Source organism: Aulonocara stuartgranti (assembly GCF_965226115.1).
Source record: "Aulonocara stuartgranti genome assembly, chromosome: 3".
Classification (NCBI taxonomy): Eukaryota; Metazoa; Chordata; class Actinopteri; order Cichliformes; family Cichlidae; genus Aulonocara; species Aulonocara stuartgranti.
In genome coordinates this window covers 30209241-30262708 of record NC_138941.1, presented here as the reverse complement: position 1 = coordinate 30262708, position 53468 = coordinate 30209241, and the positions used below count along the sequence as shown (strand labels likewise).

The window sequence follows — 53468 nt, the reverse complement described above, 5'->3', positions numbered from 1 at the left end:
CACTCGTGGGGAGAGAACATGTAGTTGCTGGAACTTACAGTTTTTTCTGAATGCTTAAACCCTAACTGTGATTCCTGTAGCACAATCTCTAAAACTATTCAGACTTATAGCAAAACCACTCACTGAGTTTGCAAAACTAAAAGCACAAAAACTGCTTTGCACTCAGTTTGCAATTTTGTAACACACACTTTGCAAAACTGTAGGCACAATTCACTGCACAACACTCAATTACCAAATTTCCAACACACTCCTAGCAAAAGTATACACATGTATGGCTATCATTAACACTAATTTGCCAACTGTCTGGCACACTTTCACATGTGAAAACTTCTTTAGATAATTAGTTCACTTTGCAATCAGCCTAAGCACTATAATACAGGTGTTACAGGAAAAATGTTTCTATGTTTCTTTACCTTCTTTTAAATGTGCAAGCATGCCCTTTTGTCTATGGTTAGATTAGTTTAGAATTATCTTTTTAGACTTTCTCAGCAAAGACATACTGTTTTGGGACATATTGTTTTAGATTGTTTTATCTCTCACAGCCTTCTCCCAGCTCTCTGCTGACGAGACTAGCGCCACATATGGAGTTGTTTATTTTATTTGTTTTGTATTTTCTTATCCTGTTCTCACTGTCTTTCCTATAAAAATTACCAAGCCACTGTGCATGGTGTGAGTTGTCCTTAGCAGCTCACCCGTGTACACGTTTGATAAAGAAAGTAACTTTGTCTCATTGTGTCTTTATTTCTCCTGGGTTTTTTACAGAGTTTTCCCCCAACAACAGGTAAGCTGTGTGTGCGGAGTACAATGGAGGGAGCAGAAAGAGTGAGAAGTAGAGGAGGCCGAGGAAGAGGACGTGGAGGTGAAGAAGTAGGATGAAGAGGACGACAAGGACAAGGAGGAGCAAGAGGAAGACGAGGAGGGGGGAGAGGAAGATGAGGAGGGGGGAGAGGAAGGGTAGGAAGAGTAAGAAATAGAATTGCTGATGACATCAGAGCTACAATAGTGGACCATGTAATCAACCGTCCAATGACCCTGAGGGTAGCTGGCCAACGGGTCCAGCCTAACTCGAGCCGCTACACTGTAGCAAGTACCATAAGGACATCTTGAAATGAGAATCGGTTAGTACAGTCACTTCGCACAAAGATTTGTAGCACTGCCATATGCCAATGAGAAACACACCAATACCATTGATGTAAAAATACTGAAATTGTTACTTTACAGAATTGCTAGATGACCAGATGCTGGGGCAGAGGAAGCATGTTCACTGCAGACCAAGTAACCCATATAGTCATTATGGCGGTTGCAAATAATCCTATACTTGGAAATAAACACTTGTGTTTGTTTTGATGTGTTTGAATAAACACCAGTACTTGAAGTTTGGATCCCTCTATGCTTATGGATCTATGACAGAAGTATGAGCTCAAACTGACATAGCCTACCTTGTGCACAGAGAAAGCAAAAGCCAGATGTGTTTTGTATTCATACCATCAGTGTGCAGTTGGCGCATTGTGTGCTTAGTAGATGATGGCTTGTGTGTACTGTTTGATACGGAAACACCATTTTTACGAAGGTGTGAAGAGTTAATCTAGCTGTGTTTGCTTTTGCAAGAGAACTACAATGTTTTGATTATTGGGTGACAGGTTTTCTTATTTGTGTGAAGAGTTTTGCAAAATTAGCCAATAGTTACAAAAAATGTGCTTAAGCAATCAGAAAAAACTGTAAAAAGACAGCAAAATGCAACAGCAATATTTTATTGAAACATATTTCCAATCTAAAAATGCAGTTTAACCAGCCACAGCTTATTCTCATTGTAGATGAACATCTACACAGGTGTTACTCCTTCAATTTTTCAACTCCTTCAATTCTGGCATGCCAGAAGATTCTTTCCTAGGTGTATTGCCCTAGATGACATAAGATGTGATGTGGATGAGAACCTGTGGCCAAATGGAGAAGACCGAGTAGATTAGCATTACTATTGTATGTGTATCAGTGGATGGTGTGTATACAAATTCTTGTACTTTGGGATTACTTAGTGCAAAAAAATAAAAATACATAAACAAATATTAACGAATTCTGCATGATGTCTGATTCATTCCAGTAACATATATTGAAATTATAAACAGAGATGTGTCCTTGTTTTACACAAGAAAACACTGTGTAATGCTACACGTTGTTAGTGTTTTTTAGGTCATTGTTTTGTGGGTGACAAAGTGTGTTTGTCGGCTGTCAACCTTTGCTAGTGTTCTGGAAGAATGAGTTTATTTGAGACCTGAATGAAGTGTTTTGGTAGTTGTAGTGCATTTTGAATGTGAAATGAACTGCTTTGCCAAGCTAACGGTCAGTTAGGAGGATTGTGTGAAGTGTTTTGCAAAAGTGACCTAAGTATTGGGAAATGTGTCCTAGCGTCTGTAAAAAACTGTAACGTGACTGCACAGAAATGCGCCTTACCAGACTGGACTGAAGAGGTTCCAAGTCTTTCTGCCACTTTGCTCCGGGACTGGCATACTGATGATCAATCTGGCATTCAGGAGTCCCACATGAGTGGTCCAGGAGAAACTTCCTCTCAGTTGGTGGATCTGATAATATGCAAATATGTGGCATGACATACAAACTTTAATCCATTTTTAACATTAAATCAAAATGTAATTGCGACTACTTATTGCATGTCATACTCTTACTTTTTGATCTGTGGTAGTTCCTAAGCCTGGACACGTTTACCTTCTGGCAAGTTGCTCCCTTCACAATAGTGGCCACCCCCTTTGGCATGATGCTGGCCACAGTGTACGGTCCTTGGTGTTGGCTCAATAATGCATCTCCAGTGCGTCCTCTCTTTGGATCACCTGACAAAAGAACATCATCACCTGCTTGAACAACACACTGTCTTACCTGCTTCCTTTTCCGTGTTCCAAAGGTCTTCTTCTGGGTGTCCTGTGCCCTCTCAATGTTGCGAAGAACCTACAAAAAAATTACACAAAAATCAGAGTGAAAAAAAATAAATTATTATTCACCAAGTGGAAGAGCAGGAAATAGGGACTGTGGCGGGTGGAGTGCTGATCCCACAAAATCTCTCCATTATTTCACTTTCCCTTGCACTTTTTTTTTTTAAATTTAAGTTTAAAAACACATTCTTAAAACGATGCAACACTGTAAAGTATCTTAAAAGGAATACAATATGTCAAAACAGGAATACCTGCTTTGCAGTGTTGATGCCATACACCACAGCAGCAAGGTGTACGTCCCAGTCAGCATGGTTCTGGTTAACGTACTTTCTGAGAGCACGCTTAATGTTCTGGTTGGTCCTCTCATCCTTTGAGTTTTATTGTAGAATAGATAAATCAGCATGACTGATTTCACATGAGTGACTCAAGGTTAGTTATCCAAATGCTTACCTGCCCGTTGCTCTGGGGGTGATACGCACTGGAGAAAGCATGTTTAATATTCAGCGTGCTGAAAATGCTGTTGTTAAGCTGCAGTGACATGAGCAAACTTGGCCTAAATACATCATATCATATCATATCATATCAAGGCATGAATAACACTTTCACAAGTTTTACCTGGTTCACAAACTGCTTTCCTTGGTCAGTGATGATTTTCCTGACCATGCCAAACGTGTATAACTTAGAGGTCATGATTGCAGAGACCTTAGCTGCAGTCTTGGACTTAAGAGGTTCTGCAATCACCCAATTAGTAAACAGATCGGTCATTGTCAGGACATGTCGGTTCCCTAGACGTGTTTCCGGGAGTGGTCCATGTAATCCATGCCCAGCACCTTCCAAGGTTCTTTTACCTGCAGGTCACAGAACTTATCAAATTAAAATTTAAAGCTACCCTGCAGCACAAAAGCTTATTAGCATGAAAATGAAATTGGTGAACAGGCCTTAAGATGTACCTTGATGGGATGTAATGCTGGTGCCACAGTCTTGATTGGGTCATTCATCGGGCAGCGATGACATCATCTGACCTGAAAGATGTATCCCAAAAAATATTTCAAGGATACTGTAAAACCAGTTGATGTAAATTGATAACAATTAAAAACACACACACACACACACACACACACACACACACACACACACACACACACACACACACACACACACACAGAAACTAATGCTGAAATGTAAGTGTGCAAGTAAAGACAAGGTTCTTTATTTTGTTAACTGAAATAAGGCCATACCCATTCACCGATGTCCTGGTTCAATGTTGGCCAGTAATAGCCAGCAACAACCCTGTTTCAGGTACCTCTAACACCATTGTGGTTCCCGGTACCAGGGTTATTGTGGCAATCCATCAGAACTGACTTCTTCTCCTCCTCTGACATGACTACCAAGCGGATGCACTGCATACTGGGGCCAGTGTAGAAGAGTCTGTTGTCTGTTACAAGATGAAAATGTAAAAAGCTGAAAGAGTTGCTGACTAAAGTAAAATAAAATGTCTGAAAGATATTAATAAAGTTTGGGATAATGCACCAGTATGGTACATTTACCTTCAATTGAAATTAACTTTTAAAACTATATATAGGGTATATATGACAGACTTGTATCTTTTTGTTTTATTTATATATATAGCTAGATAGAGAGAGAAAGAGAGAGAGAGAGAGAGAGAGAGAGAGAGAGAGAGAGAGAGAGAGAGAGAGAGAGAGAGAGAGAGAGAGAGAGAGAGAGAGAGAGAGAGAGAGAGAGAGAGAGAGTTTTAAAAAATAAAAAATAAAAGTAAAAAAATAAATAAATAAAAATAAATAAATAAAGGATCAACATTAATTTTCATAGTTACCCTTCAGTTTGTAATTACGTGCCATTCTTCATATTTTACGGCGCAGTTCTTCAGTCGGGGGAAGCTCTCCATTGAGGATAAAGGTATGAATTTGCTTGTATACATCTATTGTTTAAATGTCCCGGGCAGTCGAAAAGGAGGCAGAGCTGTCGACAAATGCTAGAAGCTAACTGAGTGCTAACCGTATCATTCAAATATATTAAGGTCGTGTCCAAATTCATGGGCTGCATCCTCCTGAGGCCGCATTTGTAGATCGATTACATCACAGTAACGTGACGAAGGCTGTCCAAATTCGTAGACTCCTCCGAATGCAGCCGACAAATGCGTCCTCCTTTTCCCCGAATTTGAAGGATGGGTCGGGTGTGTCCTTCGTGGCCTACCATATCCCAGAATTCCCAGCCAAACTCCAGTTTCCAACAATGGCAGCCGCTACTGTTTTTAAATTACTCTTACTAATCTTTCTGGGTCACAAAATAAACTTTTAACATATTTTCAGGCGAGAAAGTAGCTGTGTAAACATCAAATATCTGCTCGGTTTATCAAGATATCGCATATTTGCAAAAGTGCTTCGACGTTTTCGGAGATGTCTGCTACCCACCAGCTCGATAGCAAGCCGAGAGCTCGAGGGTCACTGAAGCCGCCGAGAACGGCACAACTTCCAGCACATCATTTTCGGGTTTGGTGATGATTTATGGCATTGGCAACTCCCATTGTGTGAGTGCTTGTTTCTTTTACTCTCCTCCACTCTTTGCTATCTAATGTGAGTGTGGCTGTAAATACAGATTATTTCCACAGCTAGTAGCAAATCAAGGTCTTCACTCCAGTGAAATGATTCCTGCACTTGTTCCTCTCTTGTCCTCTGTCTTAGAAAACCCTCGGTGCTCCAGCTGTTACCTCCTTGCTGTCTCCTCTTGATTCATACCTTGGAAAGGAAAATTCTACCTCAGATTCCCTCACCTGTTCAGCTTGAACCTGAAATGAATTCTCCCGACAAATCACCACTTCACTGATTAATCCTCTACCTTTGCACACAGGGACACATTTGATCAACTGACTCATTTAGTTTTGTTAATAAAAACTGTAAATCTGTTCTTAGCCTGTGTGCTTTTGGGACTCCAGTTCTAGTATAACTATGAGAAAATGGCCTGACTATATATGTGTACTCTGTAAGTCAGCAGCAAAACTGAGTTGGTCTGTCCATGCCTTACAATGTTGTAACACAGCATGGAAGCCTACAGGCATTCATGGACCAAGACTACTAGAGTAAAAACTGCACCTCTAACTGAGCACTTGTATTGAAGTAGTCAGATAAACAAAGATCACAGAATACTGACTGAGATCACAAGAGGGCGCCAAACCATAAGAAACTAACAAACACTGGACACATTTGACCTACACACAATGATGTTTGAAGTTTGTCATATATCCAAAAGTCAAGGGTTTTATAATTATTAACTTTCTTAATACAGGATGCAGGACAGCGAAAATTTTACATTAATGCTGCCAGTGCCTCTGGGTGTGAGGAACAATGTAAACTTTACTAAACTAAAGCATTATTTATTTTTAGTAGTTGTAGTTATCAGTACTACAGGGAGTGCAGAATTATTAGGCAAATGAGTATTTTGTCCACATCATCCTCTTCATGCATGTTGTCTTACTCCAAGCTGTATAGGCTTGAAAGCCTACTACCAATTAAGCATATTAGGTGATGTGCATCTCTGTAATGAGAAGGGGTGTGGTCTAATGACATCAACACCCTATATCAGGTGGTGCATAATTATTAGGCAACGTCCTTTCCTTTGGCAAAATGGGTCAAAAGAAGGACTTGACAGGCTCAGAAAAGTAAAAAATAGTGAGATATCTTGCAGAGGGATGCAGCAGTCTCAAAATTGCAAAGCTTCTGAAGCGTGATCATCGAACAATCAAGCGTTTCATTCAAAACAGTCAACAGGGTCGCAAGAAGCGTGTGGAAAAACCAAGGCGCCAAATAACTGCCCATGAACTGAGAAAAGTCAAGCGTGCAGCTACCAAGATGCCACTTGCCACCAGTTTGACCATATTTCAGAGCTGCAACATCACTGGAGTGCCCAAAAGCACAAGGTGTGCAATACTCAGAGACATGGCCAAGGTAAGAAAGGCTGAAAGACGACCACCACTGAACAAGACACACAAGCTGAAACGTCAAGACTGGGCCAAGAAATATCTCAAGACTGGTTTTTCTAAGGTTTTATGGACTGATGAAATGAGAGTGAGTCTTGATGGGCCAGATGGATGGGCCCATGGCTGGATTGGTAAAGGGCAGAGAGCTCCAGTCCGACTCAGACGCCAGCAAGGTGGAGGTGGAGTACTGGTTTGGGCTGGTATCATCAAAGATGAGCTTGTGGGGCCTTTTCGGGTTGAGGATGGAGTCAAGCTCAACTCCCAGTCCTACTGCCAGTTTCTGGAAGACACCTTCTTCAAGCAGTGGTACAGGAAGAAGTCTGCATCCTTCAAGAAAAACATGATTTTCATGCAGGACAATGCTCCATCACACGCGTCCAAGTACTCCACAGCGTGGCTGGCAAGAAAGGGTATAAAAGAAGAAAAACTAATGACATGGCCACCTTGTTCACCTGATCTGAACCCCATTGAGAACCTGTGGTCCATCATCAAATGTGAGATTTACAAGGAGGGAAAACAGTACACCTCTCTGAACAGTGTCTGGGAGGCTGTGGTTGCTGCTGCACGCAATGTTGATGGTGAACAGATCCAAACACTGACAGAATCCATGGATGGCAGGCTTTTCAGTGTCCTTGCAAAGAAAGGTGGCTATATTGGCCGCTGATTTGTTTTTGTTTTGTTTTTGAATCTCAGAAATGTATATTTGTGAATGTGAAGATGTTATATTGGTTTCACTGGTAAAAATAAAAAAAATTGAAATGGGTTTATATTTGTTTTTTGTTAAGTTGCTTAATAATTATGCACAGTAATCGTCAGGTGACACACAGATATCCCCCTAAAATAGCTAAAACTAAAAACAAACTAAAAACTACTTCCAAAAACATTCAGCTTTGATATTAATGAGTTTTTTGGGTTCATTGAGAACATGGTTGTTGTTCAATAATAAAATTATTCCTCAAAAATACAACTTGCCTAATAATTCTGCACTCCCTGTATACTAGTTTAATAATTATTAACCACAGCTTGGACAACATTAAAGTATCGTGAAGTTGAGTAGACTCAACAATAAAATTCAATACTGTATCTCCTACTTCTAAATGAACATAAGAGATAACTTAACTTAAAATAAGATGGTTTATTAACATAAATTGTGAAAAGGAATGGACCTACATGTGTAACCCTCATCAGCTCTGAGACCCTTTTTACAGACAGTATTCCTACCATATTTACAGGCTGCATATGCAGAAATTGTAAAAATGTGTACATATCAAAACATGATAAAAATCTTCTGATTGTGTAAGGGTTTAAAATGAGGTAAATGAAACTCCTCATACCAACTGTCAAGCACAATGGTGGAGGGGTGATGATGATTGATAGAGTTGACCAATGTTCTGCATAACTCAGTTACTTTTTTGAAGAAGTAACTATATAATTAATTGCCCAACATTGGTCATTATGTACTGTATTTTACAGACAGAGAGTTACAGGACCACAGACTCATAATACAAGTCAGAGCTTTATTTAAAAAAAAAAAATAGAAAGTTGTGTTTTCAAAATTGGAGTTCAAGTTATTTTTACTTCCAATAGTGTTAACATACAACACAGGTCATGAACAATATATATATATATATTTTTTTTTATTGTAAGTGGGCTAAAGCAGTTAATTAAAAGTAGTCTAACATAAATATAAATGCTGGAATTTGATTATTTTAATAAACCATGTAACTTGGATGGATTCGATGCTGCTGTGACCACAGTTCACACGTCTGCTGTTGCTCACAGTGGTCCAAGGGATCGCTCAGGGAGTTTGTGTGTTCGCTCAGACACGTGAAAAATTAGAGGGAACATTGGGCCTATGACATTCAGTACCCAGTTATTAAAATGTTAAGTGTAAATCATCCCCAGCCCACAATAGCAGCTGAATTTACTACGATTTCAGATCTTTTTACACGTCAATAAGAAACCACCGATGTGTAAAACAGGCTGACAACAGAATGACGTAAACCACACTGCTGCAACTGTGCAGCTCTCAGGTTTGATCTATTGTTTCTCTCTGTTTTTATGACATTTTTCACTGTGGATTACAACAACATCAACATTAGAAAATACATTTATAGTAGGTGATCATTAATCACTATTATTGGCACTATTAAAGGGCTCCAAAAATCAAACTTTGCTTAGGGCACCACGGAGGGCCAACCCTTTTTACACTTCAACAATTGTACACAAAATACAATCATCCATCCTTCTATCTATTTATTTTCTTCCGCTTATATGATTCAGCATCACAGGGAAGCTGGATCCCAGTTGTTTTTCACAGAGGGCCAAGCAGTGGAGGGAGCTGCCGACCTCCCAGCAATACATGTAAAAGCTTTATTTTACACTGACTCTGGTCATCTTTATCTATCATAAAAATGTTCTTCACGATCTGAAACATGTAAGTGTGTCAAATATGCAAATAGCTAAGAAATCAGGATGGGCTAAATCGTTTCTTACTGCACTTCTGTTAGGCGACTGAATAAAAACACAAAGTCAGCAGTCTGGCTATGAATGTCTTTAATGTTTCCCAGATCAGAATCGCAGCATACAGTGTATAATAACTTCTAAAGTAAACAGAAATATCATCACCTCATTTATTTATATAATTTTACTTTACTTTTTTTAATAATCATCTTTTTTTTATTCCATTATTTAACATTTTTCTTCATCTCAAGTCTCGAGTTTCTGAGTTCAACAAAGAAAGTAGAAACAAGACAACAGGTGCAGATTTGCAATGGACACCAAGCTGAGGGTTTCTCTGTGGGTGTCACTGTCTCTGTGCACGTTTGACACTGTGGACGTGACACAGGATCATCCAATCATGAAGTTTTGCTTTGCTGACAGTTTTTGAGTGTTGGAATAAAATAAATCCAGCAGTTATACCACAGAAAGGACAAAGTGTGGCTCTAACAGCTGTTGAACACACACAGACTGTGATGTTCTCCACACGTCACCCATCGCTCTGCACTTTTCCAGCATCCAACTGTTTTTCTGCTACATAACATCACTGCAGGAGAAAAACAACGGACAGACAGACAGACAGCACAGTGTGACACGAGCAGGTCAGACCACCTGTGTGATCTCATGAGTCTGTGAGGATATGAGGCATCTTATGGTATCAAAGCCCTGGAGTCTGTCAAACATGGCTACATGTAAACACTGCTACATGTTAGGTGAGCTAACATTTAACTGACTGCACTTTTTTCAGTCTCATTTTAGGTCATTTATGTCCTTACTGCGAATCACTGAAAGGCAAAGCTGGCTTTTATCGCTCTGATGTTACGCACATCATGCAGCACAGATTCATCTCTGATCACAAGACTCATATTTCAAAATAAAAGCGAGCTAAGGCTTGAAAAGAGGACGACGATTTTATGACAATCACAGAGAAAAGAGCAACGAAAGGATTTAAAACTTGATGAAAATGTTTTTTCTCACTGAAAACTAGCAAATCCTAATAAACAGCATGACTGGCCCTCTGCTGTGAGGGGGCTTCAGTGGAGATGACTTCTGCTACAGCGACCTTCCTGCTACAGGATGGTCACATGATAACGATCAACGTTATGACAAAAATAAAATAAATGTTGAAAAAACAAAGACAAAACTGATCGGTGGTAAGGATGAACTCATTTGAAACCTCAAGCTAACGGCCATTTTTTTCTTCTCATTACAAACTGCACCTGTTGTCTTTTGTCATCACAAAATAAGCATATCATTCATTCACTCCAAAAAACCCCAAAAAAACAAAACATAAAATAAACAAGAAACTTAATATTTACAAATATTTTGTCTGTTTTTTTTCTTACACTTAAAAATGTACAGTTCTGATCTTCCAGATGTTTCGTCTCCATCCGTCTCCCAGTTTGGTATTTTCTTCTCTGTCCAGTGACCTCAGAGTGAGCGCTGAATGTGCCACAATGGCGCCCTCTAGTGTTAGCTTATAAAACAGACAAGGAGAAAGAACAGAGCCGAATGAAAGGACTCGTTTGTGTTCTCTCCTCTGCTGTAGCTGTGTGGTGCTGAGGTTAACTACACAACCCCTCGCCGCCTCCTTATACACAGGAGTGAGTACAAAAGGGTTCGTACGGACGCATCAGCCGGCCGTCCTTCTGCTCGACACTGTTAGCTGAAAGATGATCGGATCATCCTCTGTCCTGTATTTAAGGCTGAGAGTCTTTGTCCAGTCTCTTTTCCACAGCTACTGTCCACAGCACTGATCCACCTGCAGCACAGCCCCAGTCAGTTGTTTTATGATTTACATTGTGCACGTTTCCCTTCCAGTGAGCTTACAAAACCTCTGACAGGAGAAGTCAGGCATGTGTTTCCCCCACCTCCCCTTTTAGGCAGTAATAAAATAGAAAACATCAATCAAACAGGCTAAAGCTAGAGCACAAGCAAAGACAGCACCGGTGACTAAGTTCTCCCATACTGGACGTACGCTACCACGTGGGCTCAAACAGCAGCACATCAGCTCAGTTTACATACTGTTGACATCTTCATCAGAGGATCAGCAGGGAGCGCTGCTGAGCTGCAGTCGTCTCCACCAGAGTGACGGAGCAGGAATCACAAACAGCACAAACCCACCGTGTTGTTTCTACCCTGTTCAGGAGATCTGAGCCCCCATCCCTTTTTGTCATGTTGCAGCTCTGCACTGCAGGCCCTGAACGCCTCCCGGTTACCCTCAGTGTGCTTAGAGTTTAATTTACAACCGACGAGCTCACAGATCATCTGCAGGCAGGTGAACGAACCCTTAATGTGAGGATAATAGCAGAGCTGACCTGAGGTCAGAAATGGTCAGGAACGGTGTCGACACAGTGAAGTCAGGTGTTTGGGAATTTGTCTGATTATCAGTTTTGGGGGGGGGGGGGGGTCGGTGTTAAATAACAAAGGTGGTGTAGGATGGAGAGAGGAGGAGGGAGGGAGCAGTGATGATATGGAGGAAGGTGATTGGTTAAGCAGCAGGAAGGAGCTCATGCTGGAGTCTGAGTTTTTACTGTTGGCCTTTTTCTGCTTTTTGTTTATTGTTGTCTGACGCGGGCCCGCCTACGCTTGAGTGATGCAGATGTGATATCACACTCACACAGCGACAGCAGCACACACACACACACACACACACACACACACACACACACACACACACACACACACACACACACAGGGGTCAGACAGGAGCAGCATCAGTCTCTGCTCTGTTTTGTTAATAACGTAGAAAAATAATTTTGTACAGTCAAGCTACATCGACGGACGCTTTACCTCACGTACCCTAAAATGAAAAAGTAGTGACAGTAAGATGGAGGCTGCACATGACACCATGACTGAGTTCACAGCTGTTGCTTTGATTCTAACGTTTAAGACTTTTGGCATCGACTCCGTTTTAATAAATGAGTGCTGGGAGGCGTCGTTTGACTTCAGGAGCTCCTGCGATGCTCTTACTCTGCGGGAGAAAACCAAAAACCAAAAGTAGCAAACATGGAGCGATATGACTCGTTTAGATTTTGGGAAACGTGCATCGACAGGTACAGTGTCCTTTTCCCCGCGTCTTTAAAGCTGCCAACTCTGCCTCAGCTTTCATACGAACAGATGAAGTTGAAGATCTTGAAGAAGTTTTGTGGCTTTCAACATTTGAAACTGCAAGAAACTCCATTCCGGGTTTCTCTGAGGCGTGGACTTTCATCATCAGAGTTCATCCTTTAACCTATAACAATTAAAATATTCTCAAGTATGATCAACGGTTAATTACAGCACCGGCCGGAGTACCGGGAGCAGTTTGGAAGAACAAAAAGACGCGGAGACTGTTCTAAATTGTCATCCCAAACTAACTCAAAGTTTATTCTTTGTGCAGCAGTTTTTATAGGCAGACAACAAGTTTCAGTTCAGACCCTGCCCACTGGGTGGGGTGGTGTCCTTCGACAGTTGGAATCCTTTGTTCAGCAAGGGCAATAAAGATGCACTCACAAGGCCTATAAATCTTATACAGAGGTCTCCTACATCCGTGAGTTCTGACTCAACCCAGATGGTCTTCACATAAACATCTTCTGCAAGGGAGTGATAAGTAAAAGAGTGATTTGTTGGTGTTTTCCCTCCAACCTTAGTATCTACTTTCACACCATAAAATCTTCAGTTGACACAGCAAGAGGAGATGAGGTTAAAACAAAGGGCATTGCAGAAACAGGGTCCTTTGTATAATATCATCAAAAACAATACTCAGTAAATGCTACCATGGTATCAAAATATCACAACACATCCTCCACTTCTGTCTCAGTATTTGATGCAACATTGTTTTCCAATAAATTGATTTGCTTTGGACAAACAGCAGGATTTTGTTCTCTTTGATTTATCCAGTTCTGAATTTCATTTAAAAACACATTTGTGTATTTCAAGATACTTGAAAAGCATTCCTCTTGTTTTATTACTTCCTCTGGCACCAAATGTCATGGTCCTGGGCCATGTGGGCCCAGTATTCTTAGTTTTCATGTATTTTTGTATTTTGTTCTTTATTTAGGCCATGCTTCCTGGGTTGATCTGTTACGTTGTTCCTTATGTGTTTTCCCTTCGTGACTCTTACCCCCTGTGTGCCCCTCTGTGTATTTATGAGCCCTCGTCTCTCTTTGTGCTTTATTCTATGTTTTCCCCAGCCCGTTATGTCTGCGTTCTCCCCGTGCTCTCTCTCCTCCTGTCTGAACCTCTGTGCCTGTACCCGTCAGCGTTATGTTCACCCCGCCCTGTCTCGTTATGGTTATCTGTGTCACCTGTGTTCCCCGTGTGTTCCCACTTTCCTCGTTAACCCTCTGTGTATTTCTGTCTGCGTCTTCCTCTGTTCGGCGTCGCGTTCTCCCTCATGTTGTGTGGATCTCCCTGTGTCTCTCTGCGTATGTTAGTTTACTTTTCCCAGTTTAGTTTTGTATTTCCTATGTTCTGCCATTCCAGCATTAAAGCTGTGATTTTGAGTTCATCCCCGTGTCTGTGAGTTTTGCTATTGGGTCCTTCTCCTGCCTGCCACACAACGTATCATGACACCAAAGACAACACCTCAACATGTGAACTTGAAGCCTTTTCGCACAGTGCCTTTAAATCCACCAAATACTGCTTAATTTGAGAAAGATTTTCATTGTGTTGCATGAGCGCTTTCATTTTTTGTATTAGTCCTTTCATTTTATTAACATATATTTTGCATTCATTTTGTGATTTTTCGATTTTATTCAACAATGCCTTTCCAGTCATTTTTCTTTCTCTCTTTCCCCCCCAAATCATTAGAGGAACAATCATCATCACCTGTTTGACTCATGATTTTCCCGTTTGTTTGTTCGATTTTTTATTTATTTATTTATTTTAATCTTCAGTGATCATCCATTAAAACATATATCCACTGGAAGCCACAATAGACTTTGACCATAAAATCCTTTCAACGTAACGGCACTTTAATTGTCCATTTGAACATCATCCAAGCAGCATAATTAATAAGACGCAGCGCAGTCATCAATCCAAGAGCGCAGCCAAAAACATTGCACATTTAACCAACATTCATTCCATTCAGTGTCTCCTCTTAAAACATCTCAGCGCTAATGCAATGTCGCTTCCTTTTCCACAACCAGACATGCACAGGTATTCTTACCTGCGCTCCTCAGAATTGCGTCAGGTGTGTCGGTGCTGCTGGGCTCACTCATTCAGATGCGCTGCACTTACTTGGCGTCTTTCAGGTTCCTTGATCTGATTTCTTTGATCCTGCTTGTGGCTGGCTTCTCCAGAATGCCGTTTTTTGTTGACTAAAGATGTAGCGACTTCCACAGTCGCTAGAGGCCGGGGATGGAGCCTGCCTATTTGCCTGACGCGCTGTCAACTTTACGCAATAATGCGAGAGGTGGAACTGTTTGCTTGTTTATTAAAGTGCTTTGAGAGTTTACAGAGTAATGTCATCGGCTCCTGATTCAGACTCTTAATGGGGACATTTCATTTTCCAGCAGGAAGCTTTTTGTTATAGCCTTTAGATCAGGGGTCGGCAACCTGCGGCTCCGGAGCCTCATGCGGCTCTTTAGTCCTTATAGTGCGGCTCTGCGTGGTTTGGGAAAATAAATTAGTATTTAGCTGAAGTGTATTTTATTTATGCCAGTTCTTTTTTTTTACTTGTAGTTCTAAATTGGAAGCTTATTGTGATTTTGCAATATACAAATAAAATTATATTTTGTTATTTTTTCATCGCTCAAAATAAGCATCACACTCGCGGAAGCCGGTGTACCCGGCGAAACACCGTGCATTTATCGAGCCTTTCAACCCCAGATAGGCCAATTATGGCTCTTTGGGTCTTAAAGGTTGCTGACCCCTGCTTTAGATGAACAGAGTTTTTTAATTAAATACATACTCTTTAATAAATGTTCTCTTTTATAAAAAGTAGGATAATTTAAAAAACTTTTATTATACCTCTATTAGAAAAAAAACTGTCTTGTTTTCTGTTGTCTGTTATGTAATATTAGGGATGTTTGTGACAATTAATTTCTTCATCGGCTGGACTAACCAATAGTCCACAACTAGGAAACACTGAAATTTTAAGTTAAGTTTGAAAACAGTTTAAAAAAAAACACCCCATTCCAAAACGTCTTGTGACAATCTCATTGGAGTGATGATGTCATAGAACGTCATAAGTCCTTTGATGTTTTTCCATAAATAGGGGTGAGAAACAGCAAGTTTTAGTTCGTTTCAGCAGCATCTGTGTTTGCAGCATACAAAACGTTCACCACAGAAACATTTGGAAAGCTCTTCAAAGTCATCGTATAGAAACTCCAACATGTTTCCAAGAAAAAAACAACCAATTCAAAAAGATTACGCCGCCTCTCCTTCCTGGCGTGGCCAGCCAATTTCCCCAAATGGCATCTCATCCTTCCAAAGGGCATTAGAGGAGAGTAGGAAGGAAAACTACCTTCTCCAGAAAAAAATGCAACAAATTGAAGAAGAAAAACATCAACTGGAGGACAAGTGTAGACGAATGGAAGCCCAAAATAAAGAGCTGGAAGAAAGACAACAGCGCCAGCCGGACATAAACATTATTAATGAGGGCTGGGGAATCAAGTTTGCTCAGGCCCGAGAGCAGATTGTGCACCTCAATAAAGAAAACAGGCAAAAGCGCGCAGAACTAAAAGAAATGACCAACCAGCTCCAAGACAAGAAAACGATGACTGATAAGATACAACGGGATCTCCAACACATGGACCGAAAAAATCTGCTCCTCCAAAGACAGCTCCATGAAGCTGTGGAAGAAAAGAATAAATTCCTCCAACAGAAGGAAGAGCAGGACAAAAAGCAACAAGACATGCAGCACAAACTGAAGAGCATGCAGGAAAAATACCGCATGCTGAAAGAAAGCCTGGATGAAACACTGCGCCAAAATAAAGACCTTCTTCAACAGAAAGAGCAACAACAAAAAAGACTGAAAGAAGGAAAACGCATCGTCCAGGACTTTGAGTCTAAAAATCTAAAACTGCAAGAGTTTTGTAATCAGCTGAAGGACAAAGCAACTAAAGTGGAAGAAGAAAGGGACAAACTGGAGAAACGGTGCTCACAGATGCAGAAAAGGATCGATCAGATAGCGAGAAACAACTCCGAGCTCGTTAAGGGGCGTTTGGTGGAATTCAATAACTTGAAGAGTGAACACACTCAAATGCAGTCACAAAAACAACAAGAAGACAAAATACATGAAGACAAAAATCAAGAAATCAAGAAAAGAAAGAAGCAGTTAAAAGACAAGCACAAAGAGGTCCAACAGAGAAATGCAGACATGCACAAGGACAAGCTGATACAGGAGGAAACATCCAAACAACTCAAAGACAAGCTTGAAGAACAACAAGCAGCATTGGAAGAGGTGGAACAAAGATGTGAGAAACTTGAAGAAAAACCACTTGCAGAAACCATCGACGAGCTGAGAAATCTCATCCTGCAGAAAAAAGCGCTCGTGGAAAAGTGCATGAAAAAAAAGAAAAAAATGGTTCCACTTGTTCCAGAGGAGAGACGCTACTGCTTCCTCACCTGATGTAGCCTCGTCTTGCTCCACCTCTGTTAACCCCCCCCCCCCCAGCCAGTCCCGGCAGTTGACTGTCCCCTCCTGAGCCTGGTTCTGCCGGAGGTTTCTGCCCGTTTAAAGGCAGTTTTTCCTCCCCACTGTCGCCAAGTGCTTGCTCAGAGGGGATTGTTGGGGTTTTCTCTCCTCTGCCTTTTTTCTTCTTTTACTTGTTTAACTTCTTTCATTATTACTTCATTTTACCTTGTTTCTTCATTTACTTGTTTAACTTCTTTCATTATTACTTCATTTTACCTTGTTTCTTCATTTACTTGTTTAACTTCTTTCATTATTACTTCATTTTACCTTGTTTCTTCATTTACTTGTTTAACTTCTTTCATTATTACTTCATTTTACCTTGTTTCTTCATTTACTTGTTCAACTTCTTTCATTATTACTTCATTTTACCTTGTTTCTTCATTTACTTGTTCAACTTCTTTCATTATTACTTCATTTTACCTTGTTTCTTCATTTACTTGTTCAACTTCTTTCATTATTACTTCATTTTACCTTGTTTCTTCATTTACTTGTTTAACTTCTTTCATTATTACTTCATTTTACCTTGTTTCTTCATTTACTTGTTTAACTTCTTTCATTATTACTTCATTTTACCTTGTTTCTTCATTTACTTGTTTAACTTTTTCATTATTACTTCATTTTACCTTGTTTCTTCATTTACTTGTTCAACTTCTTTCATTATTACTTCATTTTACCTTGTTTCTTCTTTTACTTGTTTAACTTTTTCATTATTACTTCATTTTACCTTGTTTCTTCATTTACTTGTTTAACTTTTTCATTATTACTTCATTTTACCTTGTTTCTTCATTTACTTGTTTAACTTCTTTCATTATTACTTCATTTTACCTTGTTTCTTCCTTTACTTGCTTGTTATTCTTATCTAAATAATAAACCAATTAAATTTATCCTTTGAGTATTTTTCATCTCATCTTTACAGAATCTTTCCAAAACATTTTCAAACATTCAGATCTGTCTTTTATTTTCTTCTTGAAACCTCATAAATGGTGAACTAAAAACCCGGATTACGGTTTGAAACATAGTTTCAGCAGAAACTGGCATAACATGCTGTGTGTGTGTGTGTGTGTGTGTGTGTGTGTGTGTGTGTGTGTGTGTGTGTGTGTGTGTGTGTGTGTGTGTGTGTGGAGAGAGAGAGCTCACAAAATTAGGTGGTGTTCTTCATTGTAATAGGAAAGGTAACATGGGTCCCCACCGTTTCTCAAAGACTTGTTTCTGTAGTAATTTGTTCCATCAGACAGACATGGATCCATAGATTATATCTGGTTTTAACCATCTGATAGTTATGCATTTTAGGGCTGCAGTGAGTCATATATTTAGCAGGTAACTTTTGGCTTTGCAGTCAATATGTTCTGCAATCCTTCCCAACACTGCTGCTGTAGGACTTAGTGGAATATTTACCTTGGAAAATGTCTTTGAGAGCATCAAATATCTGCCTCCAGAATACACAGAGTTTAGGGCAGAGCCACAATATATGAGTGTGGTTGGCAGAGTGTGTCCCACAGTTCCTCCAGCATGAACTCAGATGTGTTGGACCCATCTTAGCAGTTATTTCTGGTGTTCTGTAGAATCTGGCACATTAATGCCCCCTTTATTTTGGGCACTGCAGGGTTTTGAGTCTAATTCTAGGCCGCTGTTTAGCCTACATGAAGTTAGAAATTCTTCAATACAGCTTGGACTCTCCACCATTTGACCCTTAGAACTGAAGAAGCTTCTCGGATGAGAGGTGAAACGTCTTCAAGTAACTCAAAGAAGTCCAGACGCTTTTCTTTCCAAGCTCCTTAGACTACAATGACCTGGATGACTGAGAACCTTCACAGACTTCTCCACACTTTAAATGCGCTCTAATGATGGGAACGTGTGGTAACATTCAGTCTTAACTGAAATAACATATTGCATCTATAAATGGGATTAAAATGTTTACCAAAGACTAACGTTTTTCATTCAGAACAAACAGCAGATTTCAGGTTAGGGCTGCACAACTAGTTTGTCCAATATTAAAATGACAGTTGTTTGTCACAATTATTCACAGATTGTTGTGGCAAAATGTGTTTTGATTGCACTGTCATGTCAGAATACTGCTTTCACCTTTACTTTGTGCTACACTCATGTTAATTAATCTTCATAAATTAATGTTTGCAAACACAAAGTATAAAGTTTTCCACTCTGCTATTTGTACCTGCACAATAGATGTGAATAAAACTCAAACCTATACGAGCTCCTTCTCCGTTTCCCTGCAACATTTTGTATAGATCTAACTTTTTGCCACATAAAGAACCTTCTGATGTGTTTACAGTAAATGTATTTGATAGTAGCTTATTTTGTAACTTTTAGTGGGCCTATGCAATGTTCCCTCTAAGCTGCGCACGTGCGCAATTGCGCACTGCTGGCACAGTCTCTGCGCACAGAAATTCTGCTTTGTGCACAAAAAAAGATCTAACCTGAATTGAAATTAAAATTAATACTTTAACAATTCTGTTTTGCAGTGTTGGTCAGTAAGTGACTGGTTGCTCCCATATGGGAACGATGCCACCTTATCCCATAGTCCAGCCAATAATGCGTATATGCGCAGCTAATCAACGTGGTTGACAGGCTATGACAGCGTCCTTATGTGACGCTTTTTTGTTTTTACATTTTCATGGTAAATGGGCTAAAGCAGTTAATTAAAAGTAGTCTAACATAAATGTAAATGCTGTAATTTGATTCTTTTAATAAACCATGAAACTTGGATGGATTCGATGCCGGCGTGACCACAGTGCACACGTCTGATGTCGCTCAGTGGTCCAAGGGATCGCTCAGGGAGTTTGTGTGTTCGCTCAGACACATGAAAAATTAGAGGGAACACTGGAGTTGACCATGAATTCCTCTATGTGAAGCCATCTATCTGATAGCTGAAGCTTGGCTCAAATTGGGTCATGCAACAGGGCACTTATCCTAAGCACACCAGCAAGTCTACAAAAGTATGGAAAAAGAAAATCAATCAAGGTTTTTCCATTGCCCAGGGAAAGTCCAGATTTTGACCTGATTTAGATGCTGTGGTGGGACTTCAAGAAAAGTGTATATAAATGAATGTCCCAAAAACCCAGCAAATTGGGGCATTGTTGTAAAAATTATGCCAAATTATGGCAAATATTCTGTTGAGCTTAAATACAGAGTTTCCTGTGTCATGAAAGTTGCTCACTTTTTACCTGGTTCGAATTCAAAGTACACATCAAGTCAAGTTGGCTCAAAATGCTCTTGCTCCGCTTCTGTCAAGAGTGCATCAGTAGTCAGTTCTGTGTACTTGGTTTAGCCAAGTATTCTAAAATGCATTTTGTCTGAAACGAAATAGGACATTACTTATTTGCAAAAGCCCTCCAATGTTTTTGGATGTCTCCATTCCCGCTGGTTTAACAGAGAGCTCTCCCTATCAGTTGTCAGCTGACCAAGAGGCTGAGGCTCACCGGAGAGAACACCTGACTCGCACATCACTTTCAAAATCCCTGCTGACTTTTGCCACTTAGTGAAGCACAAATCTTCAAAAATGACACTTCTGTGAAAACAGAAAGGATTAGTGGATATGGATTAAAGGATACGTATATACACTCACACACATACCTCAGGGGCTACACAATAATGAGGCACATTTCCAGCAACAGCATTACGTTTTAAAATAGTAAATATACAGAGTGTAACTTTCTAAAGGTTTATATCCATTGAAATGTCATCTGTAATTAAGAGTATCCATAAACAGTAACAATTTCCAGAACACTTTCTAAAAAAATTACATCTATTATTTTTATCTGTAGTAATGCCATTTTATTGCAAATACCTATTAAAACAAAACCGATATTAGAGTTGATGCAATCAAAAGTGACCTATTTTTTTTTATTCTTCTGTGTTGTTTTTCAGAAAAATAACTTTATTTACTATAACTACGTTGGACCGGAAACAAATATGACAGTAAATTAAACAGAAAGAACATGTGCTGTAAGGTCGCTGTAGCAGAAGTCATCTCCACTGAAGCCCCCTCACAGCAGAGGGCCAGTCATGCTGTTTATTAGAATTTGCTAGTTTTCAGTGAGAAAAAACATTTTCATCAAGTTTTAAATCCTTTCGTTGCTCTTTTCGCTGCGATTGTCATAAATTCGTCGTCCTCTTTTCAAGCCTTAGCTCGCTTTTATTTTGAAATATGAGTCTTGTGATCAGAGATGAATCTGTGCTGCATGATGTGTGTAACATCAGAGCGATAAAAGCCAGCTTTGCCTTTCAGTGATTCGCAGTAAGGACATAAATGACCTAAACTGAGACAGAAAAAAGTGCAGTCAGTTAAATGTTAGCTCACCTAACATGTAGCAGTGTTTACATGTAGCCATGTTTGACAGACTCCAGGGCTTTGATACCATAAGATGCCTCATATCCTCACAGACTCATGAGATCACACAGGTGGTCTGACCTGCTCATGTCACACTGTGCTGTCTGTCTGTCCGTTGTTTTTCTCCTGCAGTGATGTTATGTAGCAGAAAAACAGTTGGATGCTGGAAAAGTGCAGAGCGATGGGTGACGTGTGGAGAACATCACAGTCTGTGTGTGTTCAACAGCTGTTAGAGCCACACTTTGTCCTTTCTGTGGTATAACTGCTGGATTTATTTTATTCCAACACTTAGAAACTGTCAGCAAAGCAAAACTTCATGATTGGATGATCCTGTGTCACGTTCACAGTGTCAAACGTGCACAGAGACAGTGACACCCACAGAGAAACCCTCAGCTTGGTGTCCATTGCAAATCTGCACCTGTTGTCTTGTTTCTACTTTCTTTGTTGAACTCAGAAACTCGAGACTTGAGATGAAGAAAAATGTTAAATAATGGAATAAAAAAAAGATGATTATTAAAAAAAGTAAAGTAAAATTATATAAATAAATGAGGTGATGATATTTCTGTTTACTTTAGAAGTTATTATACACTGTATGCTGTGATTCTGATCTGGGAAACATTAAAGACATTCATAGCCAGACTGCTGACTTTGTGTTTTTATTCAGTCGCCTAACAGAAGTGCAGTAAGAAACGATTTAGCCCATCCTGATTTCTTAGCTGTTTGCATATTTGACACACTTACGTGTTTCAGATCGTGAAGCAAATTTTTATGATAGATAAAGATGACCAGAGTCAGTGTAAAATAAAGCTTTTACATGTATTGCTGGGAGGTCGGCAGCTCCCTCCACTGCTTGGCCCTCTGTGAAAAACAACTGGGATCCAGCTTCCCTGTGATGCTGAATTATATAAGCGGAAGAAAATAAATAGATAGAAGGATGGATGATTGTATTTTGTGTACAATCGTTGAAGTGTAAAAAGGGTTGGCCCTCCGTGGTGCCCTAAGCAAAGTTTGATTTTTGGGGCCCTTTAATAGTGCCAATAATACTGATTAATGATCACCTACTATAAATGTATTTCATTTTCTAATGTTGATGTTGTTGTGAAAAATGTCATAAAAACAGATAACAAATTTGCAACTTTCATGAAAAATGTTTTCATTAATATTTTAAAAAACCAGCAAAACACCTCCCCCTGCTGGCCACACAGAGAAACAATAGATAAAACCTGAGAGCTGCACAGTTGCAGCAGTGTGGTTTACGTCATTGTGTTGTCAGCCTGTTTTACACATCGGTGGTTTCTTATTGACGTGTAAAAAGATCTGAAATCGTAGTAAATTCAGCTGCTATTGTGGGCTGGGGATGATTTACACTTAACATTTTAATAACTGGGTACTGAATGTCATAGGCCCAATGTTCCCTCTAATTTTTCACGTGTCTGAGCGAACACACAAACTCCCTGAGCGATCCCTTGGACCACTGAGCGACATCAGACGTGTGCACTGTGGTCACGCCGGCATCGAATCCATCCAAGTTTCATGGTTTATTAAAAGAATCAAATTACAGCGTTTACATTTATGTTAGACTACTTTTAATTAACTGCTTTAGCCCATTTACCATGAAAATGTAAAAACAAAAAAGCGTCACATAAGGACGCTGTCATAGCCTGTCAACCACGTTGATTAGCTGCGCATATACGCATTATTGGCTGGACTATGGGATAAGGTGGCATCGTTCCCATATGGGAGCAACCAGTCACTTACTGACCAACACTGCAAAACAGAATTGTTAAAGTATTAATTTTAATTTCAATTCAGGTTAGATTTTTTTTGTGCACAAAGCAGAATTTCTGTGCGCAGAGACTGTGCCAGCAGTGCGCAATTGCGCACGTGCGCAGCTTAGAGGGAACATTGCATAGGCCCACTAAAAGTTACAAAATAAGCTACTATCAAATACATTTACTGTAAACACATCAGAAGGTTCTTTATGTGGCAAAAAGTTAGATCTATACAAAATGTTGCAGGGAAACGGAGAAGGAGCTCGTATAGGTTTGAGTTTTATTCACATCTATTGTGCAGGTACAAATAGCAGAGTGGAAAACTTTATACTTTGTGTTTGCAAACATTAATTTATGAAGATTAATTAACATGAGTGTAGCACAAAGTAAAGGTGAAAGCAGTATTCTGACATGACAGTGCAATCAAAACACATTTTGCCACAACAATCTGTGAATAATTGTAACAAACAACTGTCACTTTAATATTGGACAGACTAGTTGTGCAGCCCTAACCTGAAATCTGCTGTTTGTTCTGAATGAAAAACGTTAGTCTTTGGTAAACATTTTAATCCCATTTATAGATGCAATATGTTATTTCAGTTAAGACTAAATGTTACCACACGTTCCCATCATTAGAGCGCATTTAAAGTGTGGAGAAGTCTGTGAAGGTTCTCAGTCATCCAGGTCATCGTAGTCTAAGGAGCTTGGAAAGAAAAGCGTCTGGACTTCTTTGAGTTACTTGAAGACGTTTCACCTCTCATCCGAGAAGCTTCTTCAGTTCTAAGGGTCAATGGTGGAGAGTCCAAGCTGTATTGAAGAATTTCTAACTTCATGTAGGCTAAACAGCGGCCTAGAATTAGACTCAAAACCCTGCAGTGCCCAAAATAAAGGGGGCATTAATGTGCCAGATTCTACAGAACACCAGAAATAACTGCTAAGATGGGTCCAACACATCTGAGTTCATGCTGGAGGAACTGTGGGACACACTCTGCCAACCACACTCATATATTGTGGCTCTGCCCTAAACTCTGTGTATTCTGGAGGCAGATATTTGATGCTCTCAAAGACATTTTCCAAGGTAAATATTCCACTAAGTCCTACAGCAGCAGTGTTGGGAAGGATTGCAGAACATATTGACTGCAAAGCCAAAAGTTACCTGCTAAATATATGACTCACTGCAGCCCTAAAATGCATAACTATCAGATGGTTAAAACCAGATATAATCTATGGATCCAGTGAGTGTCTGTCTGATGGAACAAATTACATACTCAGACTACAGAAACAAGTCTTTGAGAAACGGTGGGGACCCATGTTACCTTTCCTATTACAATGAAGAACACCACCTAATTTTGTGAGCTCTCTCTCTCTCTACACACACACACACACACACACACACACACACACACACACACACACACACACACACACACACACACAGCATGTTATGGCAGTTTCAGCTGAAACTATGTTTCAAACCATATTCCGGGTTTTTAATTCACCATTTATGAGGTTTCAAGAAGAAAATAAAAGACAGATCTGAATGTTTGAAAATGTTTTGGAAAGATTCTGTAAAGATGAGATGAAAAATACTCAAAGGATAAATTTAATTGGTTTATTATTTAGATAAGAATAACAAGCAAGTAAAGGAAGAAACAAGGTAAAATGAAGTAATAATGAAAGAAGTTAAACAAGTAAAAGAAGAAACAAGGTAAAATGAAGTAATAATGAAAGAAGTTAAACAAGTAAATGAAGAAACCAGGTAAAATGAAGTAATAATGAAAGAAGTTAAACAAGTAAATGAAGAAACCAGGTAAAATGAAGTAATAATGAAAGAAGTTAAACAAGTAAATGAAGAAACAAGGTAAAATGAAGTAATAATGAAAGAAGTTAAACAAGTAAATGAAGAAACAAGGTAAAATGAAGTAATAATGAAAGAAGTTAAACAAGTAAATGAAGAAACAAGGTAAAATGAAGTAATAATGAAAGAAGTTGAACAAGTAAATGAAGAAACCAGGTAAAATGAAGTAATAATGAAAGAAGTTAAACAAGTAAATGAAGAAACAAGGTAAAATGAAGTAATAATGAAAGAAGTTAAACAAGTAAATGAAGAAACAAGGTAAAATGAAGTAATAATGAAAGAAGTTAAACAAGTAAATGAAGAAACAAGGTAAAATGAAGTAATAATGAAAGAAGTTAAACAAGTAAATGAAGAAACCAGGTAAAATGAAGTAATAATGAAAGAAGTTAAACAAGTAAATGAAGAAACAAGGTAAAATGAAGTAATAATGAAAGAAGTTAAACAAGTAAATGAAGAAACAAGGTAAAATGAAGTAATAATGAAAGAAGTTAAACAAGTAAATGAAGAAACAAGGTAAAATGAAGTAATAATGAAAGAAGTTAAACAAGTAAATGAAGAAACCAGGTAAAATGAAGTAATAATGAAAGAAGTTAAACAAGTAAATGAAGAAACAAGGTAAAATGAAGTAATAATGAAAGGAGTTAAACAAGTAAATGAAGAAACAAGGTAAAATGAAGTAATAATGAAAGAAGTTAAACAAGTAAATGAAGAAACCAGGTAAAATGAAGTAATAATGAAAGAAGTTGAACAAGTAAATGAAGAAACAAGGTAAAATGAAGTAATAATGAAAGGAGTTAAACAAGTAAATGAAGAAACAAGGTAAAATGAAGTAATAATGAAAGAAGTTAAACAAGTAAATGAAGAAATAAGGTAAAATGAAGAAATAAGGAAAGAAGTTAGGAGAGAAAACCCCAACAATCCCCTCTGAGCAAGCACTTGGCGACAGTGGGGAGGAAAAACTGCCTTTAAACGGGCAGAAACCTCCGGCAGAACCAGGCTCAGGAGGGGACAGTCAACTGCCGGGACTGGCTGGGGGGGGGGTTAACAGAGGTGGAGCAAGACGAGGCTACATCAGGTGAGGAAGCAGTAGCGTCTCTCCTCTGGAACAAGTGGAACCATTTTTTCTTTTTTTTCATGCACTTTTCCACGAGCGCTTTTTTCTGCAGGATGAGATTTCTCAGCTCGTCGATGGTTTCTGCGTTTTTTTTCTTCAAGTTTCTCACATCTTTGTTCCATCTCTTCCAATGCTGCTTGTTGTTCTTCAAGCTTGTCTTTGAGTTGTTTGGATGTTTCCTCCTGTATCAGCTTGTCCTTGTGCATGTCTGCATTTCTCTGTTGGACCTCTTTGTGCTTGTCTTTTAACTGCTTCTTTCTTTTCTTGATTTCTTGATTTTTGTCTTCATGTATTTTGTCTTCTTGTTGTTTTTGTGACTGCATTTGAGTGTGTTCACTCTTCAAGTTATTGAATTCCACCAAACGCCCCTTAACGAGCTCGGAGTTGTTTCTCGCTATCTGATCGATCCTTTTCTGCATCTGTGAGCAGCGTTTCTCCAGTTTGTCCCTTTCTTCTTCCACTTTAGTTGCTTTGTCCTTCAGCTGATTACAAAACTCTTGCAGTTTTAGATTTTTAGACTGAAAGTCCTGGACGATGCGTTTTCCTTCTTTCAGTCTTTCCTGCTGTTGCTCTTTCTGTTGAAGAAGGTCTTTATTTTGGCGCAGTGTTTCATCCAGGCTTTCTTTCAGCATGCGGTATTTTTCCTGCATGCTCTTCAGTTTGTGCTGCATGTCTTGTTGCTTTTTGTCCTGCTCTTCCTTCTGTTGGAGGAATTTATTCTTTTCTTCCACAGCTTCATGGAGCTGTCTTTGGAGGAGCCAATTTTTTCGGTCCATGTGTTGGAGATCCCGTTGTATCTTATCAGTCATCGTTTTCTTGTCTTGGAGCTGGTTGGTCATTTCTTTTAGTTCTGCGCGCTTTTGCCTGTTTTCTTTATTGAGGTGCACAATCTGCTCTCGGGCCTGAGCAAACTTGATTCCCCAGCCCTCATTAATAATGTTTATGTCCGGCTGGCGCTGTTGTCTTTCTTCCAGCTCTTTATTTTGGGCTTCCATTCGTCTACACTTGTCCTCCAGTTGATGTTTTTCTTCTTCAATTTGTTGCATTTTTTTCTGGAGAAGGTAGTTTTCCTTCCTACTCTCCTCTAATGCCCTTTGGAAGGATGAGATGCCATTTGGGGAAATTGGCTGGCCACGCCAGGAAGGAGAGGCGGCGTAATCTTTTTGAATTGGTTGTTTTTTTCTTGGAAACATGTTGGAGTTTCTATACGATGACTTTGAAGAGCTTTCCAAATGTTTCTGTGGTGAACGTTTTGTATGCTGCAAACACAGATGCTGCTGAAACGAACTAAATCTTGCTGTTTCTCACCCCTATTTAAGGAAAAACATCAAAGGACTTATGACGTTCTATGACATCATCACTCCAATGAGATTGTCACAAGACGTTTTGGAATGGGGTGTTTTTTTTTAAACTGTTTTCAAACTTAACTTAAAATTTCAGTGTTTCCTAGTTGTGGACTATTGGTTAGTCCAGCCGATGATGAAATTAATTGTCACAAACATCCCTAATATTACATAACAGACAACAGAAAACAAGACAGTTTTTTTTCTAATAGAGGTATAATAAAAGTTTTTTTAATTATCCTACTTTTTATAAAAGAGAACATTTATTAAAGAGTATGTATTTAATTAAAAAACTCTGTTCATCTAAAGCAGGGGTCAACAACCTTTAAGACCCAAAGAGCCATAATTGGCCTATCTGGGGTTGAAAGGCTCGATAAATGCACGGCGTTTCGCCGGGTACACCGGCTTCCGCGAGTGTGATGCTTATTTTGAGCGATGAAAAAATAACAAAATATAATTTTATTTGTATATTGCAAAATCACAATAAGCTTCCAATTTAGAACTACAAGTAAAAAAAAAAGAACTGGCATAAATAAAATACACTTCAGCTAAATACTAATTTATTTTCCCAAACCACGCAGAGCCGCACTATAAGGACTAAAGAGCTGCATGAGGCTCCGGAGCCGCAGGTTGCCGACCCCTGATCTAAAGGCTATAACAAAAAGCTTCCTGCTGGAAAATGAAATGTCCCCATTAAGAGTCTGAATCAGGAGCCGATGACATTACTCTGTAAACTCTCAAAGCACTTTAATAAACAAGCAAACAGTTCCACCTCTCGCATTATTGCGGGTACACCGGCTTCCGCGAGTGTGATGCTTATTTTGAGCAATGAAAAAATAACAAAATATAATTTTATTTGTATATTGCAAAATCACAATAAGCTTCCAATTTAGAACTACAAGTAAAAAAAAAATCGAGAAGAAAAACGAAAGAAAAATAAAGTATCGCTATTTACCGTCAACTAACAGAGTTCTGTCATGTTCTCGTGACAAAGTGCCAAACTGGCCTCAGTCGTGTTTTTCTTTCTTTCATCTTCTCTTCTTTTGTTGTTTTGTTTGAAGCATTTGTTTAATTGTTGTTTTTTATTGTGTGGAAAGAATTTTTCTGAAAATATAGATATAGAGAAATGATATTATATATAGTTCTATATAAAATGTGTACAAAGGAGAAAGTATATAAAAGGGTTTTCTCAGTGGGGGATCTATGCATGAATTATTTTTAAAGACGCGGGGAAAAGGACACTGTACCTGTCGATGCACGTTTCCCAAGACTAAACGAGTCATATCGCTCCATGTTTGCTACTTTTGGTTTTTGGTTTTCTCCCGCAGAGTAAGAGCATCGCAGGAGCTCCTGAAGTCAAACGACGCCTCCCAGCACTCATTTATTAAAACGGAGTCGATGCCAAAAGTCTTAAACGTTAGAATCAAAGCAACAGCTGTGAACTCAGTCATGGTGTCATGTGCAGCCTTCATCTTACTGTCACTACTTTTTCATTTTAGGGTACGTGAGGTAAAGCGTCCGTCGATGTAGCTTGATTGTACAAAATTATTTTTCTACGTTATTAACAAAACAGAGCAGAGACTGATGCTGCTCCTGTCTGACCCCCTTGTGTATGGCACGTGTGTGTGTGTGTGTGTGTGTGTGTGTGTGTGTGTGTGTGTGTGTGTGTGTGTGTGTGTGTGTGTGTGTGTAGGAGCGGCAGTCGCTGTGTGAGTGTGATATCACATCTGCATCACTCAAGCGTAGGCGGGCCCGCGTCAGACAACAATAAACAAAAAGCAGAAAAAGGCCAACAGTAAAAACTCAGACTCCAGCATGAGCTCCTTCCTGCTGCTTAACCAATCACCTTCCTCCATATCATCACTGCTCCCTCCCTCCTCCTCTCTCCATCCTACACCACCTTTGTTATTTAACACCGACCCCCCCAATCTGATAATCAGACAAATTCCCAAACACCTGACTTCACTGTGTCGACACCGTTCCTGACCATTTCTGACCTCAGGTCAGCTCTGCTATTATCCTCACATTAAGGGTTCGTTCACCTGCCTGCAGATGATCTGTGAGCTCGTCGGTTGTAAATTAAACTCTAAGCACACTGAGGGTAACCGGGAGGCGTTCAGGGCCTGCAGTGCAGAGCTGCAACATGACAAAAAGGGATGGGGGCTCAGATCTCCTGAACAGGGTAGAAACAACACGGTGGGTTTGTGCTGTTTGTGATTCCTGCTCCGTCACTCTGGTGGAGACGACTGCAGCTCAGCAGCGCTCCCTGCTGATCCTCTGATGAAGATGTCAACAGTATGTAAACTGAGCTGATGTGCTGCTGTTTGAGCCCACGTGGTAGCGTACGTCCAGTATGGGAGAACTTAGTCACCGGTGCTGTCTTTGCTTGTGCTCTAGCTTTAGCCTGTTTGATTGTTTGTTTTCTATTTTAAGACTCTCAGCCTTAAATACAGGACAGAGGATGATCCGATCATCTTTCAGCTAACAGTGTCGAGCAGAAGGACGGCCGGCTGATGCGTCCGTACGAACCCTTTTGTACTCACTCCTGTGTATAAGGAGGCGGCGAGGGGTTGTGTAGTTAACCTCAGCACCACACAGCTACAGCAGAGGAGAGAACACAAACGAGTCCTTTCATTCGGCTCTGTTCTTTCTTCTTGTCGGTTTTATAAGCTAACACTAGAGGGCGCCATTGTGGCACATTCAGCGCTCACTCTGAGGTCATTGGACAGAGAAGAAAATACCAAACTGGGAGACGGATGGAGACGAAACATCTGGAAGATCAGAACTGTACATTTTTAAGTGTAAGAAAAAAAAAACAGACAAAATATTTGTAAATATTAAGTTTCTTGTTTATTTATACATCCGGCCCTGTATGCTTCAGGAAAAACTGAACAGGATGGAGGTGGACCCCTGCCTGGTGGCTTGGATCTCCGACTACCTCACCGACAGACCACAGTACGCCAGGCTGAAGGACATCACGTCTGACACAGTGGTCAGCAGCACAGGAGCACCACAGGGAACTGTGCTGTCCCCTCTTCTCTTCACCCTGTACACCTCTGACTTCTCTACAACTCTGAATTATGCCATATTCAGAAGTTTGCAGATGACACGGCCATCATGGGGTGTATCTGGGATGATCAGGAAGAGGAGTACAGAAGTCTGGTGAGGAACTTTGTCGCATGGAGTCACACAAACCACCTGCAACTCAACACCTCAAAGACTAAGGAACTGGTTGTGGACTTCGGGAGGTCCAGAGAAGGTCCACTGCCGGTTCAGATAGAGGGGGAGGAGGTGGAGGTGGTCAATAAGTACAAGTACCTCGGGCTGTGGGTGGACAATAAACTGGACTGCTCATGCAACACAGAGCACCTGTATAAAAAAGCCCAAAGCCGACTGTACTTCCTCAGGAGGCTGAGGTCTTTTAACATCTGCAGGAAGCTCCTGAGGATGTTTTACCAGTCAGTGGTTGCTGGAGTACTTTTCTATGCTGTGGTGTGCTGGGGGAGCAGCACAGCAAAGAGGGACTCATCCAGGCTGGAGAAACTGATCAGGAAGGCGGGCTCTGTGGTCGGCATGAAGCTGGACACTCTGGTGACAGTGGCAGAGAAAAGGACATTAAAGAAACTGCTGGACATTATGAACAATGCTGGGCATCCTCTGCACACGGCCATTAACAACCAGAAGAGTCTGTTCAGTGACAGGTTGCTTCTCTCAAAGACAAATGGTAAATGGTAAATGGCCTGTAGCGCTTTACTAGTCCCTAAGGACCCCAAAGCGCTTTACACATCCAGTCATCCACCCATTCACACACTGGTGATGGCAAGCTACATTGTAGCCACAGCCACCCTGGGGCGCACTGACAGAGGCGAGGCTGCCGGACACTGGCGCCACCGGGCCCTCTGACAAGAACCAACAGACTTAAAAACTCCTTTGTCCCACACGCCATCAAACTGTTTAACTCCTCTCTGGAGGGGAGAGGGAGGGGAAACAGGAGGACAAAGGAGGACAAAGGAGGGGGGAACAACTAAGCTGTAGTGCCTCTTCACCTCACTGTACAATACCTTTGTGCAATACTTTTGTAAATAGTCAATGGTGCAATAGACCTCAATACTTGAAATGTGCAATTCACTTGTATTTTTATTTTTATTCCTATTTATTCTATTTATCCCCTTCGTATATTTTATTTATATTTGTCTCTGTATTTATGTGTGTGTGTGTGTGTGTGTGTGTGTGTGTGTGTGTGTGTGTACATATATATATATATATATATATATATATATATAACATTCTGTAACTGTAACTTCTGTCGGTGCTGTGCTTTTTTGGAAACCGAATTTCCCAGAGGAACCCACCCGAGGGATTAATAAAGTTCTATCTTATCTTATCTTACTTTATGTTTTGTTTGTTTGTTTTTTGGAGTGAATGAATGATATGCTTATTTCGTGATGACAAAAGACAACAGGTGCAGTTTGTAATGAGAAGAAAAAAATGGCCGTTAGCTTGAGGTTTCAAATGAGTTCATCCTTACCACCGATCAGTTTTGTCTTTGTTTTTTCAACATTTATTTTATTTTTGTCATAACGTTGATCGTTATCATGTGACCATCCTGTAGCAGGAAGGTCGCTGTAGCAGAAGTCATCTCCACTGAAGCCCCCTCACAGCAGAGGGCCAGTCATGCTGTTTATTAGCATTTGCTAGTTTTCAGTGAGAAAAAACATTTTCATCAAGTTTTAAATCCTTTCGTTGCTCTTTTCGCTGCGATTGTCATAAATTCGTCGTCCTCTTTTCAAGCCTTAGCTCGCTTTTATTTTGAAATATGAGTCTTGTGATCAGAGATGAATCTGTGCTGCATGATGTGCGTAACATCAGAGCGATAAAAGCCAGCTTTGCCTTTCAGTGATTCACAGTAAGGACATAAATGACCTAAACTGAGACTGAAAAAAGTGCAGTCAGTTAAATGTTAGCTCACCTAACATGTAGCAGTGTTTACATGTAGCCATGTTTGACAGACTCCAGGGCTTTGATACCATAAGATGCCTCATATCCTCACAGACTCATGAGATCACACAGGTGGTCTGACCTGCTCGTGTCACACTGTGCTGTCTGTCTGTCCGTTGTTTTTCTCCTGCAGTGATGTTATGTAGCAGAAAAACAGTTGGATGCTGGAAAAGTGCAGAGCGATGGGTGACGTGTGGAGAACATCACAGTCTGTGTGTGTTCAACAGCTGTTAGAGCCACACTTTGTCCTTTCTGTGGTATAACTGCTGGATTTATTTTATTCCAACACTCAAAAACTGTTAGCAAAGCAAAACATGATGATTGGATGATCCTGTGTCACGTCCACAGTGTCAAACGTGCACAGAGACAGTGACACCCACAGAGAAACCCTCAGCTTGGTGTCCATTGCAAATCTGCACCTGTTGTCTTCTTTCTACTTTCTTTGTTGAACTCAGAAACTCGAGACTTGAGATGAAGAAAAATGTTAAATAATGGAATAAAAAAAAGATGATTATTAAAAAAAGTAAAGTAAAATTATATAAATAAATGAGGTGATGATATTTCTGTTTACTTTAGAAGTTATTATACACTGTATGCTGTGATTCTGATCTGGGAAACATTAAAGACATTCATAGCCAGACTGCTGACTTTGTGTTTTTATTCAGTCGCCTAACAGAAGTGCAGTAAGAAACGATTTAGCCCATCCTGATTTCTTAGCTATTTGCATATTTGACACACTTACGTGTTTCAGATCATGAAGAACATTTTTATGATAGATAAAGACTGTAGGTTATAAGCGTAATAAGGCATCCAACACCACAGACAAAAGTGTGCCATATGCAGTTTATTTCCCCAAATCATTAAAACACTACTGTTACCATAATTTGCCCAAACCATGGATCATCCCATGTGTTTAATTAAAACTACTGTAACCAGTAACTTATCTTAAGTAATGTCACTCACTTGTTTTCACACTTTGAGCTCAACACCTTAAAATGAATAATGATATGATAATGAGCCCCACACTAAGATGTTCTGTAATCACTGCACAACCATCTTCATTTCACTCATGTCTGCCTGAGTGATGCCAGAACCCTTAGAGAGGGAAAAAAAACATTAGCCAGCGGTTTGTCCTGGCAGGTCGGGCCTGGATCAACAGATTCCAGAGGTGTTGCTGTAAATCATGTGGTCAACCCTCCTTGTCTGTGAAAGGAGTGATACTGATTTTAACACAGTATGTGTTTCACATTGAATACACATTTTCCTCCTGTAGCATTTAACATTTGCCAACAATACAGTGTGTTACTGTAACCAACAAGCAGCCAGGAAAACACAGTTTTCTCCACACAAAATCAGTAACACAGAAAAGTGCTATCTAAAGGGTTAGGTCTGCAAGGCCCGCCCACACTCATGTGGACCTCCAGTCTCCCCCTCCTCTGGTCTCTGTCATCCTCCTGCTCCTGCAAAAACAAGCAAACGCAAAGACACACATCCACCCTTTTTTCACTGTTTAGGGTTTATTAGGCATTAGCATTGATTAATCCTAAAATAGTTACCGTCATCTCAATTTCAAGTCAGTCACACTTAGTCCACATCATCAGTCCAGCCACAGTCCAATCACATGCATTTATCCAGTCACATGCAATCGTACCAATCATTGCTGATAGTGGAAAACCGCGCATGAATTTAAATATCCACTGACAGCAATATTACATCATTCCAAAAATAAAAACAATTCTTGTTGCTTTTGAAATGGATTGAATCGCTACAATCCTTTTAAAAACAGGACTTACCATTTAATATGGTCAGCGTCCTAGGTAGGTGAATTTCCTCAGAAGCCCGTTGTAATCTAGAGAAGCTCACCTTATATTTGCTCTCAATTAAAGTATTTTATAGCGCTTTTATTTCCAATCTTGCAGGCCTGCTTTTAAATCATCAACACACAAAATCTGCATCACTTTCAATAGAATCAATAATTTTATTTTTCTTCTATAATCCCAAACTTCAGGTACTGGAATGAAATAACTCAAATCTATGTAAACTATTTACATACCATTTTAAAGGTGAAAGCTGTCAGCGTGATTTGTTGTGACAATATTTTTTTGTGTTGCAACTCACTTTTCTCCTGTGTTTAAGATGAGCAGGGTTAAGAGTTCTGTCTACTTGTGGGGTCTCTGGTTTCTACCTTCGCTGTCAAACCTGCATATAATCAAACTCATCACTGACTGGACCTGAGGACCATCAGAAACCTCTAATATCTCTAAAATTTAGAGTCATTCTCCTCACATACAAGGTCTTGAATAAACAGGTCTCATCTTATATTAAAGACCTCATAACACATTACCACCATAAAAAAACCCACCTGTGCATTGAATCATTAGTTGCTATTATTGAACTCTGGCTCTTTCCCATAGGGTCTTTTATCCTCTGCTCTTTTCTTTTTCTCCTCACCCCTAACATCTTGCAGGAGATTGCTGCCTGTCCCTGAGCAAGACTCTGCTGGAGGGTTCTTCCTGTTAAAAGGGAAAACACTGCCACTGAGTTTTTTTCTTTAATATTTTAGGGTCAATATAAATTACACATTATGGAGAAATACAAAACTAGATAAAAGATCTCTTCATCTGGTTTAAAGAATAACGAAGTAATGTAATCTATTTATCTGTATCTAACAAAGCTCTTATTTTCTCCAGATCTTTCACTGGCCTGCTAAAGATGCAACTAGAGCTATTTCTTAGCTTTAACCAATGACTTTATAGTAAATAGTGTGGCTCAACATGTTACAGTACTGAAAATTCTACAACAGCTTGTGCATCTTGCTCCGTGCAGACAGATGCAATGAAGTAAAAAATCATCTCACCCTGAGCAGGGACTTCTCATTATCAGCGCTGCGGTGCGTTCACGGTACATTGGTAAACTCAACACTCAACACACAGTAACATTTAAAATAAAATAAAAATAAAATACCATTGCCAATAAAATAACCCTGGGTTACACTCAGGAAAGCAAGCCTGAGCTCTGCGTGATCCGCTAATGATGCTACTACTGAGAGTAAAGTCTGGCTACACAAATACGTGAAATGTATAAAAGCCATTAATACAGGAAACCAGTAAAGGTACACAGCAAAATCTCCAGTGTTAAATTAACACTAGAGAGTGTCTATATGGGTCCACACCTCTGAGTGTTAAATACAACACCGTTGAGTGTTAAATTAACACTTTTGACAGTGTTATATGTTTAAAAGTAACCCAGTCAGTTTTGAAGATTAACAATGGCTAACACTAAGCAGTGCTGGTTTTCTAACACTGGAATATTTCTAACATTTTGAGTTATTTTCCAGTGGACCCATATAGACACTCTCTAGTGTTAATTTAACACTGGAGATTTTGCTGTGTATAAATATAGATGGAACATGATGCTTATGAATGTACATCATGGACAAATAACGCCAGTATTATGGCTTTCATAATAAAGATGTCTGTGCTATTGACACGCAGATGTGGTTAGCCCAATTCAATGCAAAAATATGAATGCTGCAAATTACCATAAAAAATAAATGAATAAATAAATGATGAAAACATTCACAACAACAAGAATAATAATAATAATAATAATATCATTTATATGATAAACATCAGCATAAACTTTCTGGTGAGGGCATACTTGCATTTCACAAGAATGTGAGCAGGTTATTAGTCTGTCATCTTATTGCTGAAGAATAGAAACAATAACAGTAGTAGGTAAATGTCTTTATTGTGTGGCAGTTTGCAGTTTACATAAACATTGTTTCCACTTCTATATTTAAGTAATGGCAGAAAAATAAGTAACTTCTGGAAATGTATTCTTAAAAGTTGTCATCAGCACATATGAGTCTGCGCACAATGGTAGCTGATAGTGAAATGTTTTTTCTTTTTTTTATATCAGACAGTAAAGAAGAATGACAGCTCTAAAAAAAGTTAAACTGAAGTTAAGAGAAGCTGTACTATATGAAATAGAAACTAACCACAGATACAAAAGATGCATTATTAGAGAAAAATTAAATGACTGACATGAAATTTACAATTCAGCTTGCTTTTCCTCGAGCACTTCAATAATTCTTTTCAGTTGTCCCAGTTTCTTTTCACTTTCCTCTATTTTCTCACCCAACTCCTCATTCTCCCTGTCAATGTTAGCCTTACTTTCCTTGACGAAATTCTTAATGTTCTCCATAAATGTATCAACTTGAGGAAAACCATCAGGTAAAACTTTTGCAGATTTCTTCACCAGTGCGATCAACTGGTCCATAAGGCTCAAGTATTCACTCGACAGTTCAGAACCGAAGTTCACTCCTTCCTCACGCTCAGCCTGATGGGATAAAATGTAACAGTTTCATATTACATGAATGCAGTTTACTATGTTGTAACGTTATATTTTGGTCATATATGTCCGCAGTTCTTGACGCAGGATTTATGGCCTTGGCAACTCTCATTGTGTGAGTGCTTGTTTCTTTTGCTCTCCTCCACTCGTTGCCATCTGGTGTGAGTGTGGCTGTGAATGACAGGTGTAGCAGCCCTTGGCATCAAGAACAACAGAAGAGTCTCTAACGGGTGCAGCCATTTATTTCCTCACCAAACACGGCTCATTCTCTGGACATCGTTGAGCACCGTGAAAACTATAAAATAAGAAAAAATTGATACCTGTACAGTCCCCTTGAACCTTAACAATAAGCAATATCAACAAATGCGCTTAAACTAAATCAGGTAAATTTAAAGAAAAAAATTAAGTAATTCTGAGATTTACAGTCACTGCTTAAATAAAGCAAAAAAAAAAAAAGGCTGCTTAATCGGCATCAAGGTGTTTCACAGTTAAGTAAACGTATAACATCAGATCACATTGCATCACATACCTCAGTCCACTTGCCAAGGGTGCAAACTCCCGTGAACATATAAACATTCGTCCTGTTTCTCATGGGGCGCTGCTAGCTTGAGCGACACACGTCTAAGTTATAAAGGGTTCAGAAAGTGTGCTTCTTAAACTAAAAAGGAAAAAATATTCCCATGTACCTAGGGAACCTGTTCTGCCGTCATCCATTGGGGGCACACTGCACAGTTTGCCTGCCACCCGGGGGTAAGCAGAGCTATTTCTCTACTTAGATGCTATTTTTGGTGGGACAATCTGGAGAAAGATGTGAGGAACTATCTCACGGCCTGTTCCATCTGCGCCCGGAGAAAGAGCAGCACATCTCGAGCTGCCACGTTGCTGAAACCGTCTACCCACATTCAAGTAAGACGGTCATCCTCTTGGTTATAGACAGATCCCCGAAGGCTGCCCGCTTCATTGCTCTCAATAAACTTCCCACTGCTTCTGAAACTGCTAAAATCTTAGTAAACCATGTTTTCAGACTCCGCAGAATCCGTACAGAAATAGTTTCTGACAGGGGGCCTCAATTTGTCCTCCAAGCCTGGAAGGTTTTTTCCTGCTCTTCCTTAGGAGCCAAAGTCTGCCTGAGCTGTGGATTCAACTTCCAAACCAATGGGCACACAGAGAGGCTTAGACAAGAGCTTGAGGCCGCCCTGCAGCCCCAACCTATAACCCTTCCACTTGGCCTACTCGGTTGCCCTGGATTGGTTGCTGACAACTTTTTAACCTCTTTGGCTACAGGTCAGTCTCCGTTAAAAGCTTCTGTGGATTATGAACCATCTTTGTTCTCTTCTACAGAGTTAGATCTCACAGTGCGTTCTGTACAACTCCAATGTCAGCAGGTTTGTACATCCTCGCACCGCTTATGATAGAATATAAATTGCACTAAATGTGGACGTACATGGTGACGAAGGCCAACTGACATTAAATTTGCCAGTGCACCCACATGCAGGCATTGCTGCACAACTAGAGCATATTTAAGAATTATATCTTTTTAAAGTAATCACATTTTATATTAAATATAACAGAACACTGACCTTTGGTATTGAATCTAAAGAAGACATTTCTCCTGAAAATTAAGGTAGGACAGAAATCACTGGTGATATGATTTAAACAAATAAAAATGAAATCACATTTGTTAGAGCGAGCTACTATAAGTTCACAAAAACAAAAGCGAGGAAAACAGGGCTATTTACACACACACACACACACACACACACACACACACACACACACACACACACACACACACACACACACACACACACACAGATAGGAAGAGGGGAAATGGATATAAATGCAGACAATCACAAGGGGAAGACAAAAGTCAACCGAAGACACAAAAGATGACCATCAAAGTAAAGACAGGGGAAAATCCAATGTATAACTATTAACCATGAACACAAGAAACTCACACTGAACAGGAAAACATGACTTTGGCTAGTGTTAAAATTAAAACCTTGACAAACCCACTGTGCATATAAAAGAAAATAACAAAAGACAGATTTAAGGAATGTGAAGCATTTTATTAAGAATTCAAGGTAAATAACGGCATTGCATGCGCTAAACTTTGTGGAAATGAAGTTCGCGTTTTCCTGTAAAACAAAAGTGAATATTACCACTTCTAGAGAACATAGGCACACAGACACACCCACAGACAAGCCAAGTCACGCACAGGTAAGCTGTGTCATGGGGAAGGGGGGAGGGGACACTAGAAGCATATAAAGCATTTTGTGGTGTGAGCCCTTTGTATTATCATTCATCAGTTCCCCTGTAGCAGGTGGAAAAACCCCAGCAACACTGTACTATAAGAGGATATTGCAGGTAGATTTTTATACAACATTTCCATTCAAATTAAAACATTTCACTTTAAAGATTTAAGAAGGAAATTTATAAATGTACTTTATGCTTTGTTTGTTTTTTTCCCAGAACAGTGATGGCAGCTGTGAACTTATCCAGAAGCAAAGGAGTGAGTGGTGTCACAACCATCAGGGGTTTATTCATCATTTTCACCCTGTTGGTTCTGGTCAACCTTTCAAGTTCACTGATAAAGAAGGACCAACTGGTAAAATGATTGTGATATATTTATATCTATATTTTTTGATCTGCCAGTTGTAGTTTCATTTTGTTACACTGTTTGCCTTCACATGTTTCACATGGCTGCTTGTGGACATTCTCTATCTGGATTTGCAGGAAGAACTGAAAGAAAACATTCAGAAGTTACAACAAGCAGCAGTGACAAGGAAGGTGAGTCTGTCTCTGTCCATGTTGTGCTCATGAATGAGTAATGTGGAATGTCTATAACTGCTAATATAAATATTTATAAATCTATTAAACAACCAAAGCCCCCCCCCCCCCCCCCCCCCCCCCCTCCAAAAGAATATAAAAGTAGTTTTTACACATTTGTCTCGTTTCATTTTCTCCTCCAGGATAATCTCAAGTTAGACAGATTCTATATTCCACTATTCTATGATGATTTTATGCACTTAATGGACATTTTGTCTGAAACTCTAAATACAACAATGGGAGATTTTCCACCAGTGTTGGATTTAATGAATGACCTGAAAACATTCCTGAAAGCCACCAAGAAGTACATAGACAAATACCTTGAGACGACAGCTGGAGAAATCAAGGACTATGAAGAGAAACTAAATGTTGTGATGGAGCGGCTAACACGCCTAGAGAAACATAAAGATGAATTGTAACACATTAGTCTACATCCGTCTCTTATATTGTGTGTATTCTGTTTGTAAATCTTCTCCTTTGTACCGTGCAGTTTCAGTTTCAGTTTTTGCCTTGAGAGTGGCCTTGATATTTTAAATTGCTGAATAAAGCTAACTGTAAACTTGTGTTTGACCTGAAAAAATAACTTGTCAAGTTTTTTTTTTATCATTATCTTCATTATAAAAAAATTGTAATGCAAGTACAAACCAATGATGATGGGGATTTTGTGTGTGAAGTAGTTGATAGTTATTATTGATTTATATAAAATACTTTAATGTGAATAAAAATTGTTAATAAAACTGTTATCCTTTGCTTTTAGTTTTGCCTTTTTTCCCAGAAGGAAGTACGGCATCTGTGGCTGATTGGTGTCCATTGTTTACTGACTCACCAAATTTAAATTCTATAACCCACAAAGGAGAGAATATCAATCAGCTGTTTAGCTGCTTTTGACTAACTTGTTAATATACTCTATGTTTTATATATCCTTTCCTTCATTGCCATTCTGAAATAAAAGGGCCAGTCTATGTTTTCTAGTTATACCTCAATGAGGTGATGAGGATAATGAACTATCTGGTCAAGTTCCCTTTAATGCTACCGGACTAAAAGCACAGGAATATTGTAGACTAAATCTATGATTTTTATGAAAACATCAACCACCAAAGATGTACATTTCTTTGTCAAGTACAATTAGTAAAATGAACTATTTTAAAGGATATCTGAAGAATCATTGTCTGTGAATAAAGACATTAAAGTTGTAATAAATACCTATTTTTACAAACTGTGAAATTCACAAGAAAAGACGACAGCTGTGGCTGACTGCTGAAATTGGCAGTGTGCAAACCTACAACACATGCAATCATTATCAAATGATAACATGTGAGAAACACAGAAACAAATAGATGCAAAAACTTCTACTTCTTATACTTTTGTTTTCAGTGTTTGCATCACATTATGAACACTAGTATCTCCATAGATAGTTACCAGGTTATAAATATATTACTTCATGCTAATGTTGCAATATATGTAGTGTCTATTTTAGTGTTAAGATATACTATTGATCATATGATAAAGATTATTTGAATATTAAATGAATAACTGAAAACTGGAATTATTGGAAAAGTGGAATATGAACTGGTCTCATTTTTAACAAAAGTGATGCTGGCTCTAACACTGGATTACATTTGCTTTCTGTTCATTTGTATAGTCTTTTACAATGTGTAAAAAAACATTTCTTTGTCTTTATAAGCAGTCCATGTGTTAAGCAAACCCAGTCTCAGGGCAGTTTGTAAAGTAATCCCAGGAAAACCATCTAGCTTTTTCTGTTCATGTACACAAACGTTACAGTGAGTAACATGCCTAAACTCCTCCCTTTTCTGCCACATGCTTCTGTCGTGGCTGCTGTTAATATATGGAATATTCTTCAATTGTTTAACAGTCTGATGGGACTTAATTTCCATAAAGTGGATCATATTACATCTGTGAAATGAAAGAGAAAGCACAGCTCACTTAAAGTATTTGTAGTGTTTGAATCCCTTGTGTTTTCAGTCTACACCTGTACCGTGCAGCCGCTCTTTCTCCTTTCAGCAGGCAGGTAAGATCAGCAAAACTGCATCATAAGATGGTTTATAGTTAATACGTTTTATACAATATATTAATAACATAAAACAGGAAACATAGATTTAATTCTTCATTCATCATTTCATTTATTTACTGTCATTTTCTCTCCAGAAGTTTTTATTTCACCAGTGATGGCAGCAGCAGGCGTCTCCAAAAGCAGAGGACTGACTGGTGTCAGAAACACCAAAGCTGTAATCATCTTCTTGCTGCTGTCCCTGGTTTATGAGGCAAATTCACAGACAACTGAGGAATATTTGAATGTAAAATTAAAGTCACTATAAGTTACTATACCTTTTTTCCTTCACTTACAGTTGTTAATATGTAGTTCTTAGGCAACTGATGCATCCTGTTTTTTCAAATTTCAGAAAATCAAGGCCACCTTAGGAGAAGCTGATGAAAAACTACAGTTTCTTCAGTCTATCCAGGAACTAATAAAGACATCATCATTTTCAGAGGATTTTCCACCACTGATGGATTTCACAAATAACTTGATTCACTTCATTGAGAAATCCAAGATGCTGTTAGAAAGAAAGGAAAAAGAATTTGAAAGAAATGAAGGACAACCTAAAACTCAATGGAAGCAGAACTTTTAGCTATGCTTTAGACTTTGGTATCATTGTTTTTCATTGTTGTTACTATTTTGATTAAAGAGCTGGATGGGACATGTATTTGTTTTGCTTTTACCTTTCCTGAACTGTGATTTGTTTTCTTTGCTGAAACTCTGCAACATTATGTTTTGTCCACTTACGTTGTTTTTTAAACACAGAGGTGCTGTCAGCAATACTGGCATGACATGTTGACAGTAAAAGACAAATATCATTCCCATGTTTTGCAAATAGATTTTGCATTTTTGTCTTTGTATTGGATTCTAGTGATGTCTTTGCCCCAGACATGGAGGCCACTGTATAGGCATGCATCTGCCTCTACTCTTGCACCATTGAAAATTGTTGTGTTGATCATTCAAGTTTATAGAACTCACTTCATATCTTTTGTTAGTTTTTATGGATCTTCAGCATGGTAATGGGGGCTAGCCCCAAATACTTTTTCTAGTTTGAATAAATAATTACATACTAATTGCTCTTTTTGCTTGTGTACTTTTTTTTTAAATTTTATGATATATATATATATATATATATATATATATATATATATATTACATATTATGCTATGACTGGGAAATTGTTCTTATGTGTATTAGTTATACAAGTGTCTGTATTGGTAATGTACCATCCATGAACCAATAAATTCCTGCATACAAAGATGTTTTTGTTTCAAGTGGTGATGTAATTTGATAAAGGTCTTCAGTGTGCATCAAATCACAATATTAACCTGTCTGGACCAGATATCATCATCATATTTGTTCATCAGTTTTATTTTGCAAGCTGGAGATGCCGCTCCAGCAAGCCAGAGAATCCCCCCCCCACCCCCCACCCCCCCTTTGTGGCAAGCAGCAGGTGCACCTCGCAAATGGAGGGCGCCTTTACTCCCCGCAAATGGGCAATAGAAAACCGATCACTGCCCATGCAATCCCCAAAATGAGCTGGCATGATGTCAGGGCAGCATGGGTGGCAGCAACTTTTTTTTGCCGATGCCATGATGCCGCCCCCACCACGATGCCGCAATGGGCAACCGCCCATGTTGTGATGTCAACCTAAAAGCTCACTAGAGCATGGAGTAGAAAAAATTGTTCAGAATATGCAGAGACAAGAGCTCTCCTCCTCCACATTTACAGTATCACCAGCGGCGTGCAGCAGGCATCCTGCTGAACTGATCTGAGCCAGAGATCAAGGCAGAGAAGGTAGGGGATGGAAAGATTGAGGCAGAGAAAGAGAGAAGAGAACAGAGAAGAAAAAAAGAAAAAAAAAGAAAAAAGAAAAAGATTTTTTTTTTATTATAATATGCTATTTCACAACAATAACTGATGGGTTTCTATTCTTATAAACAGGACTAGACAAACACTACTTTGTTGAAAACAAAAGTGAAAGGGCTGCTCACATTCACGAGATGCAAATGAGTTAAGAGACACTGTATATAAAGCATCTGTGGCATGTCATCTCATTTTAGTTTCATTCTCCACCTGTACGGTACAGCAGCTCTTCTTACGTTCGCACAGCAGGTAAGAGGAGTCATCATGCACAAAAATATGATTTATTTTGATTAATATTTACAGAATAAGTTTAAATCAACGTGGAAAAGCATGTTGACTCTCTCTCTCTCTCTCTCTCTCTCTCTCTCTCTCTCTCTCTCTCTCTCTCTCTCTCTCTCTCTATATATATATATATATATATATATATATATATATATATATATATTCAGTTACTTATTAACTCCAAATGTCTATGACATCTCAACTTTTTTAAGCAGGGAGTTTGTTCCAGTTCTAAGAGCGATGGCAGCAGCAGCCTTTTCCAATACCAGGGGACCAGCTTTAGCCAACAAAGGCTTATTACTCATCTTCTCTCTGCTGTGTCTTGTTTCAGTCGCAAGTTCCCTCTATACCCAAGGCCAGGTGATGAATTGACTTTTGCTGAATTCCCTTCTATGACTCAACAATTACACACTTATGTGTATATGTACAGTCTAAGTCATCACAATTAGCTGCTGAATTTTTTTCTTTATTTGCAATGGGTCACACAGATGATGCTTGAGCAGATGAAGAGAGTCATAAAAGAAGCAGACAGATGGAAGGTGGGTCAGTCAGTCTCCAAGTTTTAAAATCTGCTGTGTGTAGGCAGAAAAGAAGGGTTAAAAAATACCTTAATAAATCCATTTTACTTTACACTATCTACAGTGATATATGGCAAGTCTTGCAAGTATAGCAAATGCATTACATACAGTGTAGAATAATATGGTAAATTTAAATGTTCTTATTGTTTTCTGTTAGGCAGAAGACAAATATAGAAAGGAAACAATCACAAAACTATTTGATCTTTCAAGTTCACTGACCCACAAGGACCAACTGGTAAATTAATATTTAATAATTGCTGTGGTTTTCATTGTGTTCTTCAGCAGCTGTCACACTCACCGTGCTCTCCTTTTTTCTGGAAAATATTCAGGAACTATTCCAGGAAACCCTACGCAGCGCTGTAAAACAAGAGGAAACGCTGAAGGTGGGTCTGTCAGTTACTCACATGTTGACTGAGAAAGTCTTTAATTCATAAAACTAATAACTCAAAACCTACAGTAACATCAGCATACCTTCAGGCATCTGATACACTGCAAATGGACAACAAATGGAATGAAATGTTATATCATTTGTGCTAAAATGTTTATTTTTCTCATTCAGGCAGGATACAAGTACAAAATGGCAGCAACAGTATTGGATGAACTGTTTGAGAAATACATCCGTCAGTGGGAACTGGATATGTTATCAGCTGATTATCCACCAGTGAAGGAAGTAATTAAGGTTGGTTTGCACTTTATGAAGAACTTCCGAACTTACATGGACAAGAAGATGACTTTGCTACAAGAATAGAGAACAGGAAAGAAACTGGGTGTGATGGGCAGCTTCACAAAACTGTAGAAGAAACAACAAATTGAACTGCTTACATTTCTGTCTCTATGTCTGTTCTAGTTTGCGCATATTTAGTTTTTATGAAAACCATTTTTTGTTGTTTCTAAATCATAAAAAAAATACATACATTTCCTTCAAGTTATACATATGTGACTTCTTTATATTAATTTGGCACAAAGTTGTAGTAAACTGGGGAGTTCTTTTGTTTTACTGATCTTGGCCAGTGATTCTTTTATTTAGACATTATACGTTTCTATGCATTCTAAATAAATGTGCTATGTAAAGAATTTTTCTTGTGCTTCCTTTGTCAAACCCTAAAGTAAAAACGAAAAAAAATCAGAGATGATATATGTAGAAACTGTATCATAATCCCCTATTTACTTATAACAAAGATGATGACAGGGTTTTTTGCTTCCTATGTTTTGATCATAAGTCCTTCAGGTCAAGCATAAATGATGGAATCATTAATCCATTTTTAGATATTTGTTTATATGTCCAAAGTATTTAGATAATCAAATATTTCTTCATTTTATTTTTATCTATATATTTACTCACTTTCCTGCTATTTTACCTCTGTCCAGCCCAACAGTGGGCAATGGGTGTTATTAGTGGAAATCAGCTAATAGATATCGGCCTGTAGTGGCCTTTTACTACTGCTAGTTTGTTCTGAAGGTTGTTATGACTCATTCAGATTGAGGATCACTAAGAAGAGCATGGAAAGACTCCAGAATCTACTCTCACTGGTTTCCCCAGCAGAATTTGCTTTCCCTGCGGTGGGTTCATGCACTGGGCAGGGAGAGCAGATCCAGTTGACTCCATTACAATCGACAAGAGTCTGGTCACCAGTCTGTTGCAGGGCTAACACATGTACACAGACAACTGTTCGCACTCTCTCCCTGCAACAAAACATTACCTGTCCTTTTATTAACTGCAAATATTAGCTTCTTCATGACTAATTCATTTGCTAGTTAATTAAGTTACGAGTAAAATGATTATTCGCAGATTCACAGTAAATATCCTGATTAGCTTCAATGCATCTATAATAAATATGTAATTTAAGTTTGTTGTTGTTTAACACAGATTTCAGAGGAGCATTGTTGCTTCATCCTTAATAGTTTAAAGAAGAACTGAATTAGAAATCAAAGGTCCTTAAAAGTTTTTTCTGCTCCCAGACCCTCGAAGACAAATTTCACCCATGAGAGCTGACAGGATACGATTTTTAAAAAAAGTGACATTATTAGAAACAAAGGTGAGCAATAATACTTAATATGTGCTTTTAACATAACTGTCATTTACATAGTGGTCTTGTATTTGTTAAACATTTTCCAGGATGGTATCTGGCAGTTTCTTCCACAGAAGAATCCAGAGAAGTTTCATTCATCACTGTGGGACTGGTTTCACCTAAAAAGCTCATTTCATTCATTCCCCATACGTTCGTTTATGGAAATGTTTCAGAGAGACTGATTTCTCTACCAGAGGGTGAACCAGTGTGTTTCCATAGATTACCTCTTTATGAATGTACTTCTTAACCCTTTCACACATAGCAGTCACTACAGTAGACAGCTATTCAAAGGCTGTTTTCTTGTATTTGTGTCAGTGTTGATGGTATATGTCAAGAGATGTATTCTTAAACACTTTTTCAGTTGAGAATCAGAGAGGAGAAACACAGTTTTACTTGTATACAAGGGCAGCACAGAGCACTCGCACTGAGAGTGAGGGCTCTGAGACTCGCAGCTCTGTGACTGACTCTGTGACTGCCCTGGTCTTTATTTATACATCAGTGGGTGTTTGTTCCTTACATTGGAATGTGGATGTGTATATGTATTTGTGTGTGTGTGTGTGTGTGTGTGTGTGTGTGTGTGTGTGTGTGTGTGTGTGTGTGTGTGTGTGCCAAAGTGTGACCCCATAAACGACTTCCCTAAACCTGCTGGTCTGGAAAATCCAACAGTTCATCTAAATGTATAAAAGGCACTTAGACTAAAACTGACACAGCTACGTTTATCCTACCGTAAAACAATAAAAGAAGGTACGACCTTTCCCATGCTCCTAGGATGTGGGGGTGAATGCCAGAACACCCTGGAATGTTACAGACCTCCTAGGATGAGACATTCTTTCAATATACCACCAACTATATACTTCTAAACACAAATGATTACATGCAGTATCCTACCACAAGTAAACTTATATTATTAAAAGATTATACTGACTACTAAGTACAATTTTCTATTGACAGTATACTTGCACATAAACCACTACATTGGACACTGATGTCTCACTCCATACCCTGCCACCCACTGGTCAGCCAGTGTTGTCCACCTAAGTGGACATGTAAAAAACTCTTTGAAAAGTACATGTTAAAAAAAAGTTCAAAAATCTTGTTTTCATGTCTAAAGATGAATAAAAATACTTAAGAAAAAAAAATTTGATTGAGGTTGTCATAATTCATATGTGAAAGGGTTAAAGGAAGACAAGTGTTTGTCCTCTGTTGTTCCTAAGGTACAGTGAATGATATTAAGGGGAAGAGGTCAACACTGGGGGGAGGGGGGGGGGGGACACAAGAAGCAGAAGTGCTTTCAAGAAGCAGCCACAGTGAGGACACAGCCACCTTACACTGAGGTCAGAGCTCAGAATTTTAAAAAGCATCTGAAACAGCTCAGGTTGGAAAGAAGCCTTTTATTCTAGCTGTTGTTAGGGCTCAAACCCTGGTGCAACCCTGAATTGGATAAGAGGAAGAGGATGGATGAATGGTATTCCAATTATGTAATCTGATAATTTACAAACTGAAACTATCTAATCAGAATGTAAGTAAGGATTATACAAATGAGAAAGCAGACAGAGGTATGACATAAATATAAATGTATTATCTGACATACGAGGACAGCTACAAGTAGTCTGAAAAACAGTTTGCAGGTCTGTCAGCATGAGACATTCTCACATAGAAGACATTGTTAGTCTCTAATTCATTTGACCATAATTGGGTCATAATTAGACCAGCATTTCTCAGATATTATGCTGTACTGTACAATCTTACTGACACAGGATTGAAGCTGCATGATGCAAATAAAATGACTAAATCCTCCTTTTTATGGTTTATCGGTTTCAAACCAGCAGAAAAAGAATTCAGAAGAAGTCGCAGAAGAAATATATGAGGCCGTGTAGTGAAATGTTTTTTTTTCTTGTTATCATAAGACATTTGGAGTGATGGCTTCTACAACTTTGGTTGTGCATAAACTAAAGCTTACAGTCTAAGAAGTCAGAGTGTTGATATTAATGAGAGACATAAGGAAAAGATTAAAACAGCAACTGCATTTGTAGTGACTCTCAAAATTTCTGAAGGTTAAGAAAAAAAAATCACTTTACCAGTTGGTTCTCATCTATGTTGAATGTACCAGTTGGTCCTTGTCTACCAGGGCACTTGAAAGACAAACCAGACACAGCAGGGTGAACATGAGGAACAGGCCTTTGGTGGTGCTGGAAACAGTCACTGCTGCCATCGCTGTTCTGTCTCTAAGAAGAAAATGTACATTGTAAAGCATGAAGAGTTGAATGGGAAATGTACAAACTCCAGCTGAACATCTTTAAATTCCAGCGGAGTTATTTCAAAAAAAAAAAGAAAAAAGAAAAAAAGAGTATAAAATCAATGCGTTACATTGCATCACAAAGGAAATAATTAAAATAGAACTGAATCTAAAATGTCACATCACAATGTCCTTTTACACACATACTTATTTTTCCACCTCCCCTTTTGCTCAGCTTAACGCTGCTGTGTGTTTGTTTCCTGGTTTCCTGGTGTGCAGAAACAGTCACACTTACCTGAGCTTATTGTTGTAACTCAGCTTTCACTTTTGTTTCACAGATATTTCCCTGATCCTGCCAATATTGAAACTAAATGATTTGTGTCATATGCTTACCTTGATATATATATAGCTGGTTATCTTCTGTGTAGCGATGAAAATGTATGCAGTGTTTTCTTACAGTACTGCCTAAGGGAAACAAGTTTAATGTGAACAGAATTGTTCCCAGCACAGAATTCTTTGAAACTCAATGACTAACTTTTGTACATGAAGCAGACTCCCAACTTACATTTACAAACTGAAATTTGTCAGATAGATATGATTCAAACCAGTGCAGTGCATTTCCTTAAACTGGGAACAGTGTCTTCCAGTGTCTGTGGTAAAATAGTGCTCAGATCTTTTGTGTGTGTTTTTGGGTGGGTTGTTTGCAGGTGTGTTGCACTGTGTTTGTATGTGTGTAGATGCAGTAAAACTTTCATCTTAGCTTAACTTTGAAGCTCAGGCTTTCATATTTGTTTTACAAATAACTTCATTTGCCTGTTTGTCTTTACAGGAACATGCACAGTGTCGCTGTGAGACAGATGCAAATGCCTTAATGACAACATGAGGAGAAAAAAAGTGAAGCACTGCAGAGTGCACTAAATTCTAAATGCAATCTTTAAATATATTTTAAAACTGAACAATTTTGTTTATCTTTACATCATTTGTAAATGGGTCAGGTAAATTTTAGTTAATCCACTTTTGTGGCTGACTGCTGGGGATATGGCAAAAAAAGTTGTATATTTTGAGATAGATATTCTGACAACAAACAGTAGCAGTAGCAGGTTAATGTTTTTATTATGTGTCAGGTCATACAAACATTTTTTCCACCGCAGAAATTAAGTAATGGTTGAAAAAAAAATCGAAATTCTGTAAATGTATTCCCTGAACATTATCTTTAACACATAAAATCCTCTGGGCAATGATAGCTAACAGTAAAATCCTAGTTTATGTAAAATTGTAAAGAAGGGGGACACTTCAAAAAAGTTAAACCAAACTTAAACAAGTACTATATGATAAGGGAACTAAACAGATGCAACATTAGAGAAAAAGGAAATCACTGAGACGGAAGTTACAATTCAGCTTGCAGTTCCTCAAGGAATTCAATAAATTCATTCTGTTTTTGTAGTTTCTTTACATTTTCTTCTATTTCCCCTCCCAACTGCTCTTTCACCCTATCAATGTAAGCCTCAATTTTCTTCAACATCTCTGTATTGAAGTCCGTTAGTTGTTTGATCTCAGTCACTTGTTGTTTGAACTCAGTCTGATGGGAGAACATTTAATTAATTTCATAACATTCCACAAATTCAGTTTACTCTTGCCACATTATATTTTGTCATACATGTACTCGAGTCACTTATTACAGCTCCTAATGCACCAGTATTCTTAGACAATGTTTGACAGGTATGTGAGAAACATGTACCGACCTTCAGTTTTTCTAGCTGCTCGTGTGATTTCTGATAGTTTTCTTTGAATTTTTCCTGAAATTCCAAAGTAAACATTGTTTATGTTTTTTCTTTGTTTGTTTGTTTTGGTAACGGTATGAACAGTGAAAGGTGGTGGATTGGCCAGATACTGGCCAAAATGCTGGGTGAAAAACCCAGGCAATGACAAACAAGGTTTTGTAAGGAAGAGCTTTTATGGCCGTGGCAACACTCAGTGTTGACTGCCTTCGTCTTTTGTTTCCCTCCTCTTTTACTTCAGACCTGTCTCTTTCTTCCCAATTCTACTGTCCGTTGAGAATGTGTGTGTGAATCACAGTGGTCACAGTATTTTTTAGGTCTTCTGAGTGCGTGACATTCCAACTCAATCAACCAGTTACTGACAGGTAACCCTCAGGCTAACAGGGAATGCAGTAACTCATTTGGTTTTGTTACAGTTTTTTCTGAATGCTTAAACCCTAACTGTGATTCTTATAGCACAATTTCTGAAACTATTAATACTTATAGCAAAACCATTCTGTTAGGGGTGAACAGTTATCAAACACTCAGGTGAAGAAATGACACTCAGACAGTTCAACAGTTAACGTGCACGGGTGAGAGCTCAGAGAGAGTCACAACCCTACACTTGTCTTGCATCTTTATTTATACACTTCAGTAAAGTGATGTCACATGGCAAAGGAAAGATAAAACAGGAACTTAGCTACACGCTCTTCACTCGTGGGGAGAGAACATGTAGTTGCTGGAACTTAATCTAACAACAACAGCTTGTTTTCACAACTCATTGTGGTGTTGTGATGTGATTGTTCAGAGAGTTCATGATAGAAAGACATTTGCATAAGCAGAAATATCAAACACTTATCAGTATATCACTCAGTTGCATTTCATGACAATAAAACTTAAAAATCCCTTAACACATTCACTGAGTTTGCAAAACTAAAAGCACAAACACTGCTTTGAACTTAGTTTACCATTTTGTAACACACACTTTGCAAACCTGTAGCTACAATCCACTGCACAGCACTCTTTTGCCTAACTGTAAACACAAAAGGAAAAGATTAAAACAGCAACTGCATTTGTAGTGACTCTCAAAATTTCTGAAGGTTAAGAAAAAAAAAAATCACTTTACCAGTTGGTTCTCATCTATGTTGAATGTACCAGTTGGTCCTTGTCTACCAGGGCACTTGAAAGACAAACCAGACACAGCAGGGTGAACATGAGGAACAGGCCTTTGGTGGTGCTGGAAACAGTCACTGCTGCCATCGCTGTTCTGTCTCTAAGAAGAAAATGTACATTGTAAAGCATGAAGAGTTGAATGGGAAATGTACAAACTCCAGCTGAACATCTTTAAATTCCAGCGGAGTTATTTCAAAAAAAAAAGAAAAAAGAAAAAAGAGTATAAAATCAATGCGTTACATTGCATCACAAAGGAAATAATTAAAATAGAACTGAATCTAAAATGTCACATCACAATGTCCTTTTACACACATACTTATTTTTCCACCTCCCCTTTTGCTCAGCTTAACGCTGCACATTTTTTGTAACTATTGGCTAATTTTGCAAAACTCTACACACAAATAAAAAAACCTGTCACCCAATTATCAAAACATTTTAGTTCTCTTGCAAAAGCGAACACAGCTAGATTAACCCCTCACACCTTTGTAAAAATGGTGTTTTCGTATCAAACAGTACACACAAGCCATCAGCCTACATCATGTCGTCTTTCTGGGTCCGGCCACAAAATTTCGTCCACATCGCATGCGACATCCTTCAGTCCAAGGCACCGGGGAAAATATCTCCTTGCATGCCGTATCCAGGCCTGACATGATGCCTGGTCAATATCTCCACATGCCTCCTCCATTGCCTGTAAAAGGGCTACCTGTTGATGAGGATGACGGTCATACACTTTCCAGCACCAGGCAGAGAAGAACTCCTCAATGGGATTCAAGAATGGAGAGTACGGAGGGAGGTTGAGTGCCATGAAGGATGGATGGTCTGTAAACCAGTTGCGGACCAAAGCAGCCCTATGGAAACTAACATTGTCCCATATGATGACATATCGGGTCTGCTCTGGTCTCTGAACAGTGAGCATGTCATGCAAGGTGTCCAGGAATGCAATAATGTGTACAGTGTTGTATGGGCCTATGGTTGCATGATGGTGAACAACACCATTTTGGCTTATAGCTGCACACATGGTTATGTTACCACCACGTTGTCCTGGGACATTGATGATGGCACGGTGTCCAATAATGTTCCTGCCACGTCTCCTGGTTTTACTGAGGTTAAAACCGGCCTCATCTACAAAAAGTAGCTCATGTCCCATTGCATCTGCTTCTAGTTCCATCACTCTCTGGACAAGACAAAACAAATGCAACACATCAGGCCCATGCACAGCACTACAGTATGCACTTCCAAATTCAGAACCAATGACACTAGCTTACCTGCACATAGTCATATCGCAGTTGCTTTACACGTTCTGTGTTCCTCTCGAAAGGAACTCTGTAAATTTGCTTCATTCTTATTCTGTGGCGCGCAAGTACACGACTTAGTGCAGAAATGCTTGCACTGTGTATATTTTGAAAGATGGTGTCATCATTCATTATGCGCTGCTGTATTTCACGCAGTCTTATTGCATTATTGGCAATCACCATGTTCACTATATGGGTCTCCTGCTCTGGAGTGAACATTCTGCCTCTGCCCCCAACATCTGGACGTCTAGCAATTCTGTAAAGTAACAATTTCAGTATTTTTGCATGTATGGTACTGTTGTGTTTCTCATTAGAGTATGGCAGTGCTACAAAGTACTTACCGATTCTCATTTCGGAATGTCCTAATGATGCTTGCCACAGTGTAGCGGCTCAGTTTAGGCTGAACACGTTGGCCAGCTTCCCTCAGGGTCATCCCATGGTTGATGACATGGTCCACTATTGTAGCTCTGGTGTCATCAGTTATTCTG

The 53468-nt window shown here is 39.0% G+C and overlaps 3 protein-coding genes and 1 long non-coding RNA gene across 6 annotated transcripts; all 4 read left to right on the top strand.

Annotated features, from left to right (window-relative positions):
• Positions 1-30218: 30218 nt before the first annotated feature.
• LOC309703045 (uncharacterized protein) lies at positions 30219-31226 on the top strand (the record flags this gene model as incomplete). The annotated part of the gene is made up of 2 exons (XM_082527749.1): positions 30219-30292; positions 30373-31226. Exon 2 carries the CDS (start codon positions 30609-30611, stop codon positions 31224-31226), a length of 618 nt encoding a protein of 205 aa, XP_082383875.1. The 5' UTR covers positions 30219-30292; positions 30373-30608.
• A 7918-nt stretch (positions 31227-39144) lies between these two features.
• Positions 39145-40421, top strand: LOC309696900 (uncharacterized protein). The gene is made up of 4 exons (XM_082518420.1): positions 39145-39209; positions 39315-39450; positions 39579-39632; positions 39815-40421. The coding sequence occupies exons 2-4, from the start codon at positions 39322-39324 to the stop codon at positions 40088-40090; spliced, it is 459 nt and encodes a 152-aa protein (XP_082374546.1). The 5' UTR covers positions 39145-39209; positions 39315-39321; the 3' UTR covers positions 40091-40421.
• A 1219-nt stretch (positions 40422-41640) lies between these two features.
• On the top strand, positions 41641-42813 carry LOC309703909. Its single transcript, XR_014276075.1, has 3 exons — positions 41641-41700; positions 41838-41986; positions 42092-42813. It is a non-coding gene; the product is annotated as an uncharacterized lncRNA (long non-coding RNA).
• A 678-nt stretch (positions 42814-43491) lies between these two features.
• LOC309703773 (uncharacterized protein) lies at positions 43492-45527 on the top strand. 3 transcript variants are annotated; one of them, XM_082528663.1, is made up of 7 exons: positions 43492-43524; positions 43791-43842; positions 44088-44235; positions 44364-44414; positions 44611-44688; positions 44783-44836; positions 45013-45527. In XM_082528663.1, exons 3-7 carry the CDS (start codon positions 44116-44118, stop codon positions 45199-45201), a joined length of 492 nt encoding a protein of 163 aa, XP_082384789.1. In that variant the 5' UTR covers positions 43492-43524; positions 43791-43842; positions 44088-44115; the 3' UTR covers positions 45202-45527. The 3 variants fall into 3 exon arrangements, with proteins under 3 accessions (XP_082384789.1, XP_082384791.1, XP_082384790.1); XM_082528665.1 differs by having other exon boundaries at positions 43493-43524; positions 44091-44235; XM_082528664.1 differs by having other exon boundaries at positions 43493-43524; positions 44043-44235.
• Positions 45528-53468: the final 7941 nt, after the last annotated feature.

Bases quoted from the DNA above. Each gene is read 5' to 3' on its own strand.
- LOC309696900 (XM_082518420.1), top strand. From the start codon at position 39,322: ATGGCAGCTGTGAACTTATCCAGAAGCAAAGGAGTGAGTGGTGTCACA. The intron at 39,451-39,578 runs GTAAAATGATTG...CTGGATTTGCAG, and splicing joins TGATAAAGAAGGACCAACTG to GAAGAACTGAAAGAAAACAT. The intron at 39,633-39,814 runs GTGAGTCTGTCT...TTTCTCCTCCAG, and splicing joins AAGCAGCAGTGACAAGGAAG to GATAATCTCAAGTTAGACAG.
- LOC309703773 (XM_082528663.1), top strand. From the start codon at position 44,116: ATGGCAGCAGCAGCCTTTTCCAATACCAGGGGACCAGCTTTAGCCAAC. The intron at 44,689-44,782 runs GTAAATTAATAT...GAAAATATTCAG, and splicing joins TGACCCACAAGGACCAACTG to GAACTATTCCAGGAAACCCT. The intron at 44,837-45,012 runs GTGGGTCTGTCA...TTTCTCATTCAG, and splicing joins AACAAGAGGAAACGCTGAAG to GCAGGATACAAGTACAAAAT.